The sequence below is a fragment of the Hyaena hyaena genome, unplaced genomic scaffold, assembly GCF_003009895.1.
Source record: "Hyaena hyaena isolate Hyena2069 unplaced genomic scaffold, ASM300989v1 scaffold_684, whole genome shotgun sequence".
Classification (NCBI taxonomy): domain Eukaryota; kingdom Metazoa; phylum Chordata; class Mammalia; order Carnivora; family Hyaenidae; genus Hyaena; species Hyaena hyaena.
In genome coordinates, this window is record NW_024081316.1 from 112,250 (window position 1) to 184,338 (window position 72,089).

General features: G+C 38.3%; 1 protein-coding gene across 1 annotated transcript; it reads left to right on the plus strand.

The window, feature by feature from the left end:
• The first annotated feature begins 993 nt into the window (after nucleotides 1-993).
• On the plus strand, nucleotides 994-53,620 carry NXPH2 (neurexophilin 2). Its single transcript, XM_039217390.1, has 3 exons — nucleotides 994-1,019; nucleotides 7,167-7,377; nucleotides 51,245-53,620. Exons 1-3 carry the CDS (start codon nucleotides 994-996, stop codon nucleotides 51,986-51,988), a joined length of 981 nt encoding a protein of 326 aa, XP_039073321.1. The 3' UTR covers nucleotides 51,989-53,620.
• Nucleotides 53,621-72,089: the final 18,469 nt, after the last annotated feature.

Sequence of the window (72,089 nt, forward strand, 5' to 3'; positions counted from 1 at the left end):
ACTCATCATCTTTGGTATATATTTGTTTATTGATGTCCATCTGGGTCCACAAGTATATAAATTTTATGAAAGAGACCAGCATATGTGATGAAGTTTCTGAGAGAAATGAACTTACCCATAGTGTACCTAGAGCAGCTAGGCTGGCAATCCCTGCAGCCTGTGCTTTCTCTGCTACATCAGGCAGCTGACTTTGAAGCAAAAATAGCCATGCTCCATCTATTGCTATTGCAGGTTTGCACATTCAGTAAAGACAGGATGCTCAGAGCGCACTACACTTTTGTATCTACCTGCTACATCTGAATCCTGCAAAATCATGGTGTTATCCACTTACTGACAAGGCTCCTCAGCCTAAGGAAGTTTAAGCCTTTGTCAGTCTTAGGGTTGCAGGAGAGAAAAGGAGGTAAGAGAACAAGACTGAGCATAGCACAGGATTCATTAGTTCCCAGAACATGTGTCCCGTCTCTAGCTCTTTGGCATACTCTTTTTACTAGCTTTTTTACGCACATGCTGTATCTCTCCCATTGCAACTTTTAAAAAAAATTAAAAAGAAGAACAGGTCTAAATTCTTCTTTTGAAATAAAATGATCCTTTTGCCGGCAGTGTTGCCGAGAAGCCCTGCCTTCAAATTCCTCCAGCACGTCTTCTGTACTGTTGCCAGGAGGGTGTTTTAAGATACCAATTTCATTATTCCATTTTGGAAAAGAAAAAAAAAAAGGCTATAACAAAGCCTGCTAAGTGATTCCTTGACTTAGCATACCTACTAGCAGGATTTCTTACTGAAATCCTGTGTCCCTCAAAGCCCCCTGCTCAGGCTCTCCCCTCTGGCAACTTTTAACTTCACAGCACAGAAGTATTTAGAAGACCCTGCATACATCATTCAATGTCACATTTTAATACTTTTATCTACTCTAGAAATACTACCTTCTCTGCCCAATTTCTGTCTGTTGTACATTTCTGATGGTCGTTAACACTGGCAACTCTTAAGAGCCCACTATGCGTCAGGCGGTGTTCATCATGAGGTATGTATTGTTTCATGCTCACAACAGCCCTACTCACAAGCATTGTCAGCCCATATTTTACAGAAAAAGGAAGTGAAGCTCAAAGAGCCCAAGTCCCATGACTGAACAATAGGACAGCAGAGGTCTGAGCCACACATTCTTCCCACAGCCCCAGTGTGTGTCATCTTTCTACACTGCTGGGTGCCCTGTGTCTGCTCCTGTGATTCTATCTGGTCCTAAGACTGCAAGCCTCTTCCTGGCAGAACTTTCTCTTTCTTTTTGTAGCTACAGTGCCTCAGCCACCAGGGTCATCAGTTTTACGGGTGAAAAATATCTGTGAAAAGGACCATGACTGGGAATTATATCTGAACACCAACAGCCTTTGGGCCGTCAGCCCTCATCTTGACTATGTGCCCTGTCCCTCACATCCCGTCCAAAGCTAACAAATGCCCACACCTCACAGAAGTTTGTTCAGTTTATGATGACCACAGATGTATGAACACAGCCATCCATAAACACTCATGGTCGTTCTGGTCTGCCTATGAGGAAGTTTACAGGCACACTTTATCCTGTTACAGATGATTTTGTCCTAGGTATAAGGTTCTCTAATACTTACTGCTGGTGCTCTTCATACAGTCAACAGCAGACCTGTTTTGTGCTGTCCTTTCTATGGTGGAGATGACCTTTGTTGATTTAAATGTACTGCTTTTTTTTATATAAAATTGTTTTATTACAGTGATAATATATTTTCATGTGATGCCCCTCCTCCTAGAATTCAGTAGATTTATATTTTGTACTGGACTGGATGATTTGAAAGTTCATGTGAAAAAAAAATAAATGCAAGAATTCTCAAGAATGTGAGAGAATAATGATGCTTTCAGGTAGTACCAGATATTGGAATTTACTTTAAAGCTAATGTAATAAAAAAAATGCTATTTACCCAAGAAAAACCAAATAGAGCAGTGGAATAGAATCAGATCAAGAAATGTATATAAGTAAATGTGGGATGTTACTGTATGATAATAAGAGCACTTCCATTCCAGGGGAAATAGAGAGTTTATTTAATAAATAATATGGCATTATTTGGTTATCAAAATAAAAAATAGCTTGAATTTTAATAATATACTTAAAAGTTAAAGATTTTAACTGAAGTAAGGAAGAATAACACTATACATTTATAAACTTAGATCTTTCAACTTGTTACAACACACACTGCTTTGTAATATAAAATAATGAGAATTTATCTTAAAAGTAATATTTACATGTTGTTTATTATATATTACATGTTCCAAATACAAAAGTATTAAAACATGACACTGAATGATGTATGCCGGGTCTTCTAAATACTTCTGTGCTGTGAAATTAAAAGTTGCCAGAGGGGCCAGCCTGAGCAAAGGACTGTGAGAGACAGGATTTCAGTAAGAAATCCTGCTAGTAGGTATGCTAAGTCAAGAGATTATTACAGTAAATATTGAAAGACTCCTTCCTCTTTACAATACCCTCAGTTTATAGTTTCTCTTCCCTGATATTTTTAGGTGCATTTACATATACACATGCAGAAGGACATTTGTCTTTTACCTTAATGGGATGACATATTGTTTTGCAACTTTTTTTAATTAAATGTATCACTGTGGACTGCCTTCCACAAAGATATATCTTGACAAATCTCAGTCTTTCCAAAGGCTACACATGACATTCCGTTATATGACTCTAACTTCAACTTATTTAAATAATCCTTTATCCCTATCATTAATATATTCTTAGAAGTCAAATCATACAGAAGGGACAGAAATGAAAAGTCAAGTTCTCTATGACTCTGTTTCCAACATTCTTCTCCAGGAATAAACACAGAATGGTTCTGTGTTGTAGTTCTGGGATTAGTTAAGACACTAATCTCTAGCCACTAAAAGGATGATGGCCCCAAACTGAAGGTCTAGTGATTTCTCTTAATCTCTTTTGAGGTTTTTTTTCCTGTCTTTTTTTGAGTTATGTCAGCTGCTACTCCTGTGATGCTTTTTCAGTTATTATTCTTATAATTTTTTGGTATGATCTGCTAGGGAGCCTTATTGAGTAACGCCTTTGGAAAGCTTGTAAGAGTGATCAACTTTGTGACAATTTGCATGACTGAGAATGTTACATAAAGAATAGTTTACATATGGAAACTCTAAATTCATAGTCATTATCCCATGAGTGTTTGAACAGTCTTTGTTCCTTCAAGTTTTTGTGTCCCGTGTTATTTGATAGAAAAATCTGCTGTCAGTCTAATTCTCCTTTCTTTATGGATGACATCATTTTTTCCCTCTCTCTCTGGAAATTTTTAAAATTTTCTTTCTAGGGGCGCCTGGGTGGCTTAGTCGGTTAAGCGTCCGACTTTCACTTAGGTCATGATCTCGCGGTTCGTGGGTTCGAGCCCCGCGTCGGGCTCTGTGCTGACTGCCAGCTCAGAGCCTGGAGCCTGTTTCAGTCTGTGACTTCCTCTCTCTCTGACCCTCCCCTGCTCACGCTGTCTCTCTCTCTCTCTCTTCTATAAATAAAAATAAAAAAAAAAAACATTAAAAAAAATAAAAAAAAATAAAATTTTCTTTCTAGAGATTTCAACAAAACATGTTTAAGCATGGATCTTTTTTCCGTGTACCTCACCTCAGTGAGGCTTTCAATATGAAGGGTCTTATGTTTCTTCAGTCTGTAATATTTTTATTTCATTATTTATTTTATTAGCCATCCTCTTTTCTATCTTCTCTTGGAACTCCTTTCAATCAACTATTGAGCTCTCCGACCTATTCCCCATATTTTTAAACTTTCTCTTTTATTCCTTGCTTTGTTTGTTTGTTGTTTTAGGTTGCTGAAAATTTCTTTGCTTGAGCTTCCAAATCAATAAGATAGTCTCTAACTCTCTTAAAATGTGGTGGTCCATTGATTTTTAAATTTCAGCCATCACATTTTAATTTCCAAAAATTCTTTCTTGTTCCATAGGTACAGTAGCCTGTCTAATTTTTCTTAAGATAATATTTATAATTTGGGGGGACATTTGGGATCTATTTTGTTTCCTCACATTTCTGCTGATCTTCTGTTGTCTGCTTATATTTCTGAATCATATAGGTTGACCTGAGGTGCCATGTTGTCAGTATTGTAAAAGTTCTCCAGGAGACTCTCACTTGGTGTAAAGACATAGGGGTATCTCTGCCAGGGAACAGGGCAGGTGTGTGATTATGTTCATGCTTCTTCACTTTGTCTTCTTTCACCTAATAATATGTCCTGCTGGTTTTTCTTCATCAGTTTATGGAAAGCTCCCTCTTTTTTTAGAACTTTATAGCATTCCATTGTGTGGACATCTCATAGCTATTTAATTATTTCCCAATTGGTTTGAAACACTTGCATTTCAAATATTAGAATAAGGAATTCTTTCCTCTAATGCTGCAATAAATAATCCTATCCGTCTGTCGTTTTGTACCTGTGCAGTTATACCTGCAAAATAAATTCTCTTAAATGTATTTTTAATTTTAATGAATATTGACAAATTGCCCTTCAGCTTTAAACATGAGGAAACATGGGGTGCCTGGGTGGCTCAGTTGGTTGGGCATCCAAGTCTTGATTTTGGCTCAGGTCATGATCTCACGGTTTGTGAAATTGAGCCCTGCATCCAGCTTTGGCAGTGTGGAGCCTGCTTGGGATTCTCTCTCTCTCTGTCTCTCTGTCTCGCTCTCGCTCTCTCTCACTCTCTCTCGCTCTCTCTCTCTCTCCCTCCCTCTCCCTCCCTCTTTCTGCCCCTCTCCTGATCTCCCTCTCTCTTTCTCTCAAAATAAATTAATTAATTAAAATAAAATGAAGAAACTGTCCCAGAAAGGAGGGGTGAGTTAATAATAGGTGCATAGCAAATTTATTGCCAGTATGGGGTACAGAACCATGTCCGTGTGACATTTGATCCAGTATTTCTTCCAATGTATAACATTTCTTTCACAGTGTTCTAGACGCAGGGTCTAAAGCTATGTCAGGTAATTTGGTGGAACTGATTGATCATCAGGGGCCATTCAAGATGAATCAGTGCCTGAAAAAGGGCTAACTACCCACCTCCCATTCCCCAGAGCCTCATAGAAATAATAAAAAAGATATATGCATATGAAGACAATGCAGCAATGACATGGAGATAGCACAAAGCAAAATAAAAATTAGCAGTGGACAAGAAAGTTTAAGGAAATGTCAGAGAGAGAAAGCAGGATAGGAAAAACTATAGCCAGAAACACCAGAGACAAAATTAGTTCTTCTCAAGATAGCTTCCAAGGAAATTCCAAGTATAAAGTCATTTAGGACAAAGGCAAGAGCAGATCATCAGACAAAACACCAAGATTTTTAAGAACTAAATTTAAAACAGCCAGTTCAGCTGCCTTTCTAGCTCTCACTTCACCCCAATATACAGAGACTACTACAGAGCTGGCATAGGAAGTTTTGCTATTAGTACTGAAGTCCTATCCTCCCATCCACATACTAACCACACTTGACCCTGCTTAGCTTCCAAGATCAGATGAGACCAGGTACATTCAGGACGGTACGGCCATATACTGAAGACCTAGTTTCTAATGAACAGGTGGCTGATGAGATTGAGGCAGGGTCTTAATACATACTGGACCTGAGAGAGAACATAAATGGAGATTTAGGTAACCCTACATGTTTATCTACTTCAGAGAGCATAAGGAATATAAAGGAAGCAGCTCTGGCCATCAGTAAAAACAGGAAAGCCCTCTAACCACAAGAATAGGGTCCTTCTTCCTCAGCTGTTGTGGGATTCCCAGCCTCTTGTCTGCTCCAAGCCAGCATGTCCTACTGCGAAGCCTGCCTATCAGAATGCCTGAATACTGTCACAGATGAATTCTACCCTCCAATTCGGAAAGCATTTGCTAAGCCAGCCGGCCCCAGGGGTGTCACTTTGTTGTAATTCATCCAGCTTTGTGCAATATTGTATACCTCATAAAAACTCCCGCGAGTAATTCTTTTTTTTAAGTTTATTTATTTTGAGAGAGAAAGAGAGAGAGAGAGAGAAGGTATCAGCAGGGGAGGGGCAGAGAGAGAAGGGAAGAGAGAGAGAATCCTAAGCAGACTCCACACTGTCAGCATGAATCCCAATCCAGGGCTCGACCTCATGACCTGAGCCAAAATGAAGAGTCAGATGCTTAACCAACTGAGCCATCCAGGTGCCCCGAAAGTCCCTAACTAATTCTAAGTGGCATCCAGGATTGAGAAACCCTTGTCTAAACAACTGAATGGAATAGTTGTATGTGTGTAGTATAGAGTCTCTGCTCATTTAAAATTGAGTTTAGCATGAAAAATCAAATCTCAATCTATTTAATAGATAATTGTGTTTGTGCCAAGAGAGCTATTAGCTTATATTCAATTATAATAAATATACAGACATGGTAGTGAAAAACAAAGTCACTGTAGTGGACCTACAATGAAATATTCTTTTCAGCATGTTTGGATGAGTGTGCCTAGAGTTGATGGAATGTCCTTATCTCCATCACTGACGAATGACCTGTATTTTGCTTCAAATTTCACCTCTTCTTCATTGGTGTTTGGGAATTGCACTCTGATGGGTCTACTCATGGAATTGTTTTACTCACATGCTTTGGATTATTATCTGTAAATTAGTCTTTCATCCAGTCTGGAAAATTCTCAAACATCTTCTTTTCAAATATTTCTTCTCTTCCATTCTTTCTGTTCTTACTTCCTGAGATTCTAGTAAGACATATGCTAAGAACTTTTCATTCACTTCATATTTTTAAACTTTTCTTTTGTATTTCCATCTCTTTTCCTACGCCGATATTTTCTTCAGATATCTTTCTGTTCATTAATTCTCTCTTTAGTTCTATCTAAATGGCATGTTGCCTTTTCCTTCCCAAAAATATTTTCCATTTTCAAAGCTTCTGTTTGATTGCTTTACATGTCTACCAGCTCTTTCCTGATAATTCCTTCTTTCTTGCTTCTTTTTTTTTAAATTCCTATATTTCTTTAAATTGTTCACTCATTCTATGTTCTATATCTGATAATTCCAATCTCTGCGATCCTCAAGTGTCAGTTCTGTTCCTTGTCATTTGTTCTGACTCTTAACTCCTGGAGCCCGGCGCTCTTTGATTTTAAGTTTTTTGTTTGTGCCTCCTCTGTGGGGATCCTGTGGAGATGCTTGCCCAAGAAAAGTACCTGCATCTGCTTCTGCTGTGGACGAAGGGTCTGCACTAACCTGGGACCATTTGGTCCCCCTGAGAGTCACAGTTCAAACCAGGATTCTCAGGATCAGCTTGTCTATGGCACTGGCCCCATGGCTCAAGGTCATATTTATGACACAAGACCCCAGGGAGACCCTGCCCTTACCTGCCACTCCCATTCCCGAGTAACTCATGATTTGGGGTTATGACCACCCTAACTAGACTCTTTTCTGCATAAGGAGAGTCCCTCCCAACCATATGGTCCACCATATTGCTAGAAGCAGTTATCCTTATGAAATATTTTCAGCAGTGTTCTGGGCAGCCAAGCCTGATTATATCAAAAGTAAATGATATAAGCACAGCTTTGGAGAATGTTTAGTGAATTAGGATAAACTGTAATCAGCTGGTTATCATATTAGTATAGTGAAAATAACTTTCTGTCTGAAGTCTTTTGTATCAGCTCAACATTTCTTTTCTAACATCTAATTAATTCCTAAACTAATTTGTTTGACCACAATGTTTTATGGATTTTCATTAAAAAGTGTGAGGAAAATGTGCTAATAAGTCTATTAACTAATTTTGCACGTAACTTTATGGAACATATGTAATGCTTCCTCTGATTTTCTGTTTCTCTGTTTAAAATAATCATAGAGGTCATGCTGATGGACATCAACAATAAAAAAAGTATCCTTATCTATCTATGTATCTATCTATATTGTATATGTGTATGCCTTTAGATGATGGTATCATATATGGCATGAAGTTATTTTAGTACATGGTCTAATTTCTTTCAGCTCCACTATTTTTGCACATGGTAGAAATAAAGTAATTCAAATGACTTAATACCATTATCTCAGAGGTGGACATAGTTCTTCAGCACCTCACCTCTTATTTTTTATCAGGCCATTAGCAGGAAATCATTTCCAATTTGTAGGGAAGTGAACACAGCCTGTTTCCTGCCTCTGTGATTAGAAGACTCCAGCATTCTCCTTGCACATCATCTTCAAAAAGACTCCAAGTTTTCCCTGAGATGCTAGGAATAGGGAAGTCTTATATTAATGTGAGAAGTGTTGCTCCATTTCTAGGAATTCAAAGAAATTAAGGACACGAACTTCAACTAAATGAGGGTATTCAGCATGGAGTAGGGTACATGACAGGCATTTAATATTTATTATTTGTTGAATGAATGAATCTTTCATAGGGAGCCAGTACAGGCACCTGGGTGACTCAGTTGTTTGAGCGTCTGACTCCTGTTTTTGACTCAGGTCATAATTCCAAGATTGTGAAATTGAGCCCCACTTCAAGGTCTATGCTAAGTGTGGAGCCTGCTTGGGATTCTCTCCCTCTGCTCCTCTCTCACACTCACACTCTCTCTATACATAGTAAAAAATATATATATAAAATAAGATAAAATAGGGATCCAATAATAGAAAACCATCCTACTAGTGGTGATTTCATGGTGAGATTTTATTTGCTCTTTTATTTAATATGCCTCCATCCCACCACATACATACACAACAACAAGAGAGAGATACAGGGATAGAAAATAATTGAATTTATTCCAGTGAATTTTGAGACGAGAAATAACCAAATGAGTGACCTATTGCATTACGACATACATTTAAGCTTCTATACTTTTATAACCACAAGAAAAGAGAAAGAAGCTCTTCTCGCTGATTTTTCTGGTCTATTTTGTTATACCAACTGCAGGTTTTTTGTTTTGTCTTGTTTTTACATAATTTGAAAGTGCTGCACTGACTAGGAATGTGCCAGTAGGAACTAAAATTTATCTTGTGAGGAGATAAAAATCAGTATCTGGGGGATTGTTTGGTAATTCACACTGAAAACAGAAAGGCTTGATAAGAAACACATTGGATTCCCCTGGCAGGTACATTGTGAGTCTGTGCGAAACAAAAGGCTGGGAAGGATCCCCTGTGCCCACTGTCCTGTCCCAGGCCTGTTGTCTGGGCCCACAGCCTCATCGTAGAACACACGTCGTGATAGCGTTTCTCTTGGGATCCTGGGCAAATGGAGATTTTGCCTGCACTAATTTTGCAATTTTTGAAAAAGGCTTCTATAATTGACTTTAAGTGCAGTTAAAGCCAGTCTTTAGAAAGTGTTTTATATTCCTTGTGTTCTCATTTCCTATTCATTCCATTTCCCTCCCTGAAATCAGGAAGTGAATACTGAGCATACCTGATAACCCAGCACTATGAAGCAAAGCTATGACCAAAGTTTGCTCAGTTTGTATTTCATCTCCTCCCATTTGGAGGCTTCTAAAGATGGCAGAGGGAAAAAAAATTAATCTATTACTCTCAGTGGAAAATGGTTCCTCTTCAGACTGGGTCGGCATGCTCTCCTGTGACTTCTAAGGCTTGCTACTTGAAGGTCAGACCCCAATCAGGAGGCAGCAGTCTAGGTCAGCTGCAGAAGGAGCAGAGTGAGGGCAAATCCTGAATGGCCTCCCAACCCAGTCTTCTCCCAGCAGGAAACCCCTTCGGAATTAGCAGGGATTGTTACTTCACAGTGCACTATATAATAAGGCTTGTAAGCATTGGGCTATTTATTTATTTTTTTTTAATTTATTTAATTTTTTATTCAGAGCATTTTTGTTAGCAACCAACATTTAAAACTATCTCAAAACAATTAGTAATGGTAGGCATAGCTGAGAAAAGGAAGAATTAGAGTGTTTACTGTGATGGTCTCTGGTTGTTCCTTTATGCAATAGTACTGGCTGAATGAATACGTGCTGTGTGGTAGGCCATGTAGAGTGTAGACAGACACACAAGACATTGGCTTAGTCTTCAAAGAGTTTTCCATTCACACATGGAACTAAAGGCTGAGCCCAAGTACTTATAGTGCAAAGGATTTTCTGCTCAGGGTCACAGAGTGATCAGTGCATGACAGAATAGTAAAATAATACCTAAGAACATGGACAAAAGGGGAAATAAGCTTTGCCTTCTCAGAGTGAAGCTAGGAAGATACACTCAGACACATTCAAAAGGTTGAAGTCTATCTGAGGATAAACCAAAGACAGAATGCTGCTGCAGATTTGGGGAAAAGTAAAACTGCCTGAATATCTCAAGGACAGAGAGTGGAGGGTTGGAGTAATACAGGTGGGGCCATATTGTGGTGAATTGTATTTAGCCGCTTGAGAATAAAACTGAATCATGAGAAAGTAGTCAGCCCAGAGAGGAGAGAACTCTGAAGTCCAGTGTTCATGGGCCTAAGGAGATGAGCAATTCAGACCCTGGGAAAAAAGAATAAATCCCATTTCGGCTCATTGAGCCAGCACCTTGTATTGATTCTATACTCGCTTAATATTCTGATTATAAATTGGCTTTATACAAGGGCGCCTGTGACTGAGTTGGTTGAGTATTTGACTCTTGGTTTCAGCTTAGGTCAATATCTCATGGATCATGGGATCAGGCCCCACATGGGGCTCCACACTTCAGTGCAGAGCCTGCTTGGGATTTTCTCTCTCTCTCTCTGTCCCTCCCCCATGCACACTGGCAACAAACAAACAAACAAATAAACAAACTTCCAATTTAAGTCTATCCATCAGGAAGAGATCTTTCTACTCATGTGACATACATCTATCCATATAAGTTATAGCTGTCGTTGTTAAGTAACTAATATAATAGCATTCTGCAGTGCGCATGCGCACACACACACACACACACACACACCAGTTCCATGAGCTCAGGTAATGTGTATCCATTCCTAAGAAACAATTTTGTCCAGCATGCACTGTTCAAAGGCAAGTGCTCCACCTACCAGACTGAGGATTAGACCCTGGCATTGGTGAACGCCCCAAGGTGAACTAATTGAGACCATTTGGCAGGCAACCATCTGCCCTCTTGTAATGACACCCCCAGCTCACTGGATGCTTTTCAGACTGAGCCAAAAATAAAGCAAATGCTACAAACTCCATGAGACCAGAGTAGGATATACATTTCTCTTCTAGCTGGAATTATCATGGAATCCCTATGCTTGAATGAATGAGGAAGTTCATTAAGCAAAGGGCTTTGGTGAATGGGAACCCAAAGGCCAAGTCATGAGCTAGATGCAGGGAGGTCCACAGGTCCTGTGCAGATGGAAGCTACTAGGAAGTAGGGGGAGCGGGTGTGGTAAAGATGGGTTGGGCCACTCTGGGAGGCTTGAACTGCTAGAGCCAGGTATTTGAATCCTACTGAGTAAGAACTAAGGAACAATTGAAGAGTTTGAGTAAAAGAATTTGTGCTGTAAGAGATACACTATGGTTGCTGTTGACAAGATGGATCCGAGTGCACTAATGCAATGGCATTCTACAGTGCCCATGCAAGCATGTACACGTGCACGCGCACACACACACGCACACACACACACACCAGTTCCGTGAGCTCAGGTAATGTGTATCTGGCTGAGGTGCAGTTTAGAGGCAAAGGGACAAGTTTGGACAAATTTGGAAGCGGCTGTCATGAGGTAACTCTGGCCTCAAGTAGGATGGAGGCAGATGGATGACTGAAAGTCTAACTGCTAGAAAAAGCATAGAGGAAATTCCTATTGAAGTGCTTGTTAATTATTTAGGCTCCTTTCTCTGGCTAAGATTTTCAAATAGAATTATGCCAGTCATAAGATAGCCATTGTGCATTTTCAGGGTCAAAAGGAGCATCTCACCTTATTTTAGTAAGTGAGAACCCGGTCCTTGGAAGATGTGTGAACTGAGGAGCATGGAGAATATCAACAGGAAGTGCTGAGTGGCCAGCAGAGTTCAGGCAAAGTCTAAGGTGGGGGGTGGAGGGTAGTTGCCAAGTTGGATAAATGTCAAGCCTGGGTGGTTTGGCTACACTCAAGTCTGAGGTGGATTAGACACTTCAGACAGAGAGTGAGTCAATATGGGACAGTGATCTGGCTGAGACAGAGAAAAGGAGGTCCCAGTGAGGGGAACTCCAGGAAGGAGCTGTAGCTCTAGGGCTAGTAAACTATAATAGTTTGTAGTAAAATTTATCTTACAGAGTCTGAGGTGGAGGAAGGATGCCAGGTACCTTCAAAGTTACCCTCCAGTAAACGAACTCTTGTACATGGCTAGTGAGAATGTGAAATGGTGCATTCACTGTGGAAAACAGTTTGGTGGTTCCTCAGACAACTAGACATAAAATTACCAGGTGATTCAGCATCCCATTTCTAGGTATTGAAAAATAAGAAAATTGGGAGCACCTGCATGGCTCAGTTGGTGGCGCATCCAACTCTTGATTTTGGCTCAGGTCGTGATCTCACAGCCGTGAAATTGAGTGCTGCATCGGACTCTATGCTGAGCATGGAGTCGGCTTAAGATTCTCTCTCTCCCACTTTGCCCCTCTCTCCCTCTCTCTCTCTCTCTCTCTCAAGTAAATAAACAAATAAATAAATAAGATGAAAAGAATTGAGAACAAGAGCTCAAACAGGTACTTGTACACCAGTGTTCACTGAAAAATTTATTCACTGTAGCTAAAAGTGGAAACAACTCAAATGTCCACCAACAGATGACTGGATCAACAACACATGGTACATACGTACCACTGAATGTTATTCGGTCATAAAAGGAATAAAGTTCTGATATATGCTACCACGTGGATGAATCTTGAAAGCATTATGCTAAGTACATTAAGCAGGCACAAGAGGACAAATATTGTATGAGTCACTTATAAAACAATATCCAGAAGAGGCAAATTCATTGAGCCAGAAAGTGGGTTACCAGGGACTTGGGATGAATAGAGAGTTACTGCTTAATGATTACAGCATTTTTGTTTCTGGTGATGAAGAAGCTTTGGAAATAACAATGTAAATGTACTTAATGCAACTAAATTATACACATAGAAATATTTAAATGGCGGATTTTATCTTATACATACTTTACCACAATCTTAAAATATTTTTTAAAGAGAAATTGCAAAGGCTGCTTGTAGGGCTAAGAGTGAGGAAGAAAATGCATGTTGAGCCTCCCAGTTCCTGAGGGGCCTTCCTCAGGAATGCCAGGCCCCACAGCTTCCCCTATTGCCTTGAGAGGACGGAGGTGACCTCTGTACCCCCGTAATCCACAATAAGAACTACCAGCTCACATCCCAGCTTCCCCCGTGGCTCCCAGAGTCAGTCCTGTGGGGTCTAAATAGCAGTTAGCGCCACTGCCAGGCCCTACTGCTGGATACACGTGGGGACCAGCGGAATATTGAAAGTGCTGCTTTCTGCAGCTTTTGTTTGGTAGAATGCCAGAGAACACAGCTTTTGCTGTCATAATTGGTCTAAATTTAAATACTCACTTGTTTTTGTTTCACATTGGTTTGTGCGTGCGTGGACACAGCCTAGGTTTGTGGGCAGAGAGTGTATTTTGTCAACATGGAAAGAGTGAATCAGGAGGTTTGCTATCTAAACCAGCCCTTGTTTTCAGGCGTGGTTTCCCTGCACTTGATACATGTCCTCCAGTCTTAAGTCAAGGAGAGGTTGGAATCCAACCACTTAATTGGAGGTTTTCCACTTGACAATAGTTAACTTTTCTACAACTTGTCTTCTTAATTTAGAACAACATTCAAAGAGTAATGAGCACAATAGCTCACATTAATTTGGGCCTATTTCTAGACTGCTGTGTAGAATATTCAGAACTAAAAGACATCTATTGTCTTTTAAGAGTTTTCAATAAGATTGTGAAGGAAAACAAAGTTGTCTCAAGTTTTATTAGTTAATTTCAGTTAAATTGCTAAATGGGGCGATTTAATATTTTTTTAGTGAGTGCAGCATTAATTTGCATATTAAATCACATTGCATCTGCCTCCATTGATGAAATTATCTTTAGGCAATCAATACAGTTTTCTGCAATAGTCAAATCATGATGTAAGTAGTGCTGGCTCAATTGTAAAACATCTTAATTAGTCTATGCTCATTCTTCTCCCAAGTTTAGATTCATGGCTTTGGTGATAATTGTGAAGTGGTTTGTGTGTATGACAGCTGGGCAAGGTAGCAGCTACTTTTGTTTTTTCCAAGTAGGCCTTGCTTGAAAGAAAAACAAGATAGGGTTGGTGGGTGGCTCCGTCGGTTAAGCATCCAAACTCTTGATTTCAGCTCAGGTCATGATCTCCTAGTTTAGTGGTCTGAGCCCGCGTCAGGCTCTGGCTCTGTGCTGACAGTGCAGAGCCTGCTTGGGATTCTCCCTTGCTCTCTGCCCCTCCCCCACTCATGCGATCTCTGTCTCTCTCAAAATAAATAAAACGACTTTAAAAAAATAATAAGACAAAAACAGAGGGAGGAAAACCATAAAAGACTCCTAAATAGAGAACAAAATGACGGTTCCTGGCCAAGTATTGGGTGGGGAGATGAGCTAAATGGGTGATGGGCATTAAGGAGAACACTTGTTGGGATGAGCACTGGGTGTTATATGTAAGTGATGAATCACTAAACTACTCCTGAAACCATTATTAAACTATATGTTAACTAACTTGGATTTCTATAAAATTTTAAAAGACAACAACAACAAACAGGACTTCCTTGTCGTCCTGTGCCAGAAAAAGAGTTAAATTCTCTGATTTAAACCCATTTATTAAATGCCCTGTGTTTAGACTAAATGCACTTGTGGACGAGACACGCACAGTGCCATGCATGAGACTCTGCCAGAAGACAGCCCTGGCACCTTGGGATAGCCAGAGTTGTGACTGCAATGACAAATTATTCCAATGAGGAAGAAATGGAAACAGTGTCTGTAGTAATCAGCTTGACTGCCCGGGGAGACTTCTGACAAGGTCAGATTGTAAAAGGGCAGATGCAAGTCTTACTTATTAAATTACCTGATGACATGAGGCTCAGAGAGAGAGAGAGGGGATGTGTTGGCTGACAGGATTCAAAAGGATCTCAGCAGGCTAGAATGATGGGCCACATCCACAAAGAAGAAAGTTAAAAGGGGGTCATTGTGAAGTCTGGTATTTGGACACAAAAAGAACCACCACCAGAGGATGAAGGATATATGGTTAGCAAGTATGGGAAAGTTTTAGCTAAAATAAACTGAAGTTGTGAGTCATCAATATGGTGAACGCTTTTCAAATGTGCATGAGTTTTCCAGAATGCTTATGCAATCCTAGACTATATTAATAGACTATGGTATTTAGTAAGAGAACAGCGATAGCATAAATCATTTGCAGGCAATATACACATATGTCAAGCAAATGCTCTTTGGGATCAGACAACCATTTTTCAGATCCCATCTCCGGCTCATGGTGTAGTAGAAGCTCTTTAGGAGCGATTCATAAAAATGTCAAAAGTACACTAAACTTTTTTTTTTAAATATTTTTATTTATTTCTAGGAGAGAGAGAGAGAAAGAGAGAGAGAGAGCGTGAGCAGGGGAGGGTCAGAGAGAGAGGGAGACACAGACTCTGAAATAGGCTCTAGGCTCTGAGCTGGCAGTCAGCACAGAGCCTGACGCGGGGCTCAAACCCACGAACCGCGAGATCATGACCTAAGCAAAAGTTGGATGCTTAACCGACTAAGCCACCCAGGCGCCCCATAAACTTTTTAACTTAAACTATGAATGTTCATTCTTTCATGGATTTTTTGGTGTACGGTCAAGCCTTTTCCTTTGAGGGTGGATCTTACCTTCAGCCAGTAAACACTAGGATGGCCAGGCCTGTGGTTGGTGACTGACCCTCATTCTCATGGCTAGGTAGGTGTTCTCATTGGTTATAACACCATTTGCAGTATTACTCCTTTAAATATGGGGCCCCTGACTGGAGTTTTCATTTTCTCATTTAAATAAACCCCATCCTTTAACAAATTATCTAAGATTTTTAGCTGCTCCTTTTTTTTTTAATGGAGGATGTACCTAAAGACATCTTCTAATCAATTCAAATTGTTCTACAGTTTCTACATTTTTTTTCCTTTTATAGTTCTCTTTCTCTCACTTCTCTCAACAGCAATATTTTAAGAGACTCATCTGCAAAAAGTTTCTCCAAGCATTCAACTTATTTTTTATATAAATAGCTTTCTTTTCTCACTCATCTTTCATCAGCTTACGTAATATTTTATTAAATTACATAATTAAAATGACCAATTAATGAGCATAAACAGGGTGGGAGCAAACAGATATGTCACAAACAACTTAAGAGGAGTAAGTGGGTATCAGAGAAGAGCCCACTCAAAGATGACCAGTCAGTGTCCTGTACAACAGGGTCATAATCAGAGTGAAGGCACCAGGAGGGTTATTGGAGGGAATCAAAAGGTGGCTTATGGTTGATCAAGTAGAGGCATTTAGTCTACAAAAGGTCTAGTTTGCAGATGTCCTCAGCTGTTGAAGTGTTTATTACATGGAAGACTCACAGAACTTTTTCTCTAGGACTCGAGAGAGAGGGAAAGAGAGAAAGAAAGAAGGAGAGAGAGAACACATTACTGAATAATGGTATAGGCAGATAAATTTCAGCTCATACCAGCATGAATTTTAATGGAAAATTTAAATATAACTTAGGCTGTCTTGGAGATACCTGTCACTGGACATGTTCAGTGTCCAGGCAGGATGACAGTATAGACCAAATTCAGGATAATGTGGAGAATTCAGTTACACAATGGTAACTTCTCAAATCATAATGGCAATGCCGGGAAATCAGTAACTCGGGACAATCTCCTATAAGGGATTAGCTGAAAGGCATTCCATGGGCTTTTACATTGCCAATATCAGGGCAATCCTAAGTGTCATTGGTCCATCTTAAATTTAAAAAAGGAACTTAATTCAAAAGGATGATTATTGTGTCAAGATACCTGAAATACAATTAAGAATATACATACATATACATATACATACACATACATAGATACACACATATATATGAGACTATGTGTATATATAATCTCGATCAGTACGAAACTCCATATCTCAAATGAAAGCAAAAAGAAACAAGTAAGCACAGATCTTATTAATGTTATTAACAATAACATTTCCTGGAATACGATTATATTACATCTCCACTACACAAACATATGCTATTATGTTAAATGAATTTGTTATATGAATTTAAAATAACTTACAAATCTGAAAAGAAATATATAAGGTTGATACTGCTTAATAATGCTTACTTTGAAAAATACAATGACTCCTACTCTGTTGAAGAAATCTGCTTGATAGAGTTGCAGCTGTCATAGAGATGTAAAAGCATAGACATCCCTTTATTTTGTTATTAGGAGAGAAGATACAATAGCCTCATTATGGCAGTCTTTTAACTCTAGACAGCTGTCATATCTTGAGGGATATAATTTGAACCCTAGTACATCTTTGTTCCATTCCATTAAAGGGCTTTTACCCTACTTCATGGCCACTGGGAACCTATAAATTTCCAATGAGAATCCCTATAAATACAGCCATATAGACTGTAAAAATATCTTCCCATTACACGTGGCTGCACCTGTCTGTATTAACTCAGGCTTCTTCATGAAGAGATACATCCCATTTAGACCACCTAATAGGAAAGGCTGATCTTCAGCTGGTGCTGGTACTTGCAGTACTTGCTTACAGCCTGTGTCTGTTCTGATCAGAGGCCACTGACCAGCTTCTCTTCTGAAGGAACTGTGCTAAACCAGTTCTGAGATCTATTTAGTATCATCACGTGAGGATCCCCTGAGGAACATAATGCCCAGGAGCTGCTCAGACTCCACATCTCCCTCATTCTGATTTGATTGGTCTGAAGTGGCACAAGCTTTCTAGGTCAGTGTTTCTAAGACCATCTTTGTAAATAACCAGTGGTTGTTTTGTTCTTGCTTGTTTTAAGTTCTGATACCTTTGTAAAATGAAAAACCATATAACTGAATGTTGTTGCAATGTCAAATTGCTATAAAAGTTTTTAAACAAAAAAGTATTTTATCTTAGGAACGCCTGTATGGCTCAGTCAGGTAAGTGTCTGACCCTTGATTTTGGCTCAGGTCGTGATCTCATTGTTCATGGGATTGAGCCCCACATCAAGCTCTATGCTGACAACTCAGCCTGGTTGGGATTCTCTTTCTCCCGCCATCCTCTGCCCTTCATGAGCAGAGGCTCATGCTCTCTCTGTCTCAATAAATAAACTTTAAAACAAACAAACAAACAAACAAACTTTAAAAAAACCTAAGTATTTATTTTGGACTGGTAACAGTTTGTGAATCATACTTTAAGAAGCACTGATTCTAACCCAAGGCGAGAATAAGGAACCACAAGTTTAGAAAGCCTGTGTTGTCTGTCAGTCATTGCTTTCCTTGTAACTTCTTACATTGTCTACTTGTATTTCACACTCCTGTAGCCTGAAGACATTTTTAGTCAGGGCCATTTTATTATAAGGAATTGGCTTACGTGGTTATGGATGCTGGCGCATTCCACGGTCTGCAGGGTGAGTTGGCAAGCTGGAGACCTAGGAGAGCCAATGGTGTAGTTCTAGCCCAAAGGCCAGCACCCTAGAGACCCAGGAAGAGCCAACATTCCAGTCCAAGTTTGGAGGCAGGAAAAAAGCCAATGTTCCAGTTTAAAGGGTATCAAGAGGAAAGAATTCTCTATACTTAGGGGAGGGTCAGCCTTTTGGGTTTATTCAGACCTTCGACTGATTGAATGAGGCCCACTCACACCAGGGAGAGAAGTCTGCTTTACTCAGGTCTACTGCTTTAAATGCTAATCTTATCCAAAAATGCTATCACAGAAATGCCCAGAATGTTTGACCATATATCTAACCTCCCTGTGGCTTAGTCAAGTTAAACAAAGTTAATCATCAGATCATGACAACAGGAAAATGCCTAACTTTTATTAAATATTTTGTATCACAGGCATTGGCTAAGGCTCTAAGGGACACAAGGCGACTTAGATCCAGTTTCACCCTCAGTAAGTTCATTGGATATGAGCAAGGGGAATGTTGCTAACTAGCATGCATCCAAACCATTACAACAGTTTAGTAAGCATTGCAATGAAGTCATATCCAGTGTGTTGTAGGAGAAGCCTGTAGCTCCCAAGTGTTCCATAAGTTTGGAATAAAGCCTAACCATTTATATTTTTTCAAAAGTCCCCATAACCTACCTTGTTAAATGACAAATAGGAATAGACACATAAATCCCCAGTAAGTAGACGATTCTAAATTAGAAGACTGTTTGCCACCCTTTTTACAATAGCTGTGTCATCATGCTAAGCACCCATTACAATGTATATGAAGAATCACTGTTGGGGCACCTGGGTGGCTCAGTTGGTTAAGCATTCGACTCTTGATTTCAGCTCAGGTTGTGATCTCATGGTTTGTGGGATTGAGCCTCGCATTGGGTTCTGCTGTCAGTGCAGAACCTACTTGGGATTCTCTCTCCCTCTCACTCTGCCTCTCCCCTGCTTGCTCTCTCTCTCTCAAAAATAAATAAATAAACATTTTAAAAAAAGAATCACTGTCGTTTGTGTTTTGTTATATTGGCCATTTCATCACATCATGTCCCAAACACTGTAACTGAAGTAGAATCTTTGAGACTACCTTAAAACAGAAGTAACAGTAAAAGCTTTTTTTACTTAGCAGCACTCTCAACAATAGCCAAAACATGGAAAGAGCCTAAGTGTCCATCAACGGATGAATGGATCAAGAAGATGTGGTTTATCTATACAATGGCAATGAGAAAGAATGAAATCTGGCCATGTGTAGCAACATGGATGGACCTTGAGGGTGTTATGCTGAGCAAAATAAGTCAGGCAGAGAAGGACAGCTACCATATGTTTGCACGTATAGGAGGATTAGGAGAAATTTAACAGAGGACCGTGGGGGAGAAGAAGGGGGGAGATAAGGGGGCAGAGGGAGGGAGGCAAACCATGAGAGACTCTTGAAAGTTGAGAACAAACTGAGGACTGATGGGTATGAGGGAGAGGGGAAGGGGGGGTGATGGGCATGGACGAGGGCACTTGTGGGGATGAGCACTGGGTGTTATATGGAAATCAACTTAACAATAAACTATTTAAAAAAAAAAAAAAGCTTTTCTTACTTAAAACTTGGTGTGGTTAGAACCTGTGCTAGGTTTTAGTAATATAGCACTCACACACCTACTGGGCTGCTAGATAATGACCCCCAGGATCCGTCTTTCAGCTGTACTCAAGTGGCTGGGAATAGTTTGCTGTGGCACCTCTGCCTTTAAAAGGCACTGGGGACTTATTATTTTAATCCTTGTACATCCTGATTTATCCCTTCAAACATCTGTCAGCTGCGCTTTGTCTTGAAATTGGTACCAATGCTGCTGCTGATTTTTCAACAGCAGCTGGGAGACGTTCATTAGTTAGAATCTCAGAGGGTGTGTATGACTGTAATATTTTCTCTTACTAATGATCTCTGAAGCATTAAATATTATGCATCCCATATCTACAGGAAATCTTGAATTTTTATTTCCCTACTTCAAGATTTGAAGCATTAGGTTTTACTCAATTAGCTAAATTATTAACAACCTAGTCCTGGGGTCCTGGAGATATAAAAGAAAAATGGACTTTTAGTTCCTAGGTTAAATACTTGTTATTTAACACCGGGGAGACGACATAGTCCATTCTTTCCAACAGATATAAATAAGAGCTGAAGCACAATTTTTCTTAAATGATTTCCAAATTAATTTGTCAGTAGATCATCCCTTGATTTAGCTCTCATTTTCTTTACATTCTATACGCACAACAGAAGAGATGTTCTTTTGCCCTCCTAGGCTTTTCTATTTTACCTTCAGTTGGCCATTGTTAAAGCTCTTATTAGTCTGTGCAAAGATCCTTCATGTTTCTTGTTCTTGGCACCTGGCAACTTCTTATATGTGGACTAAGGCAGCAGGATTTTATACTGTATTTGAAGCTTTGACTATTCAGTCAAATAAGTAGTCTTTCCCTCTGGCTCCATTGTTCCTGAACTTCCATCATGAATTTTTGCTCCCCAGGTTAATTTATTCAGGTTATTTAGGGGTGGGTGCTGGTGGAGTAGGAAGGAAACTCACAAAAACTTTTGAATCATCTCTAATTCTCCTGGGAATGGATGCTGTGGGTAGGAAACACAAGATGATATGACACCAAGGCCAAATTTATAATTTTACTCAAGTCAGGACGTGAGTCTGGAATATATTAAAAGATAAAGAGATTGCCTCTAAAAAAATCATAAAGTAATCTCTGTGTTGCAGAGAATTCTCTCAGTGTTATTGGAGGACACTGCTTTAAGATGTATACTATAAACCATGAGGTCTTTAAGGAAGGATTCGTGTCTTACTCATCTTTTTCTCTCTGAAATATTGAAAACCATCATTATGTAATGGAAAACACATAGAGTATGATGTTGGACAACCAGGGTCTCAAATCCAGATTCTCCTCTCTCCAAGCCTCAGTTTCCTCATCTGTACAGTGCAGGTAATCCTCATCTAACCCAGAGACCCTAATCGAGCACACAGTAACATTCAGTACATGCCCCTTCTTATTGGCCTGACTCCTATAACGAGTTGTGAGTAGGTGGTGCATAGAAGATACTGTGGCACTTCCCCAGGACGTGCTTTTTCTTCCCCTTGCTGACATCCTCTATCCTATCCATCTTTTCATTTCTATCCTCTCTTTTTTTAACCTGTTCTGTTTTCTTTAGTTTGCCTTCCTCCTCCCTCTCATGTATTTATACCTTAAATCTGAGAACTGCACTCAGTTCTGCCGACCAGTGGGCATTCCCTAGGCTGGCTGATGCCATTCCAGGGCACAGATATCACTGACCTTTTTCCTAAGACAACGAATAACCTATACCACCCCACTTCCACCCACTTGGGCCAGCAGATTGCAAATCTTCCAGGAGTTAGATCAGCTGATGCAGTTAAAATCTTCTCAATATGACCACAGGACTATTACCTGCTATGCTTCCTATTTGATTGCTTTTCCCCCCAGAAGGTAGGATCATGAATAGTTTTACAATTGAGTCCGTTTACCATATTTACAATTCTTCCTGCCTGCTTTTGTTGCTTTTCTTAAAACACAGTTCTCTACATCTCTTTCAAACTGCCTACTTTTTTGAGTGCCAAGGTAACTCTTGCTCAAGGCTCCAGGGGATGAGAACAGATGTGAAATTTTCCTGCAGTTAGGAGATAGCACCACTGCGGTTCAATTGCCGATATGAACCAACAGATAATTACAGTTTAAAATTAGTATTTTAATGAACCAGTCTTAGCAAATGTAAAGTGAAATCTCCTAGGCTTTCAAGAAATGAGCAGGAGGGAGGACATTAACTAAGAAGTCCGACAGACGGATGGCCAGCAGGTGCTGGTCTGATAGAGTGTTGAACGTTCCAGTTTTTATGTGCTACACAAGGCAGGGAAAAGCCCATATTTAAAGGTGAACAGAAATACTTAAAGAGCAATGGCAAATTCTAATCAATCATAGATCTGAGGCTTCAATCCAAGAACTACAAATTAAATATGAGTGCAAAATATAAGGAAATAAATTCCTTCTTCATTTAAACCTAATGCCAATGTTCTCTTTCAGAAATTAATGGTATCATTAAATATTTATGTGGCCTGATACCCAGCAGTAATTGTTAGCAATATTATAAACTGTTTCAGCAAAACAGAAGTATTAGAAACCAGATGTGAGGAGGTGAAAGGATTGTTGAATTGTTAAGGTTTAAATGTTTACAGTGCTAAATGTTTATAGTGCAGAATATGTATTTTACTCAGGGCTTGGATGTTATACTACCTATTCAATTAAAAGAAAAGGCATAGATCATGTTACAAATGGTTTGAACGCTGGATGAAGATGGACTATTAATTGCATCTCTATAGGGGCTTTAAAAGGAGCAGGGTTCTGTTTATTTTCCAGGATCACTAGCTTAGAGAACTTGGATTAGTTTCTTAAACTCTCTGTGCCCTGATCTCTCATCTGCAAAATGAGGCTATTACCATTTGCCTACATGGCTTACTGGGAAATAAGTAAAATGGAATTCAGCAATGTCCCCAAACTGCACCAGCCAGCAGAGGACATATCCAGCACATGCATGGAACAATGTGGCATTATTGAATAGAGCGTGCAGTGACAAGACCTACCACACAAGCCTCAATTTCTATTTTAATACGTTTTGGTCTCCTGTAGAATTTTGGATTAAAGGTTGCTATTAACAAGAAAATAAGCATGAGCATATTTCCATAGCTAGTGCTTTGCGCCTCAGCAGGAGATTGGCTGGGATCTGGTAGGATACTTGCTCTCCCAAGCCCCAACTCCATCTAATCCCTGCAGAAATATGCCCCTCGTGCTGGCATCCGTCATCTGTCATCTGCCCTCCCCGGAGCTCGGCACAGCAAGATCTGCCCTTACCCTCATCGCACCTTAGGCTAGCTCCCTTAACCTACCCAGATCCTGAACCCTGTTCATATGTTCCCACTGCCTTGTTTTCAGACCAGCTCTCATCCCACGGACTGCTGCTGTACCAGGAAGTAGCTCCTGGATTAGATAAGCCACAAAGCAAAGAGGGGGATATTTTGCCCTCTCTTCCCCTACTCCATTAATAATGATTCTTCCCAGGGCGCCTGGGTGGCTTAGTCGGTTAAGCGTCCGACTTTCGCTTGGGTCATGGTCTCGCGGTTCGTGGGTTCGAGCCCCGCGTCGGGCTCTGTGCTGACTGCCAGCTCAGAGCCTGGAGCCTGTTTCAGAGTCTGTGACTCCCTCTCTCTCTGACCCTCCCCCTGCTCACGCTGTCTCTCTCTCTCTCTCTCCTAGAAATAAATAAAACATTTAAAAAAAAATAATGATTCTTCCCTTTTTTTTTTAATTTTTTGACCAAGTTACTTATTCTTGCAGTTCTTTTTTTAAATTTTTTTAAATGTTTATTTATTTTTGAGAGAGAGCGCGTGCGTGCCCATAGGGGAGGGGCAGAGCAAGAGGGACACAGAATCTGAAGCAGGCTCCAGGCTCCGAGCTGTCAGCACAGAGCCTGATTCAGGGCTTGAACTCATGAACTGTGGGATCATGACCTGAGCTGAAGTTGTATGCTTAACCGTCTAAGCCACCAGGGTACCCCAAAAATGATTCTTCTTAATGAGCTATTCACAAGGTAGCAACTGGTAACCCAGGTTGTATTATTTCTTGACTTCCTTTATTTTCAGCAGTTCCCCAGCAAGCGAGCTGACTGAATAAGGAAAAGCACCTTCTTCCCAGGGTTCCTTTCTCCCAGAGCTATGGGGCAGCACTGGCATTTCAGTAGACACTCACTCCTTCTGCCCATAAAAGATTAAATTTGCACTTCATTGAGTTTGTGTTCATTCCAATTTTCTCTACATATATTGTTGAAACTTTTATGGACTGTTGATAAATTTGGGAGATTGCTTTATATTATGTGTTTATGCGCATACACATTCATATACATCTTTAGTATTTTTCAAATTTCTGTTCATTGTAACTCACACTCATTTAACCATCATGTCCTAGGTATTATGCTAAGCATCATATGTACAAATCTAAATTTGTTGAGTGCCATATTGTTGACTGTCCAGCCACTGAAGTAGTTTGATTCCCAAAACTTACTACCTTTTTCAATTTCACCAGACACTAGAAGTCTAAATGTTTCTACCTTAGATAGCAAATTGCCTGAATGTGTTAACCTTGGTCTGGGCATATTTTAACTGCAGAATCTTATTTTGGAGTCATTACCATATTTATACTAGCTTACTGTTGACTATTTCAAAATATGCAAATACATTAAAAATAGGGAGAAAATTATCAGTGACTTTTCTGCCTACTTGTAATCTATAAGTTTAGGATATTTATTATAGGGGTGCCTAGGTGGCTCAGTTGGTTAAGTGTCCGACTTTGGCTCAGGTCATGATCTCACGGTTCGTGGGTTCAAGCCCCCCGTCGGGCTCTGTGCTGACAGCTAGCTCAGAGCCTGGAACCTATTTCAGATTCTGTATCTCCCTCTCTCTCTGACCCTCCCCTACTCATGCTGTCTCTCTCACAGAAATAAATTAAAAAAACATTTTTAAAAGAAGGATATTTATTATAACTTGTATCCATTTATTTATTTATTTTTTAATGTTCATTTTTGGCGAGAGAGAAACAGAGTGCAAGCAGGGGAGGTGCAGAGAGAGAGGGAGACACAGAACCTGAATCAGGCTCTAGGCTCTGAGCTGTCAGCACAGAGCCTTACACGGGGCTGGAACCCATAAGCCATGGGATCATGACCTGAGCAGAATCTGAAGCTTAACTGACTGAGGCACCCAGGTGCCCCATTTCCATTTATTTTTAATATATAATGTAGTTGAAATAATATCTTATATACAATTTTGTAGCTATTTTAACCTCACATTATACAAGTAAGCATTCCCCCATGTTATTAAAACCTGCATCATTTTTAAATGTCAGTTAATAAACTTTTAAATAAGTGTATTGGGGCACCTGGGTGCCACAGTCAGTCGAGCATCCAACTTCAGCTCGGGTCCTGATCTTGCAGTTCATGAGTTCAGCCCCACATCGGGCTCACTGCTGTCAGCACGGAGTCCGCTTCGGATTCTCTGTTCCCCTCTTGGCCCCTCTCCCATTTGTGCTCTTTCAAAAATGAATAAATGAATAAATAAATAAGTGTATCAAAATCACTTAACAATTTTCTTAAATTTTTGGAGATTTTGGTTGTGTGCAGTTTATCATAGCATAAATAACACCATAGTGAACATCACTGTGCAGACCTCACAGGTATTTTGAAAAAATTTCCTATAGCTGCTACTTCAGAAGTGTAGTTATGACATCAAAAGGAATGGGAATTTTAAGGCTTCTTATTCATATAACAAACAAATGCTCTACTAATTTATATTGCCATAACAAAGTATGGAAAATATACTTTCCAGCAGTAGATAATCTCAATCCAAAAACATATTTCTTTTCATACATTTTATATTATTTGCTGATTTGTTAATCACAAAAGCATTTTTTTTTAATTTGTACTCGTTTGGTTAGAAATAAGGTTGAATGTTTTATTGAATGGATAATATACTCTAAAGAAAATTACTTTATCAGTTTTTAATTTAATTTTGTTTTTTTAATACCTGCATTTTTAATTTTTTCAAATTAGAAATGTAAAACAAATTTAATGTAGAAAATGAATCATAGTGATAACTACAAAGAAAAAACTAAGAAACTCCAAGAATTCATTATCCTGAGACAACTCATTAGTGTTTTGGTGTATGTCCTGCCAATATTTTTGTTCCACTCACTCGTGCCACTTTTTTTTTTTATCCAGGTATAACTAAGAGACAGTGTTATATTAGTTTGAGGTGGACAATATAGTGAATTGAACATTGCATACATTACTCAATGCTCACCATAAGTGTAGTTACCACCTGTCACTATACAAAGTTACTACAATATTATTGATTATATTCTTTATGCTGTACATTTTATCCTCGTGACTTATTTTATAACTAGAAGTTATTGCCTCTTAATCCCTTTCCCCTGTTTCATCCATCCCTCCACCCCCTCCAGTTTGTTTTCTGTATTTATGAATCTATTTCTCTTTACTTGTTCATTTGTTTTATTTTCTTAGATTCCATATCTAAGTGAAATCGTACGGTATTTGTCTTTCTCTGACTTATTTCACTCAGCGTGATACCCTCTAGGTCCATCCATGTTCTCATGAATGGCAAGATTCCATCTTTTCTTAGTTGCATCTTTTTATTTGCATCTGTGCAACTACCACCACAATCAAGGCTGAGGAATATTCCATTGTACAAATACACCACATCTTCCTTATCCATTCACCTATCAGTGGGCACTGAGATTGCTTTCATACCTTGGCTGTTGTAAATAATGCTGCAATGAACATGTCTTTTCAAATTAGTGTTTTTGTTTTCTTTGGGTGAATTTCCAGCAATGGAATTACTGGATCATATGGTATTTCCATTTTTAATTTTTTGAGGAACTTCCATACTGTTTTCCACAGTGGTTACACCAATTTACATTTCCACCAATAATGCATGAAGGTTCCCTTTTGTCTATATCCATGCTAGCATTTGCTATTTCTTGACTTTTAGATACAAGCATTTCTGACATGTATGAGGTGATCTGTCATTGTAGTTTTGATTTGCATTTCCTTTATGATTAGTGATGTTGAGTGTCTTTTCATGTCTTGGCCACTGTATGTCTTCTTTGGTCCTACCAATAATTTTTAACATGTATGTAAACTATTTCTTACCGAAAACATGTCACTTTTTCCCACTTTAACAGTATTTCATTTCTCATGTTATTAAATGTACTTTACTTACATTAATTTAATTGATCCTCATATAAATTATATTTTATTACTTCCATTAGATAGATGTATATAGTATATATTATTGCCATTATGAATAATGCTATAATTAATGTGCTTGTACAGAAATTGTGTGCATGATTTCTTTTACATTTTTAATCAACTTTGAAAAGGTATGATTTGCACATAATAGATTTAACTATTTTAAGAAGACAGTTCCAAGAGTTTTGACAGATATGTGCATATGTGCAACTACTACCACAATCAAGGTATAGAACTTTTTCATCACTTCGGAAACTTCTCTCCAGTCCCTTTGAAGTCAGCATTACCACTAGCCCCTTGGTCAAAGACCAACTCTGGTCTGCGTATGGATTAGTTTTTCCTGTTCTAGAATTTCTTATCAATGGAATCATGCATTATATATAGATTGTTCTATTTTCTGAGTCACTAATTTGTTTTTTATGCTAAGTAGTATTTCACTGTATGAAATTATCCACTTATATTCCTCTTTGGAGAATTACTTTTTTATCTAATGGTTTTATTGTTTTTATTTTCAATTTGATTATTCATTATTTTCCATTTGATTATGCATTATTTAATTATTCACATTTGATGATACATGATCCAGACATTTGGATTGTTTTCATTTAAGGGCTATTATGAATAAAGCTGCTGTAAATATTTGTGTAAAAGTCTTTGCCTGGATCTGTACAGGCGGGACCACATTTCATTCTACCTCACCATATTGTGCTTTACAGACAATTGCATTTGTTTTACAAAATGGAGGCTTGAGGCAACCCTGTGTTGAGCAGGAGTGTCGGCACCATTTTTCCAACAGCATTTGCTCACTTCATGTCTCTGTGTCACCTTTTGGTAATACTTTCAGTATTTCAAACTTTTTCATTGTTATTATATTTGAATTTCTGTAATCTCATGATAAAACCTCAATAGGTAAGGGGTTGCTTCCTTTGGGTGAGCAAAGAAAGTGGTTTCTTGAGATGGAAACTACTCCTTCTGAAGATGCTGTGAAGATTGCTGAAATGACCAAAAAAAATGTAACTAGAATATGACATAAACTTAGTTGCTAAAGCAGCCGGCAGGGTTTGAAAGGATTGATTACAATTATGAAAGAAGTTCTACTGTGGGTAAAATGCTAACAAACAGCTTGCATGCTACAGAGAAATTGTTCATAAAAAGAAAAATCAATTGGTATGGCAGAGTTCACTGTTGTCTTACTTTAAGACATGGCCACAACCACCCCAGCCTTCAGCAACCACCTTCCTGACCAGTCAGCCAGCCATCAACATCGAGGCAGGATCCTCACCACCAAAAAGATTACAACTCGCTGAAAGCTAAGCGGTCATTGATTTGCTTTATTGTGATATTTGCTTTATTGTGGTGGTCTGAAACCAAATGCGCAGTATGTGTAAGTATTGCTGTATATTCATTTCTCTTGGATAAATACCTAGGAGTAAAAGTGCTGGGTATCAGCATAAAGATATAAAGGTATATCTTTAACTTTATATTGCTTTCCAAAGTTGCATTTTACATTTTACTTTCGCAACAGCAATGTGCCAGAGTTTTAGTTAATCCAAATCTGATACCAGTGTTATGATCTGATAGTGTAAGTCTTTTTAATTTTGACCATTCTAGTGTGTATGTAGTGCTATCTCTTGCAGATTTCATTTTAATTTCCCTAATGGCTAATGAAGTGGAGTATTTTGTAATAAGCGTATTGGCCATTTGTATCTCTCTAGTGAAATATATCGTCTTTTGCTCTCAACCATTTACCATTTTTAAAAATTGGATTGTTTTTCTTGTTACTGAGTTGAGTGGGTTCTTTGCAATATTCTGGATACAAACTCTTTGTAAGATAATTATATATTGTGGTTATGTTTTCCCAGTCTGTGGCTTGTCTTTCACTTTCTTAACAGCATCTTTTAAAGAGCAGACCAAGTGAATTTTAGTGACATATAATTTTAAAAATGGTTTTCTTTCTTTTATGTTTTTTGTATCTTATCTAAGAAAACTTTGCTGTATGCCAAGTTGTTGAAGATATTTTCCTTTTTCTTTTTCCTTTTTTTAGAAGTCTTAATAGTTTTAACTTTTACATTTAGGTCTAAGATCCATTAGTTCCAATAATCGTTGGATTTATCTAATTTATTGAGTTTGGTGTAAGGGAACCATTTTATTCATGTGGATATCCAGGTAGTTCAGCACGATTTATTGAAAAGATGGTTCTTTTCCCATCTAATTACTTTGGCACTTTTATTGAAAATCAGTTGCTCATATATATGTGGATTTATTTCAGAGCTCTTTATTCTGTTCCATTGCTTTGGGCATCATTTTGCTAAACAGGAGGAATTGGGCTTTGGTATTACAATTTTTAAGGGTATTAGTTAGCGTGCCTAAGTGTCTCTCTAGAAAGATTGAATCTTATTTATTTTTCCAGACACATTCCCAACCTTCAACATTGATTGTGTCACTTTAAAAACTTCTTGCCAACTTAACTTTTGGAAATATTATGTTATTATTGGGATATTTATTTATCCCAATATTCATTGGCTATTTGTATATATTATCTTGTGAAATTTATGTTTTTATCCTTTATGTTTCCATTGTGGTTTTTACTTCTTAAGGATTTCTAAAATCTCTTTATATGATAATATATGAATCTCTTTTCTACCATGTTTATTCAAAATAGCTTACCAGTTGTGTTTGTATTTAAGTTCATTAGTCAAGTTTTTATATCAAGAAGTGTTTAATCTTTATTTCTAAATGGACTTTAAAATTTTTTCATGGGGTGCCCAAGTGACTCTGTCTGTTAAACATCCAACTTTGGCTCATGATCTCATTGTCCCTGAGTTCAAGCCCCAGGGACTTTAGGTCTAAGATCCATTAGCTCTGTAAGCACAGAGCCTGAAGCCTGCTTCAGATTCTGTGTTTCCCTCTGTCTCTGCCCCTTCCCCACTCACATTCTGTCTCTTCTCTCAAAAATAAATAAACATTTAAAAATAAATAACTTTAAAAAATCACTTTTTTGTGTTCTTCAAAAAATCCTGTTTCAGTTTTTAGATCAAATTACATAAGATGTATATACGTTTTATGTAATTTGGCCAGAAGTGATATCTTCACACAATCCATTCTTCCCAGTCAAGCACGTTATGTCTCCATTTAGTACATACTTCCTTCGTTTCTCTTGGTAGAGTCCTATAAATGTACTCACAGAAGTTCTAGATATTTCTTGTTAAAGCCGTTTCTACGTATGTTAAACTTTATGTTTCCAACATGAACAGCATGTTTTCAACTTATATTCTAACACTTCTAGTATTAAAATATAGAAAACTATTTTTGCTTATTGATCTTTTTTCTGGTCATTTTGCTGAACTAGTATCAATTTTGAATCCTTTTTTTTATTTCCTTGGATTCCTTGTTTATGCAACTTATTTTTTTCAGCAGGTAGTGATAATATAGTTTTTTCATTGCCAGGAGTTTTTCCATTTATCATCTTTGTGCCTTACTGACTTGGTCAGAACTTACGCAACAATTTTATTATTTTTTACTTTTTTCTATTATTTATTTATTTATTTTGGGGGGGAGTGGGGAGGGGCAGAGAGAGAGGGAGAGAGAGAATCTTAAGCAGGCTGTGCCGTGTCAGCACAGATCCCAATGTGGGGCTCTATCTCATGAACCACGAGGTCATGACCTGAACTAAAACCAAGAGTTGGATGCTTAACCAACTGAGCCATTCAGGTACCCCAGAACTTCTACAGCAATTTTAAATAATAATGGTGATAGTAAGCCCATGATCTCAAAGCCTCACAGTATCATTTATGGACCATAGAAAAGTATATTAAAAATGAAGATAATTTGAGACTGGAAAGAATGTAAAGGTTATCTAAGTTAATGCTTAGTTAATTTATGACTTTCTGTTACCACCTCAGATATTCTGCTTTAACATCTGGAGTGATGAGGACAGAGAAGTTCACTGTGCTAGTTTTCTAGGGCTGCTGTGACAAAGTACTATAAACTGGATCATTAAAACAACAGAAATTTCTTGAGCAGTGTGCAGGCTACAGGTTTGAAATCAAGGTGTTGGCGAGGGCAAGCTCCCTCAGAAGCTTTCATTGGAGGAAGCTTCCTGGCCTGTTTCAGGTTCTGGTAGCTTCAGGTGTTCCTTGGCTGGTGGCAGCATAACTCCAATTCTGCCTCCATCTTAAGAGATTGTTTGTTTTTGTCTCTGTCTTCACAGGGTGTTTTACCTGTGTGTTATTTCTTCTCTTCTTATAAAGACCGCAGTCACATTGAATTAGGGCCCACCCTAACTAATGACTTCATCTTAACTTGATTAAATCTGCTAAGACCCTATTTCCAATAAGATTCCATTCACAAGTTAGGACTAAAGTCTTATCTTTTTTGAGGGGACACTATCCAACCCATAACACTATCATAGGAGCAGATTCTTCTATAGATGATCAGGCCTCATGGTTAGAAATCGCTTCCTTTTACCAAATCATGGTCTGCCTACCTCTTGTCTCCATACTTGGCCCTAGGGCAAACTACTATAAATCTTACCTGGCTTCTATGAGACAGCCCTTCACATGGACCAAAACCTCATAACTCACTGTTTACAGATAGTCACACCTTTGATGCAAAAATAAACAAATAAGCAAATAAATAAATAAATAAATAGCCACAATTAATTTACAAAATGTATAGAAACTACCTATCACCAGTTCACAGAAAATACTTCAGAGGTGCACAGAATAAAAGTAGGTGATCAGACTTGAGAGTTTTGAGTATCTTGCTCCTGACCCTCATCAGTGTTCTGAGAGTAATCTCAAATTCTGGTGGTCTGCATGGCCTTGGAGCTTCTGAACTGGTCTGTAGCATACCTGAGCCAGTACACCCACAGGCACAGACCTTACTTTACATTTTTAACCTGACCAAGAGCCAGTAATAGAGAAACTCCCACACTTTTGTAACCATGAGTTCTGTCCTCCAAGTGCATAGCTGAGGAGGAAGTGGGTGATTTCTATTTTTTTTTTTAGCTACCTTCTCCCTGACCACAGTGGCCTGAACAGAAAGCTATTGCCCCAGCGCCAGAGCTGTGTTGAGAGAGAAAGCATGAGAAACAGAAGTACATTCATGGGGCAAACCATGAAAGCAAATTAAGCAAATCCAGTGAAGAGGGGATAAGGTGGAAAAGACACAAGTTTGTTAAGTGTTATTAATCATTAATTCTTTGCTTGAAACTTCTTTTTAAAAGAATATGCATGAAATGGAAATACAGCTTACATGCACTGTATAAGAAGGGAGGGAAGTTTAATTTACTTGAAAAAGGCTTTCTTAAGGTTCTGACAGCTGACTTAAGAAACCAGGCCTCTTCTAATTGTTTTCTTCTCTGCTCCCCTCTGTTATTGATGTGATTCCTTCATTAATATTGCAAATCTCCAAGTATTCTGACACCCACTTTTTAGAATTAGGTCTTATCAAGAGGAGAAGTGACATATATTAAAGATCAAATAAGCTTTGTATAAAAATGATGTCTGTTGTGAGTATATTAAAAGAATAAGAACCAACACTCCTGAATTTCACCTGCTTTTTGTTGGCCTGGCTTAATAGTACATACTTGACCATTTTCTTCTATTAAGGTATCCACTCAGAATTAACATTTAAGAATCCTCTTCAGGGCAAAATATGCCTGAATAAGACCCAAGACAGATAGAAATTCTTAAGCAAAACAAACAGAGGTGGTTATTGGATATTAGAGCTTCTGTTACACCTATCTTGAATATCATTGAAATATATAAATTGGCCAAAGCTCTGCATTGGCTGGTGAAGAGCTGGCATTGGTTGTTGATGGTACAAACATGTCTTAAGGAAGTCATCCCAGCAGTCTGCACTCAGGGGGTCATGTTCAGTGTTGCCCAGGGATTGGTTATGGACTTTTCAGAAGCTGCTTCAGCAAGGACTATGAAATAAATCCTGGAGGCAGAGTTTAGGAATGCCCTGGGGCTTTGTGTAGGATCCACAAATCAGAATGACTCAGGGCTGAGTCATCCAGGCTAATTCTGCAGGTCACTCCAGATGCAGTTTACCTCATCTACAGGACAAAGTTCCAATTATCTCTTTAGCACTTGCACATTGTGGCTCCTATGCTATCACCTCACAGACTTATACGTGCCCTCCATGTTTCAGCTATTGACTGCATAAAAAAACTATGTTCCAAATTTGAACTCTTAAGGCAATTGCCATTTTATTATATCTCATGATGTTGTGGATTCAAAATTTGGACAGGGTTTAGTTGGTGGCTTCTCTTGCTTTGAGTAGCATTTACTGGGATCACTCAGAGATACTCCATGGCACTTGAACTGGTCCGAAAGGCTCAGGATGACTTGAACTGGTCTGAAAGGTTCATGCATAGGGCCTGGGAAGGGATGGCTGGACATTTGGACTCAAGTGGGCTCATTTCCCTGTCCATGTAATTTCAGAGCATCTACATACAGTCTCTCCAGCAGAGTAATTTGACTTGTTACCTGCCTGCTCACATTTTAAGAGTGCATATGTTAGAGAGTTATAACTCAGTTCCAATAGTGAGGAAAAGCTTCCTTGATGTAGAAAATACACAGGCCATCATTAGCCAAAAGGAGTTCAGGGAAGAGGGAGTATCCAGGCAGAGAGCAATATTTGTTCCTAGAATGAAGATAAACTCAGGAAAACTATCAATAGCCATCACCCATTCTGATAAAAGACTGTCGATTAATGCATGTCAATCATTAAGTTCAATCTGTGCATGACAGAAGCTGGAATTGTCATCTTCAGATGCTGAGTAATCACATCTCCAAACTACTTCTGTCTCTTCATTTATATTTAATAGTCTATAGTGATACTAGAAAGGGCTCTCAACAGGGAATGTGAAGACCTTAGTTCTAGATTTTTTTCCTAAAGGCCTCAGTGTATTAACCTGTGTAACTTTGCAGTAGGCATATATTCTTCTCTTGAAAACTCAACAAATATTTATTAAACACTTCTTATAAGTAAGATGCAGTGCCCAAGGGATCTGCCTACTCCTTCAAAATGACCTTGTGTCTTTTCTCCTGCCACTAAACGCCTTCATAGAATTCTTGGAATCCACCCAGATTCATCTGGTCATGAGGCCTTTCATGAGCTGCCCCCCCCCCGCCCCCATCCACAACACTACTTCTGTACTGTTCCTGTAATTCTGTCCCTGTGAGCTTAAGTACCACCCACTCTAACGTGACCTGCCCTATTCTCTGGTGGTTTTCCTTTCCACACTTCTACAGTTTGTTTTCACATCATAAATGCATTTGTTTACAAAGTTTCTGTCAGTCTTCCCCACTAGACACTACGCTCCATAAAGTGGAAGGTTTGTCTTACTAATTGCCGCACCTCATTGCCCAGCCCAGGGCCTGCAATGCAGAAGTGCTCCCCAAAATATGTGTGGAACGGACGTTATGGGAGACCCTAAGTCAACTTGCAATCTAGTGAGAGAAAGCAAAATGAGGCAGAACGTTAATGTGCCTTAAGATAAAAACCACGAGCAAAGTTCCCTGTTGGTTTTCAAGAGGAATAGACAGAAGGTCACAGAAAGCTTCTGCCCTGGAGAAAGTGGAGCGCCCATTGGATGGGCAGAAAGAACCATAGCCAGAGGTTCTTGCCTACCATTTGAGGGGTCTGAATTTTATTTTTAATGCAGTGGAATACACTGACGAGCTTGAATAGCAGAAGTCATGGCCGGATTGTATAAAGGTCACTGTGTGGAGTCAGTGAAAGATTGCACACAGGAGATACTGAATGTGTTCAGGAGAGAGACCACCTTGATGGAGGAGACAACGAAGGTGAAGAGAGGGAGACAGATTTAAAATAGATTTGGGAACAGAATACAGAAATTAGTGATGAATTAGATGTGGGAGGGTGGAAACGGGAGGGCTAGAGCATAACTCAAGGCTCTGGGTTCAATTACTGGTGGAGGGAGATGCACTAGGTGGGAGAGATAAGATGGCAAAGGGAGGAGAATGTTTGCAAGAAGGAATCAAAAAGGAGCTAAATGCAGATGACTGTGTCCTCACATAAGGCGATGGGCGCTGTTGAGGATACGTTTCCATTTCAAATTTCTCAGTCTCTGGATATTTGTTTTCTGACCACTTTCTTCCTCTGCCACCACTTCAGGCTACCCATCTATTTCACTTCAAGTTTGTAATGCGGGAATATTCCCCCAAGTGGTCTTTATATCATAGTTGCTCAATAAGCCCCAATGTGAAGTGAGTTTAATTAACAGGCTGATTAGTTCTCAATACTTATTTGTACATTAGGACCTAGTGGATCACTGGTTGCTCCTCCCTTGTCCAAAAACATATTGGGAAGGTGTCACTGGTTATTAGGTATTCTGGCTTACTTAATACATCTTTAATATGTCTACAAAAGCTGAGAGCTGTACGGGTGAGAAATGGAGCATTTACCTATGTGGTTCAGATCCAGAGCACTTTTAGTCTGAAATAAACAGATCTCTCCACAACACTATAACTTATCTAAGTAACTTCTTCCCTGATCCTTTACTTTGACATGGACACTCCTAGAAGAGTGTGTTTTCTCTCTCTCTCTCTCTCTCTTCCTCCCTCTCTCTTTCTCTGTCTCCTTAGCAATTCAGTGGGTGCTGCTCTAATTCTCCCCTGGACACTGAAGGACACTCTTCACAGTAGTCTTTTCCCTTTCCCTGATTAAATAGGGTAAGCCGCAACATCCCTTTTTCAGACCCCTCCCTGAATCTGACCATACTCCTCAACCAAGCCCAGCAACCCTTGTCTTCTGGATCCCAGTGGCTGGGATTATGCTTGAGCCTCCCAAGCAGGTGGCGAGGATGCCATCAGAACTTGTTTGCAGCACCCCATTTTGTTCCTTCCTCAAGTATGGCTCTTCTCTCCAGGTTCCCTACAAAAACCACAGTAAAACTTTTTGAATTTGATTCCCAATAACTTAAAAATATTATATGGTCATTTGGGTACAGGCCAGGAATGATTTTATAATGCATAAAACCTCCATAAATTTAACCAAGTCATTTAGTTAATATTAAAATTATATCTGCACATTAGGAGAAGGATTACACTTTTTCAGCAATATATGTTTACTCAACTTATGTACTTTATTTTAGACATTGTGCTGAGCTTTGAGAATATAACAAAAAATATGTAAATGTCCAGATCTCTAAATAATTTGGCATAGTGAAGAGATACTGACCAATTCTGGTACTATTGTAGGAGTATAATGGTGGGCCCACCAATAGGTGGAGAGTGAAAAAATCCACTAGATTATCAAAGACACTCTAGGGTGAAGATGTTTCCATGAACTGTTTTGAGACTGATATGACTGCAACAATCATCTACAACCTCTGATTTGAAGTTTTGTGTTAGTCTTAAGATCCTTATTACTCTCATTTGTGAAGCTTATAATAATAAGCTTGAACTCACCTATAATTGTGCTTTAATAAATGGCATTGGTGTCTCTTGTATATATTAAAATTCTGCAAAAGCTTACTTTAGGGCAAAAAAAGATTCTATTATTTTGTAATTGTGAAAATACCATCCTAGGTAAAGGAGCTATTTAAAGGTCACAATTAGAACACAGATTTTAGAAAACATACTGGGCCAGATGCCTGATTGGTGTGGCTTGACAGGAAATGTTTGCAAGAAAGAGCCAGGTTCACCGCCTGTAAGCCTAAACCAGCATCTAATCCCAGGACAGTCCTGTTCGACCTTTCCCAGGACTTCTGAACCACGTGATGGGAGAAGGGTAGGGAGAGAGAAGGGCAGGGGGGCGGGGGCTGGGAGAGAGAGGCTACTCAAGAGTTTACCAGAGAGACAGAAAAGATTTTGATTTGACCTTATTTGCAAATGATTGCAGACAGGGAGAAAGAAGCCATGACCAGTCAGCCGGTATCAGATGACTGAAAGACAGCTCCCTAGGTGTCTACCTCACTGTGTCAGTTGACAGCAAGGTACAAAAGCCCATGGGGTTGTCCAAACACAACGTCAGTCCAGTAGAAATTATATGAGGTGGCGCTGTAATCATTTGACTTGTAACAAAGAGCTCCCCTGCTCCCACCCCCCATTAAAAAACTTGTATCCTCATTTTTAACTGCTACTTACACCATCATGGAGGAATCATATCATGTTTTGCAAAACGGGAAGCTAGTGTTGTGTCCTTTCCCTGACTCAATTAAAGTGAACCTGTCTGTTAGAAAGCTAGATCCGTAGATCTTGAACTGCAGATTAATTCCAGGCTAACAGTGGAGATCTGTGAGTGAATCTCAGCTTCTATGTGGAAGTCCCCAGAAGTGGGGGAAGTGGGATAAAATCCCCAGAACAACTACCCCTTGAGAGTAGTAGAATTTGGTCCCTTTCATAACACACTGTAAATTAAGTCTTCCAGTAGTTACTGCCAACTTTTTCAAATGTTATTTTGAAATTTTTTTCCATTTAGTTTTTTTTATTCCTCTATCAGATAATCATTACTTCTTATTCAGTTGCATTCTGCCAACATACTAACTCCATTTTCCCCATCTCCACTGTTTTTTCTACTTGACTACTTTATTGACTACATTTTATTTAGGATTTAGGACGTTTTCCAAAGTGGCCTAAGAGTAAAGCCTAGGGAAATAAAAACTTGTGAAAGGTCCAGGGTGTTACACACTGCCATTCAGATTTATATAGTTGGTTTTTGTGAATCAGGCATAGTGATAAGTGCTGGGGACATAAAGGGGAGCAAGACCTAGTAGCTGTCTTCAAGGAGTTTGCAAGAGGAAGAGTAAAGTATAAAATAATAATAAATAATATGAAGTCAAACTGAGCTTTCACAGCTTACTCTTGGAAGAACATGGAGAGAGTTGACCCCAAATCTGATCCAGTGATGAAGTCACAATCAGGTGTCCCCTATATTAGGTTCTGTGGAGAATATAAGACAGTAAGAGGCATAAGTGAGTCATGAAAATAAGATGGTCACACATGAATATAGTTATTAAAATTAAAAGGCAGTGAACTGGAGTTCTCCAGAGATACAGAATCGGTAGGATAAATAGATGATAAATAAATAGATGGATTGATGGAGAGATAAATGGAAACTCAAAAAGCTATATTTCCAGGGTTGGTTCTTGTAATTGTTTTTTAAGAGATTGGATAAGTTCCACCCACAACATCAAGAATAATTTCCTTTACTTAGAGTCAAACATATCTGCTCTGGAGAAAACACCAAAGGTGCGGCTAGACAACTTTTGCTAAAGACATTAGGTCTATGACCCTAATTCAATCAACTATCTCAACAGAAACCAGGAATAGAGATACAGTTATCCAGAAAATATGTGTGGAGGGCACTCTTGTTACTGGCTTGGAACCCCAGTGAATGACACAGGTGACTGACAGGTCTTAAGAAACGCATACCACCAGAAATGTTGCCAGCCTGCACTGATGAAAGGTACAGGGAAAGGACAAGATGGAAAAAGAATGACTGAGAGCAGAGCCATGGATGCAAAGACCGGAGCTGACAAGACCTCCTTGGGCTTCAAAAGAGTGGAGCTACCACACCATCTTTTGTCTCTCTGCACCCCTCCTCCCATGTTTCCTCAGTGAAACTCTGCCTACACTGACATAGAAATACAATATATGGCATTTCCACTCTTCCTTGACTATTCTTCCCTCTTTTGTAACTTTCCTTTTTGAATGCCAACCTTTAGTGGTCAGGACACATTCATGCTGTTTCTTCCAGGCATTATATTTGAGAAGTCTTGGTGTGTTCCTATCACGTGAAGCTCTTCATTCTCATTGAAAACTTGGGTGAGGCTTATAAGGACACACGGTGAAAACAGACAATACCACTCACCATTCTGAGGCTTTTCTGTCTTTTTTTTAATGTTTATTTATTTTTGAGAGAGAGAGAGGGAGACAGAAAATCCTAAGCAGGGTCCACACTGTCAGTACAGAACCCGACGCAGGACTTGAACTCAAGAACCGTGAGATCATGATCTGAGCCAAAACCAAGACTCAGTAACTCAACTGATTGAGTCACCCAGTTGTCCCTGAGCTATTTATTTCTTAACTGCAAAAGGACTTTTTTCCTATTCTATCCTATTATTTTTATAATATGTAAAATATGTATTTTATAATATATAATATATTTTTATGGCATAATATATATTATATTACATTATTTTTTCTATTCTATTCTATTATTCTATTTCTATTATATTATCAAAATAATACCTTGTGTGACTTTGCAAACCTTACACTAAATGAGACTGCCGTCTGCCCCTGTTTCATTCTGGAAGTATGGTCACATCATAACACTTCGTAGCCCCCTACCACCACAAGGCGTCTTCAGTATTTGGTTCTAGCATGTTCATAGTTTAAGAGCCCCCTTTATTCATCTTACTAATACAAAATGAAATCTAAGTTACCTTTCACACCATTTCCCCTAAACATTTGCAGAAACTATGGAATGTGCGTGCACACATACGTTGATACACATGATATTTCTGTGTATCAGGGTGTGTGCGTGTGTGTGCATGCAGTTTTTTGCAGAGGTTGTGTCATTGATTTTCCAGATTACTGTCATCAAGATAAAATAGGAATTGCCATATTTAACCTTAGCTATAAAAGCACTGCCAAGCATTGCAATCTAGTTTTTTGGCTCTTACTGCTAAGATTTCTGTCTTCACATTTATGTTTCCTGTTAGTTCCTGTATCAATTTAGAAAAATGTAAAGGGTAGCTATTAAAAGATATCTGGAAGGTAAAATGAATTTGCTACTCTCAGCAGAAAGGAAGGATGTCCACTGTTAAGCTTTCTTCTCCGAAGCAATCATTTGTTTTTCAACTTGCAAAATGAATTTTGAAATAATGCCACATTATGCCACAAGATATTAATAGGCACAATTAATATATTGATATATGTTTGATTCTACCATCCTTCATTCCCTTTATGTCGTTTTTCTTTTAATCTGTGGTGACAATTCAGTAATGGAGCCCCAGAAATACGCCTTTAAGGCAAGCCGTACTACTCATCATCAATATAGCATTGTATGTTTCCCACCAGATACGTAATACCTGTTTTGTCAGCAATGATAATACTCTGTAAAATTTCTACTCAGAGAAATGCTTTCCAAGATTCGTTTACAAGCAAAACAGTTAATGGGATGCTGAGTTTGATCATGACAGGGATTTTTTTTTCTTTTTTCTTTTTTTTTTTTTCCCCTGCTGAGCAGGTTATCATTTTAGTTTTAACTACAGGATACAGGACAGAATTGTTAAAGCAGTCCAGTTATATATAAGCTATATGTAGGCATTAAAAATGAGGCTTTAGACCACCTTCTTCATTGGCTCTATAATTCTTTAGCTATTATGGGATCTGCAACCCACCTCTAAATTGTATAACAGTGGTCACTTTTGGGGTTCTTGGCTTAAACTAATAGCCCCAGTAAAATAATTAATGGCTAGCTACATGGACTCCATCATGAACAACATTATAAACAGATCTATTAAACAAACCAGTTATGCCTCCAAACTGGCACTTAGCAGTAATTGTCACTATGAAAAAACATTAATAAACACTTGCAGATATCCAAGGGGAGCAAGCCAGCTCCCTTTAAAAAATATTTGTACAGATCTGTATCAATTTATCTCTTGTAGCATATGCCATTCCTGTTATTAAGGAAAAGACAGTCCTCCCAGTTTGGTACCAATCCACAAATTTGGAGCATTGAGTTCTTTCTGCCTGATTCTGGAAAGTCAGATATTTTTTTTTTTCTTTGATGAACAGAGGACTACATATTTTTAGTGCAGTGTAAAACCAGGATGTGGCCTTCCTTGCTAATGGTAGCTGACCTATTCAATCTAAGCATTGTGCTTTATGTATATTTTGTCAAATGTTTCATGGAAAAATAGTACAGGCTGTAAATATTTTATATTCAATATAATGACAGAAAACTGAAAATATCCTTTTGAGGTACAGACATCTCTTTGATGCTATGATTATGGAAAAACAATTAGATTGCTTTGTTTTACCTTTTATTTAGAACATTCATTATTTCTCATGAAAATCATACATACCAGCCAAATTTGCTGTGTATTAGCATGATTTTACACACCTAGAAACTTAAAAACAAACCTACATTATTTCAGAATATTGTTATCTATCCAGAGCATACTTAGCTCATTATCAATCAACATTTATATATATTATATAAATTCTATACAATTATAGAAGAGGGTTATAACACAACTATGGCAAAGGTCTGACTGTCCCAGAACCCAAGAATATATACAGTCGACCCTTGAACAACACAAGGGGTTAGTGGTGCTGACCCCCATGCAGTCAAAAATCCATGTATAACTTTTGACTCCCCTAAAACTCAACTACTGATAACCTATTGACTGGAAGACTTACCCATAACATACAGTTGACTGATTTTTAACATATTTCGTGTGTTACATGTATTATATACTGTATTTTTACAATAAACACACATATTTTGTGTGTTACATGTATTATATACTGTATTCTTACAATAAAGTAAGCTAATGAAAAGAAAATATTATTAAGAAAGTCATAAGGAAGAAAAATTCATTTACAGTAATGTCTGGTATTTACCAAAAACTAGGGACCCACAGAGTTCAGACCCATGTTGTTCCAGGGTCAACTGTATTATAAACCTTCAGCGGCTCTTAGGAGGTTTCAGGGTGAAAGACAAGGCCTGCAAGGTTTGCCACCTGCCAGCATTCGCCCTCCTAATCAGGAATTCAGCACTGACTGAACGTTGGAGCCTACTTATGGTTAATAGAATTGGGCATCTACTTTCAGTTATGAGATGAATAAGTTCGTTGGGTCTAATGTACAGCATGGTGACTATAATTGATAATACTGTATTGTATAATTGAAATTTGCTCAGAACCCTTTCTTAAGGATTCTTGTCCCCCTCCCCCCCCCCATAAGGTAACTGGGAGGTGATGGATGTGTTAATTAACTGGACACTGGGGATCCTTTCACTCTGTAAACGTGTATCAAATCATCACGTGGTACCCCTTAAATATATTACAATTTTGTTTGTCAATTATACCTCAATAAAGCTGGGAGGAAAAAGAAAAGGAAAAAATTAACCTTTCACTGGAAGAAATAGAACTATTGGCTTATAATGTTATCACACTCTCATTAGTAATTATAAACAAATCAATATACAATTTGGAACAGGACAAAAGGAATATAAATACAAAGATCGATTTGTTTTCTTGACACTGATTCATTCATTATCAGCCATCAACTAGTAAATCTTGGATTTCATTTCTCTCATCAGAATAAAAGCATTAATTACTCAATTCTATTCACTCCCTGAACTGTTGCTTCCCTTCTAAAGGACTAGCTCTCTCTCCTTCCTGTTATACTGATGTGTGTAGATAGAGAGAGAGATATAAATTTCCAGGACCTCGTGACAATTATATACAAGTGAGATATTTATGTATGATTAATGCTTCTTTTCCCTACTCTTCTGCAAATCCCATGAAGGCAGGAACTCTGTCCCTTGAGCAATGTGCTCCCAATATCTAGTGCATAAATGATGTACCTGGAAGGCATTCAATAAATACGTGTTGAATCAGTGATTAAATATGAACATGTGCATCTGGCCATGGTACCGGGTCACCTCAATCCTCTGGACTACAGAATTCTCCTCATTTTGAGTGTCCTGCCCTCAGACTCACCTCACTCTGATTCACTTTCTACCTCACAACCTCCTTTTTCTCTCTCAAGTGTAACTCTAACCCTTCCCCCACCACACACACCATTTTACCCTGGAGAAAATGGTTGTGGCTTACCCAGGATGATGGGTCTATAAATGACAATGCCAGATTATCATCCCAGGATTCCTGACCCGGACTCCTTCCAGCATATCAAAGCACTGTTATTTCCATATCTAGCGGTTCCCTGACGTGGTTTTTAACCTATTCTGATAGAGTTCCTTGTGCCTGCTTCTTTCATTCATTCCTTCGCTCTTAGAATTGTTTTTCTGCTTGGGCAAATTCAGCTGCTGAAGGATGTGCCAACAGATTCTCTTCTACAATGCACAGACTTGCTTGGGACTCTCCATTTCTTTTCCCAGTCCAATCATTGGCAAGTGCAGTATAGGAGTAGCGTTGCCATTCATCTGATTGTGGATATAGGCAAAAGTCAGTGAAGCAATAAATTTACTCTTGCAGAGGTAAAATAATTTTTGTAGGGGGCACCTGGGTGGCTCAGTCGATTAAGTGTCTGACTTCAGCTCAGGTCGTGATCTTATGGTTCATCAGTTCAAGCCCAACATTGGGCTCTGTGTTGACAGCTCGGAGCCTGGAGCCTGCTTTGGATTCTCTCTCTCTCTCTCTCTCTCCTTCTCTCTGCCCATTCTCTGCACTCTTGATCGTCTCTCTCTCACTCTCTCAAAACTAAATAAACATTAGAAAATAGTAACAATAAACTAATTTTTGTGGAAATATTTCCAAGCTGTTTTAGGCTCCCTACTTTCTTAAATGAGGTGTGTTAATGTCATCCAGTCTGGTCTTGCTAAGTTAGGAGAACTGTATATAGAAACAGTGAGCTTCAAGGGCTAAGCTTTCATTCCTTAAGAAATCCAAGCCTCTCCTACTCCCCTGGTGCCGTGTAAGTGAAGAGTGAATGGGTGCTAAATAAACATGTCAGTTATAATTGTTAAATACTGGACTAGGACAGCCAGGCTGGTGGAGTTATCTCCCCACTGGCATTTCTTCAAATAAAAACAGCATCTGTTAGAAGCACTATAGAATAGAACTACCTGGACCAATAATGGGATGGGATATATTGAATGGAATTTGAACCCCAGAAGCTCAAAGCTTTAAATGCCCTTCACTTCCTTTCTGTTATTTGCTGTGTGTAAAGAAACCTCCCTTCTTCTCTACCCTAGCACTATAGCGTACAACTACAGGGAAGAAGCAAAGCTATGGCAGATGGACATATAGAAAAGGGTCATCCCATTATGGCAAAGTTGTCGCTGTCCCATATCCCACGGGAGACCAAGTAGTATTCATGGTGGTGTAGCACCTAGAATACTATGAATATAGAACACTCTTTTGTGTTCTATATTCTATCAAGTACAGTGGATGGGCTCCAAAACTAAGAAAAGTGACATTTGAATCTGATACAGTCAGTGTCTAATTCTATGTAAGATATTGATAGAACAAGCTCTTCTTTTTGAGCTACCAGGTGTTGAAATGGATGCAATTTTTAGGAAATTAATATTAAATTAAAATAAAATAGCCAATAATGAGGACAGACACATTTATAGCTCCTAATATTGCTGAAATACTTTATAAGTAGTATATGATTTCCTAAACAACTCTAAAGTTATTTTAGATAATTCAGGGATGTGCTAGTTATAAATTGAAATGCTTGAGAATGCCTGACTTAAAAAATAATAATAATCCTAAACCAAGTGGCACCGAATTAAAATAAGGGCGCCTGGGTGGCTCAGTCAGTTAAGCATCCGACTTCAGCTCAATTCATGATCTCACAGTTCATGAGTTCCAGTCCTGCGTTGGGCTCTGAGCTGACAGCTCAGAGCCTAGAGCCTGCTTCAAATTCTGTGTCTCCCTCTCTCTCTGCCCCCCTCTGCTAACACTCTGTCTCTCTCTCTCTCTCTCACCTTTCAAAAAATAAATAAACACTAAAAAATTTTAAATAAACTAAGTTTATGATAACAAAAATGAACAATCCTTATGAAAATTCTGAAAGGAAAACTTATTTTTTTAATGTTTATTTATTTTGTGAGAGAAAGAGTACACGCCTAAGTGGGGCAGAGGCAGAGAGAGAGGGCGAGAGAGAATCTCATACAGACTCCATGCTGCCAGCACCAGAGCCTGACACAGGGCTCAATCTCACAAACAGTGAGATCATGACCTGAGCCAAAATCAAGAGTGGGAAGCTTAACCAACTGAGCCACCCAAGTGCCCCATGAAAGGGAAACTTTGAAAAGAGAATCTTCTCTCCCTAAGCCAGAATATTAAGAGTAACATCCATAGTCATGAAATGTGTTGCTAACATAGACCGTGAGATGAAGTGATAAAAATAGTACCTTACCTCTGTGTTCTTCCTCCCTAAACCTGTAACTCCAGTGTAAATATGAGAAAAAAAATCAGACAAACTCAAATTGAAGGACATTCTACAAAATGCCTAACCAGTACTCTTCAAAACATACAAAATGTCATCATAAACAAGGAAAGACATAGAAACTGTCACAGCCAAGACAAGCCTAAGGATTCATGATGACCAAATGTAATGTGGAATTCTAGATAGGATCCTCAAGTAGATAAAGGACATTAAGGAAAAATCAAGGAAATTTGAGCAAAATATGGACTTTAGTTCATAATAATGTGTCATTATTGGTTCATTGGTTGTGACCAGTGTGCTATAATGTAAGAGGTTAACAGTATAGGAAATGAGGTTCAGGGTGTATGGTAACTCTGTATTACACACGTTTTCTCTGTAAACTAAAATTATTCTAAAATAAAATATTTATTGAAAGATACATGACAAATGTAGTTTTTAAAAGGATCTTCTGATACAGTATTTGCAGATAAAGATGGCTTTTAGTTTATAAATTATTTCCATAATTTGTGACAGTTCTCACATCTGCTACTATAAAATTCATTGCAGCTTCTTTGCCTCTTGGGAAAAAAATGCATTTAATTATCAGTGAAATTCAACTCCAGCTTGTTATGATGAATGATTTGAACCTGTCAGCTTCTTTCCCCCTGACATTGAAATGAAATACAGTCTTCTTCCTCTATTCCCTTCCTTCCACCTGCTTCATTTAATTGATGAAGGTTTGAGCTTTTATTAATCTTTTTGAGCTCTTCTGTAAGATGCAGAAAAAGCTAATATGATATCATTGTATCTCACTAATGTGTGTGCTTTGTGAAATTGATACACCCTGCCAAGACATAAATTACTTAAAGTTTGATAAATGTGTGGAAATCAGGGAATGTTCAAACAGATAAAGCACAGCAATTTCTCTTTTTTCTCCCTTTTAAAACTCCACTTGGTGCTTGCAGTTAAATGTTTTTTGCATTATTATTGAAATATGATGGGACAAAAGACAGCAGTGATACCGATGGAGTCCCAGCAATTACAAAAGTAACCAGAGGGATATAGCCATGTGTTTTGTAGATAACATCTAACAACGTTGTCTTGGGCAGAGCAATTTACCAACAGGTTCAGAACCACCTGCAGTCTCTCCCAGAATGTTGTAGCATGGAAATTGTCTGTTCAGGAATGAGGGCGCCCGCCAGACACTTTGTACTTTCAGGTCCCTTTGCTGACTCATTCAGCAGGTTAGAATCAAAGATCCACAAACACATTTTGTTGGCAAAGAGAGCTCACCTGTGCCTGTGATCTGGCTATGACTCAGATGCCAGCAAGACTGGAAATAGGAGGAAACGATTGATTGATGTTCTGAGGTTGAGAAGGGTGTTTTCTACTCAGTCATTAATTTATCATATGGCACTGAACAAGTTGCTTGATTAACCATTAATCAGTTTCCTGGAGGCCTGAGAGTTCATACAACCCTCTGAAGACAGTTCTTGAATAGGAAACATGGTATTATCCATTGGGCCATGCAAGAGCCATCAGTCATTGAATGCCTCTTGCCAGAGATTGGGCTCTGTAATTTCCATCCAGTCTTTCATTTTGTCCTTACAATCGATCAACAAGGGAGATATAGGCTCACATCAGACACTTAAGTGAGGGGTGTGAGGTCATCAGGCACCAAATCTCTGTGCTTTTTCTACCATGCTGATTCTATACTGGGAGTGTGTGGATGAGTGTGGGGTAAGGTTATAGAACTATATATAGTATAGTTATAGTCATCCCTCATTAGGTCTCTGAGGTTAAGCATGAGCTTTGGGGACTTAGATCATACAACACTCTTTGTAGACCTGCTTTAGGGGAAGGTGCCCTCCCGGCAGTGATGTATTCATTTTAAGAATATATTCCACTGGCCATGTGTAGCAACATGGATGGACCTTGAGGGTGTTATGCTGAGCGAAATAAGTCAGGCAGAGAAGGACAAATACCATATGTTTGCACGTATAGGAGGATTAGGAGGAACTTGACGGAGGACCAAGGGGGAGAAGAAGGGCGGAAATGGTGGGGGAAAGGGAGAGAGGCAAACCATGAGAGACTCTTGAATGCTNACTGATGGATGTGGGGGGGAGGGGGGGATAGGCATGAAGGAGGGCACTTTGGGGATGAGCACTGAGTGTTATGTAGAAACTAATTTGACAATAAACTATTTGTAAAAAAAAAAAAAAAAAAAAAGAATATATTCCAGGGGTAAGGTCAAACAAGCTATGCCAAAGGGAGAGTGAATTGGAAGAGGAGGTACAATTGTCTGCTCATTAGGACAATTAGCAATATACTTATCCTTTTAATTACACTCTTCTGCCAATATATCATTATCTAATAACGTTTTGAGATTTGGGTTTATATTTGGAAATCAGTATTTGTGATAACTGTCATGTAGTTTAAAGTAGTAAACAGATAAGCTTATACACAGCTTTTCTCAACTTCTTTAATATTGCTGTCAAGCAAGCTAGAAATGTGATGGTCTAGGGAAAAGCAAAATAATTAAAATATATTTACATCTACTTTTTATCTAAGGAACTGTCCATGAGTATTTTCATGGGAACAGAGGCCAATTATAGATCTGTGCTGTAGTTAAATTGTATTATTTTTTATATAAGCCAACCTTAAAATCAAGAGCTCCTTGAAGAAGTTTGAACCTGAAGAGTACTGTTTAGAATACATTTTTTAGAAATTAAATTACATTTTAAGTTCATAAGGGAACTCTTTTCTGAAGAGTTGAAGAGCCTTTCTAAAAGCAAGTAATCACATCTAAGTTATCTGCTTGATAAGCTTAGATCTGTATTTTTTTTAAACACACTTATTGTTTAGGGTTAGTCAACATATGTTCAGGTCAAGTTGTTACAACACAAATTACTACAAAGAAAATCTTCATATTTTTTTAAAACTCAGCAAATGATCATTTATTATTGTTATTATTGTTCTTGTTATTATCATTTAGCAATCTCAGAACTATCACAGCAGAAGTCCTAGAAATAAGAGGATTTCTTAACATCTTATAATGGCTTCTACAATGAAAAAAAGTCCAGTACCAGTTAACTTGCAAATTTACTTGTCATTGAATGATGGGTTCAGTGTTTATAGGTTTCCAATAATGGAAAAGTAAGGAGGAAACCAGGTCAAGCACTAAATGAGAAAAAATGACCCAGGCAGAAAAAATTCAGGAAAATGTATAATGTAAAACAAACATTTTTAGGAAGAAAAAAAAAGATCATGTTGCTGTTGGTAACAAAAGATGTTCTCATACTTCTAAGTAAAAAAATGTTTTTGAATAGAAAATGGGTCTTAGTTCTACTAACACCGTATTGATCGGCAACATGGTGCATAAAAGTAAGAACTGAGATTGCTTAAAAACAATTTGGAAAGGGAAAATGTCAGAAGGGATTTACCCTATGAAAAGAGAGGAAGGAAGACAGGAGTGAGGAAAGAAGTTTGGAAGTTGTACCACGTAGGGGAGTAGAGGTCAGGAAGTAAACTTCTTGTGTACAAGATTCTAACAAGTGGTAGGTGTGTCTGTCAGCATTGACCAAGCAAGGCACATCTTATGAAATACTGAAAATGGATGAGAAACAAATAATAGAATCTGGGCAACAAGAATCGTAATCACAGGGAAGAAATTTGACCTTGATCAGCAAGGGGTTTCTTATCTGCCCACGTGTCCTTGGATGTCTTGCTGGGGAGAGGCTGGCCACATCAGTTGGACTAGGCTGCATCCGTCAGTTCTCAGAAAACTCAGGTCATAACTAAAGCCAGTACTGAACTCCATGGGCTATTACCCATGGATTTGAATGAGATTTGTGCACATCATAATTAAGAGTATTCAAAATCAGAAAGCTAGTTACAGTATCAGAAACACCCAGAATATTTTGAACCAGAAATCCAGAGTAAGGATTCTTCTTTTCCTGGTGAATACACTAACTTTTCAATAACAACAAAGGAAAGAAGTATCAACTCAGGATTCATAAGCTCCGAAGAAGGTGGCATGCATTTAGGTTCTCAAAATAGTAAGAATGTGCATTACATCAATTTGTCCTTCTATCAAACCTCAGTAATTTAAGGGAAAAGAATTTTTAAACATACTAGACATGATGAAGGAAAACTAATCAGAAACAAATATATATATTATGAACCTCACCTCCCCGCCCCAAGTACAAAAAAGGGAAAAAAAACGCACACATATATTGAAGTCCTTGGTTTCCAACTCTAAAGTGACCTTGGGAACAAGGTATAGGTGCAAACATTTTTACACAAAGCTTTATTAGAACTTCCAACTTTTATGAATATATAAGAGATAACCTCATGTTATAAATTGTACCATACAGTGAAGTGAAATATTTATAATCCAAGCTATGTCTTTTTCTTTTCTCAAAATTGGATTGAAAGTAATAATTTTTTGTAATGATCTGAGACTAGTTTTACCAGGTGCTTTGCCAAGTTTGAAAGGTTTGGGAAATACAGTTCATAAATACAGCTTCACTTCTTTCTCATCCTTTTCATCATGCTGACAGTTTTCTGGAGAATCATTACCAGAGTGGTTTGTGTCATTAGAGATAAGAGGTTATCTGTGTTTCCACCAGAAGCCTCTATTTTCCGGACTTCATAACTTATCCATAAATATTCACTCCAGGCAACAGTTTCATATATTATGATTCTGTCCCTCAAAATCAATATTGACTTAACTAAATGATTTTTAGAAATTATGAGAATTCTTACACCACAAAGAGAATAAAAAGAAAAATCAGACACAGCTTAAGTTCTATGTTTCAGTGGGTGGGATCTGAACCACGTTCTGTGGAATCCATAAAACATTTGTAGCCTTTTAAACAATTCTTTCAGGGTATATAATTCAGTTGTAATAACATTTGTTGAATAATGCGTAGCCTGTTATTAATTAAAAATATACATTGCAATTTGTTTCTGTTTCTCTAAAGACCAGAAAATTTGAAATTATAATCTTTCAACTAAAATTTTTGTAGAACTTTCTATTACTATTCACACTCCTTTTTTTGTTACAGAGTTTGAGATGGAATTACCAAGTTATGAAATAATATGCATAAGACTTTGAATATAATAATGCCCTTAATATTTACAAATATAAGAACTTATTAATATTTTATAATATTACCATTTTTATTATCAACATTACCAATATTATCAATATTTTATAATATAACAATCCATTAATAATGGACCTTTTCTAGCTTCTTAGTAGAAACCATCAGCATTCTGGAGTTGTCTTCTACCTGAAAGAGAAGACCTCACAAATTGAATGCTTTTTTGTTTTTGTTTTCTTTTTTTTTTTTTTTAACAAACTGAATGTTTTTATTGAATGAGATACCAAAACATATTCCTTCCTCCTATCTGGAAAGATAGTATTGTAAAGATTAGGAAGCTGAGACTAAAACCACATCAACCCATTAAAATGAAATACTCTCTTCCTAATTACATTTTAATTTTGGTACTCACAATGTTACGGTGTTTGGATGAAATGCTTGTCTCGTTCATTACACTGTTGAGCCCAGCTGTGTGTGTGAAATGCTATTTATCAAAAATCGAAATAATACTGCAAGCATTTCACCTGTGCTTTAGCTTTAGTGTGTATGCTCAAAGCATAACCTAAAGTTTATTTCTCTTTCTTCTTTTCAAACAGCTATTTTGTGACAGTAAGAAGGTGGTCCATGCCACAGAGGGGCTGGATTGGGAAGACAAAGATGCGCCTGGGACATTGGTTGGAAACGTGGTGCACTCAAGGATCATCAATCCTCTGCGCCTGTTTGTTAAACAGTCTCCAGTCCCAAAGCCTGGACACTTGGCGTATGCGGACAGCATGGAGAACTTTTGGGATTGGCTGGCCAATATCACGGAGGTTCAGGAGCCATTGGCAAGAACTAAACGGAGGCCAATAGTAAAAACGGGAAAATTTAAGAAGATGTTTGGATGGGGTGATTTCCATTCCAACATTAAAACTGTCAAACTCAACCTCCTCATCACAGGGAAAATTGTCGACCACGGAAATGGAACCTTCAGTGTTTATTTCCGACACAATTCCACAGGCCTGGGCAATGTTTCAGTGAGTTTGGTACCCCCCTCCAAAGTGGTGGAATTTGAAGTTTCCCCGCAGTCGACCTTGGAGACCAAGGAGTCCAAATCTTTCAACTGTCGCATTGAATATGAAAAAACAGACCGGGCGAAGAAGACTGCCCTGTGCAACTTTGACCCATCGAAGATCTGCTACCAGGAGCAGACTCAGAGCCATGTGTCTTGGTTGTGCTCCAAACCCTTCAAGGTCATTTGCATTTACATTGCCTTTTACAGTGTTGATTATAAACTTGTGCAGAAAGTCTGTCCCGACTACAATTACCATAGTGAGACTCCATACTTATCTTCTGGCTGAATTTTTTCCACAGTGATGTAAATGAGGGATGAATATATATTTAATTAGAATGACCAAGAACCAAGCCCAGCTCCTCATGATAAAGGATCCCTTTTGTTTCTGGCAGTGAACTTTAGTTCCCTATTAGATTTTCAAATTTAAAAAAAAGAAAGAAAAATAAACCTCTTTAAATGTGTAATGTGTTTGTTTTGTTACCTTAATCTAAAAAGTCAAACTATGTCTGAAGCCATCGCTCCCTTGCAGGATGGCTAAGTCCTAGAAATACTGTTGTTTCTCTAAAAGAAGCATCAATGGTAGCAACACGTAATGAGAAAGAACCGAATTATGCATGTGATAAACATTGCTCTTGAAATGGGCCTGCCTTTGAAATATGTTTTGGAAGGTTACCTTAAAAATAGCAGATTCCATAAAGTAACTGAAAAGATTGTATTTGATAGAGAATTCACATTTCTGACATCAATTTCTCGTTTTTATTGCTGTCTTTCTCCCCATATCTATGCTGTTATTGATAGGAGATTTGAAGGGGTAAAATTTGTTTCAGACCCCATGTATGAAGTTACAGTGCCACAGTGGAACAGAACACATTATTATCTGAGCTTGAGTGGGATGTGACATAAACATTTAGCCCTGAGCTAGTCACCATCCTGAGGATACTCGTCTGAGTAGTAATATTGATGGGTTGGGAAAGCTAATCTGGTTATATTTTAAGTCAGTCCCACAATAATGAAGGTCACGATGTTTTTAGATTCTTTTACCAAATTCAAGGCTGTGAGATTGCCAAAAATACCATTACATCTCTATTCACTCTATAACCTATAGCTTTATTCTATTCATTTGATAGTGTGATTTTATATACACATATAGAACAGCTCTGAAAGTGGTTGTTGCCTAGAGGTTAGAATAGGGAAAACAATTGGAAGTGGACTGACAAAATTTCAGGATGATGGATTCATTATTTCTAGCCTCCCAGATTCAGTTTTGTTTGCGTATAGTTAATTATTTGAATGAGGGATTGAATTCTACGTGGAAATAAAGAGTATATTTAAACATTACTGATTAAGTGCTAACAATGAGGACACCTGATTCACCAGGCTTTTGAATTCACTTCAACATCAATGTATCCTCACAGTTGGTGTCCTTGCCGTCTTCTCTGAGGGGGTGGACAGCCATCCAGCCTTGTAGAACTGGATGCTCTTTGCATTAGCCCAGAAAGGGGTGTCTGGTTGGCCAGTAATGTTTCTAGAACTTGTAAGATTCATGAAATCTTTTTATAATAGGTGTTAACTTTATCCCCCCACCCTTTATTTGTAAAATATCAGTTGAAGTAATACATTAAACTGAAGGAAGACCAGTCTAACCAACAACAGTGCTTTTACCGCATTGTTTAACAAGCCAACGGCTCTGTCCTGTACTTTGCTTCTCCATTCCTTTCCTTTTACTGGTGATCTCTGTACAGTGTTTGATTTTGTCTTTTGTAAAAATTGTACTAGGCTTAGTGTGTGGTAGTACAGGCCTGACATTTTTGCTCTGAGTTCATCAGGTGCTTTTGCAATTTTGTGGTCAGTGTGAAATATTTTGAGGCATCTTTTTATTTTCATCTAGAAACAAGATTAAAATACTATTTATTGTAAAATATGTGGGAACCATATATGTATATATACTTAGAATTTTCTGTGTACAGAGAAAGTATGTGTACACATTTCTATGTAAATAAAAATAATTTGCTAAATCTGTCACATGACTTCAGGGTTGTTTTTTTTTTAAGACTCCTCTTGTTTCTTTTCTCATGAGGGGTGTGTGTGTGTGTGTGTGTGTGTGTAAACAAGTGAGCGTTAAGATTTCCCTTATGTACATATTAAATAAAGCACTTCGGCTATGAAGATTTTAATGTAAAATAAAAGGGTAATTCACATAAAATATTTGACACATAGTCTGGTACCTGATAAGAGCTCTGTAAGTGTAAGCTTCCATTATGATTGGAATAGTAATTATTATTACAGCATGAAATATAATTAAAAACTGATATTCAAATGTTGAGTGATATGAACATATCCATGCAAAGGGAAAAATGTAAATTGGTTTACACAATTCTTGGATTTTAGCAGGGTTTGTGGAAAAGAAAGACAATTTCCTTAGGCATATTTTAATTGGAGTAGAACATATGCCACATACATTTTTAAGTCATAATTTTATTTCAAAGACTACATAATTGTCAGTAATGGTACTTGGCATCATATAAATCAGATCCCATTTAAACATGCAAATGCATACATTTCTACAAAACCATTTTTTGTCTTTGAATATTGCAGTTGAGGAAAAGGACATTCATGTTAGCTAACTTTACACTCAATTATAAATTCATCAAAAGTTAGAGTAGACCCTTTAAAAATAAAAAAAATAAACTAATAATTGTACACTTGAAACTACTATAATGTTTTATGTTTGTTAATTATGCTTCAATAAATTTTTTTAAGTTAAACACACACACACACACACACACACACTCAGCAGAAATTTAATCAGGGATATGTCAGGCATCTTTCCAGGGTCTCTCCATGCTTACTGCTTACTAGAAAGCAAACTAGTTTGAAGACCTTTTCACCCTTCAACAGAAACAAATCTTTTTACTCATCACACTGAATCAGGAAAGAGACCATATTTCCATGACTAAGAACAATGTGATCATACCAGCCACAGTCTCTATAAAATCTGTGGAAGGGAAATGAGAGAAAGAGCCTATGGACAGCATGCAGCAAAGCAGCAAGCAGTACAAAAGAAAATTGTTTGTACACAAGAAAAGTGCTTGGCACTTGGAATTTCAATACATTCTCATGATTAGAATAACAGCAACAATAAGTGTGGTTCTCTGATATGGCCACTCAAAAAAGCACCTGATACATATTACATTATATTCTTTAATCTTCGTTCTACAACACCTTTCTTGTTTTTGTGACTCAGATGCCACATGCCACATTTAGGTGTGATTGCTACATATTAAACATTCCACATCTGCCTAATTCTGTCTTCATTCAAAACATGGTTCTGCCAGGTTGGGACTGCCATTACAGCTTCAAGAGCCTGTTGTTCAGTGTGGTGGACAGATCAGCAGTGTTACTTCTAAGCCTGTGAGAAACACAAAATCTCAGGTCCTACCCCCAGACACCCTGAACTGGAAGTTTTCCTTTTTAACAAGATCCCCGTATGACTTTGTATACACATTAACAACCGAGAAGTATTTCCCTCGAGAGTCTGATCTGATTTAGTGGATGTGCTATAAGGATTATACATTTTGTATAGGGAATCTGCACCTTTCTTTTAGCCTTTAATTTTTTTAAAAAACCTTTAATTATAGTTGACACACTATGTTACATGGATTTCAGATGTACAACATAGTGATTCAGCTTCTCTATACATTATGCTTTGCTCACCACCAGTGTAGCTCCCATCTGTCACCACACAGTGCTATTACAATGTCATTGACTATAGGACTCTACATTTTAAATAAGCATCCTAAGTTATGCTCTTTCAAATAAGCTTCTGAAAATAATTTCCCCCAAAAAGTAAAGGGATCAGACCCCTTGAACAACAAAAATTACAGTAATAGACTAATAACCAAATAAAGAAAAGTAAACAACCCGATATTAAGATATAAAAGAGTAATATTTCAAAGAGTGCAACTTACCTATTGTCTAATTCAACTCCTTCATTTGACAAAAAAGTAGACCAAGACCCCATGAGTAAAGAACACTCCCAGTATTAAGTGACAAACCTGCCTGAAATACAGGTCTCCTGACTCCTAATCTCAGGTCTTATGTTACATAAGAAAGATAAATTGAAACAGATATTCAGGACAAAACAAAAATAATTGTAGTGAGTGTGTAACGAGACATGATCTAGAAGCTAAACTAAACATGAACATGGCTGGAAGTGCTCTCCTTCCAAAATCTTCAGAGTTATAATTTCCTTATGAACATAAAATTTTTAAAAACTAAAACTATAGAAAAATAAAGTCAAGATACAGCAGTCATACCCAAAGATAAGAGTCTTGGGATATATTAGAGGTACGACTGGGTAAGAATTAACATCAGTAAAACACTACATTTGGCAGAATTTTCCAGTGATTTCAACACATGAAAATATATTCCCATAAAATTAGTAAATTGTGTGAGATACTTTAATTGCCTAAAGGTCTGATTTTACCTTATATAGAGTCTTAAATTAAGTAGTTTATAAAATAGAGGATGGAGTCATGCATTTTTATTTGCAGTAAAACTACAGTTAACCTTAGCTTAATTAATCGTAACTTTAAATAAATGGAAACATAGTATGTCCAATTGTAAGAGACAAATTATAGGGAAACATTTATAGGAAAATATTAAAGATCTTTTTCTTCACAAAATATCTTATAGAAGATATTTCACGGTCATTTCATATTTGCCTTCATCTCCTGCCCCAAACTGTGAGGTCTGGAATCCTGGGCATATAAGTTAGTCTGTTTCATTTTTAATCTTCCCTTTTTTTCATCCAGTTCAGCTCCTCCATAAGTAGTATGTAATCTATCCTCAAAAAGAATGAATTAACTTCTTTGTGTCCTCCCGCCCCCAGACACTGGCTCAAAGTATCTGGTATAGAGTAGCTACTTGATCAATATCTGTCACTTGATTTTTTAAAAAATTTCCTTTGCAATACAGAGATTATCCAAAACCACTCTACCCACATAAGAGTTATCATGCACCATTTCAAACATGAACACATTACTCCAGCTGAACACAATACCCATTGAAAGCCAGCTCCCAGAACCACAGAAAAGTAAAGGCGGAAACAAGTTTAGAAATTCTCTGGAATAAGTTTTGTTTATTAGATAAAGAAATGGAGACTTAACAACATGGTTATTACTGTTCTTCCTGCTTGGTTAAAGCCATTCATTCTCTTTTTTTATCCCTTCCCAATCACGGATGTTCCCCACATTTGCAACAGAGACTCTCAGCTGCCCACCAGAATGGACCTTCCTCCTTCTCCCATTGCAAGAGGAGGTCAAGTATGTGGCTGGCCAACTAGACCATTCCCCTACCTCTCATGCAGCAAGCTACAGTTAATGGAGTGTGGGAGGAAGGGATGTCTTCATTCCAGGAGTAGACTCAAATAAAAGTGCTCTCAGGCTTCTCTGTACTCCTCCCTTTGGCTGTCTCAGGGAGATGCCCTGAGGGTCCTGAGATGCTAGACAGTGAAGAGGTAAAGCAACTGCTAGTCTGAGTGTCTTGCCTACCATGGAGTAGAGCCACGCAGCTAACTGAAAGCCCATCCTGGACTGCTACATAAGAAAAAAGCCAACATATCACTCTCAAGGTAACCAAACTATTAGTATGGATTTGTTACTGCACCTCAGCCCTACATAACGAACACAAACATTGCATAAAACTTCTCTGTGAACTTGAGCCCACTTTGATCTGCATCTGTTTAAATTGTGTCTTCGAGTCTAAGCATTGCACTAATAGTTTTGTACACACACTTTTAGCTTGCCTTATTATGTACACTTCTTCATAGGTCCTAGAAAGTAAAGTAAGTTCACCAAAGCCAGACATTACATTTTGTACTTAATTGAATGTCTCACAATGCCCAGATAAAGCCATTGCCTTTTAAGTGGTATGTACATGATAAGTTGCACTCAAAGGTAACATAGGAAAGTTATACTAAAAAAAATGGTTTCCCAAATAACTCATATAAAATACTGATGGGAAATTCTTAAAAGATAATGAAACAACAATTTCAGAATCATGCTAACTCTGCTTCATCTACTGAGACAGGGAGGAAATGTATATGTTTTCAATTTTTTTTTTGTTAGTAATCCACTTACATGGATTCATAATTCCAAATTTACCAATACAGTAAACAACACAAGACCTATTTCCCAGCCATTTTCTATAGCCAGCCTTTTCCATCTCTAGAGAAAAATCATAGTATAAACATCTAGTATATTGTGAAAGAGATATATTAATATGTTTTGGAGTGTTTTAGATGATTAAAAATGTTTTCTTCAGTTTTCCAAGATGCTTCCTTTGGTGTGTATTTTGAAGCATTATGGTACATTTATCTGTTATTGTTTCCTTTTTTAATTGAATAAGTCACTTTCAAACTCAGATTTTTAAAATTAAAAATACTGCCCATAATGCCATCACTGATAAATTAAATCTATTTATTCTTATATTTTCCTCCTCATCTTTATCCATATATATCTGTGTCTGTACATATATATATATATATATGCATAGCTTTTATGTAGTTGTAATAATGCACAGCATAGTAATTACTAAATAGGTCATTATATCTTATGTATAAAACTCTTGACTGGAATAAAAAGACACTAAGAACATTTCCTGAACTAACTATGTGGGAAATAGCATATGGCTCAATATGAACTAAAAAATGGGATACCTAGGACTAAATGAAAAATAGGATGTCCTCTGCCTTCTGTCTTTTTTGTCATCTACCCTATGACAAATAAAGCGTAGAATGACTGTAGTCCCTGAAACATAAAAGTTTTGCAGAACTTGCTGTGTCAAAGCATATATTACAAACTTTAATTAAGAGGATCCCACTCATAGTAGACTCTACGAAGCCAACTCATTCTCAGAGCCTCTGTGGCATCTAATGTGGTAAATGGAGCCTATCATTATTGCAGTCCCACCCTCCTCACTTTCTGAAAGGACCATGTAAATTATAGCATTATATAAATGAAAGAGTCTTTACAGAGAAAGAGCTAATGTTTATCGATGCCTACTATGGATCCAAAACCATCCTAAATACTTTACAAATAAGCAGAGTTTATAGTTAGTGTAACCTGGATTTAGGACTTGAATTTGTCACTAGCAAATTCACACATAGCTCTGTGAACTTGAGCCAGTTACTCAACCTCTTTGAGCTTGGATTTTTTTCATCTGCAAAATGGAGGTATATGCCTGGCTCATAGTGGTGTTGAGGTGAAAGTAAATACCACATGGATTGTGAGCAGTAAGGGATGACAAGAACCTTAAAGCACAATATCTTTTCATTGTTTTTTTTTTTTTTTGCTACCGATACTTCTTATACATTATAGATATTCCAAAACCAGTGTAAACAATTAGACTTCATTGTTTTCATTCAAAATCCATCTCTACACTTACCTGGTATGTCAATGAGAATATCCTTATACCAGGCTCAAAGCTGTATATGCAGGTAGACTGGTAGTTGGACTTCTCGGGTGTCTTCAGAGAGATGTCTACTTAAGGTGTATTCTTTCTTTCTGTATTTGAGAAAAATTGAAAGTTTAGACATAGTGTCTTACATAAAGAAAATCAAAGATTTAAAAAATAAGACATAATCGTCTTCATAACATTCATAATACAAAGCCCAGATTTCTTTTAAGTAGAGAATAGATATTGAACTAAACAAAGATAAACTCATTTACTTAATTAATAAATGCTATTTAACAAAATAATCATCAGAAGGGGAAAACATAACTAAAATGATGTCCAGATGTACTGGGCACCTAGGGCACCTAGTGGGTGGTCTTGCCAGCCCCTTCTTTTCCTAACAATCTTATTTAACATATCATGGTCGATATGGTAATATTGGTGGATCCCAGCATCTATTTTGTACAATACAACCTTTCCCATTGGATTGTTTCAACAGCACTAGGCATGAGCATCTCTTGCACACTAGGCCAGTCAGAAGCTTTCTCTAGGAATTTAGACTTAGGACCAAGAGACAGTTCATTATGGAATATTCACCTAAAGACTGTTGGCCATAATTCACATAAAGACTGTGTGTTTTCCAACACACAGGTAAAGAAGCAAATGAAACGATCCTACAGAAGGAGAAAGAAGGAAACAAACAGAAAGGAACAGAGAAGAGAAAGCAAGTCCCAAGTGTACTTAAGTCTCTCATTCTGGTTTATTTTCAGGGCAGGCTGCAATCCCTGCCTTTAGGCTCAGTAAGACTACTCAATATATCATTGTAATAAATGTCCTTTTTTTCCCCTAGAGATAAGTGTATTAGTCAGAGTGCCCACAGAAAACAGGTTGCCCAGTCTGAAAATCCTGTGGGAGAAGCGTATGTCCCCACTCATTTGACTTGAGGCTTGGTTATGTTACATGCTTTGGCCACTTAGATGTGAGTACACTTGACCTTTGCCCTGTCCATACAGAACCTTTACATGTAATTGTGGGTGTTGGATTGGGCTTTCCCTTGAGTTTCTCCCCTCTGTCATGAAAACATCATATTCTTTCGGCCAGGAATCTAGAAAGAGAAGACACCTAGGATCTGAGCCACAGCTGACCCAGAGTCCTCATGTCACCTGAGCAAAATCACCTGAACAAAAAGCAAAAGTCTATCATATTAAGCTACTGAAATTCTGCACCTGTTTGTTCCCAGCTGAAAAATGCCGTGATGAACCCATAGATGCACAACAGCTAGAAGCCATTACCATCATCAGGGTAAAGAAAGAGTATGCTGACAGCCAGTGGGGATCTGGAGTAGTGAAGAAAGGGCTGCCTAGCCTGGTGGGAGCTGTGGTCAAAAGAATGCAGCCACCATTCAAAGAAGAGCAGAGGGAGGAAATGAACATCTAGATCTCTCTCTCATCTTACGCTCATTCATACCTAACAGCGCCTCCCGTTGTTAAACCAAGCCAGAAATCAATCAACAAGATGGTTGAAAATGAATCTCCAGGGCTCAGCATCCCCAAGCATAGAGCAGCACAGTGGCACATAGTAGCCGCTAGCCAAAAGGACAGTGAATGGATGGAGAGAAGGAGTAACAAGTGTAAAATAAACCAAGAAATAACTCAAATAAATTTATATTACATACAACTAAGAGTCCCCCTAATGTGAAAGATAAATTTGGCTTACACAAAGAATTAGCGAGAGAAACATCATGATTTGAGATAAATCTCTCAATAAAAAAGAACATAAGCATGCTACTTGTAGACTATACACTACCTTATTGTGGGAAAACAACTTGATGGCAACAGGAATCACATTGTATTAAGCAGATTCCATGATGGTATGTTCCACCTACTTTATATGCTATGTAAGTACTTGTTCGGGGTGATGATGGTGGTGATAGATTTGCTTTCCTTCCAGCATCAATTTAGGTGGTGTATTTCTATTTTCTCAATTATACAATGTAGAAGAAAACTTCGTATTGTAGTACCCAAAGATTTTAGGTAAAGAAAGACAGAGAGCGTTATTTTGCAAAAGACAATCCTGAGATGCGGATTCTACAAGTGATTTATTCTGCTACGTCATGGGAAAATAAATGCCCTTTCCAACTGACCGAGACTCTTTTCATTTGTCAACTATTGATCCCCTCCCACAACCTCTCTTCTTAGCTCCATGATTCTTCTAGAGGTTAAACCAATGAAGCCCAGTCCCATTTATTTCTTCCTACTTTATGCTGTGGTATCACCATCGATAACATCAGAGCAGCCAGCCACTCATCTTCAGTGAGCAGCACAGTGGCAGATACTAGCTAGAGAGAAGCTTTTAGAGGTTGTCCAGGCATTTCCTTTCAGGATCCAATGATATAAATTAAACCTTAAAAATAACTATGGAATGCATATTTTAAAAAATCAATGTCTTTGAATTTTATGTGTATCTACAACTTCATTGCCCCTTTGTTTGCCATTCTAAGGAAAGTAGGAAGAGAAATCATAATAGGCATCAGTGTATTGCATGCAAAATAGGAGGCTGGTGGGTCACAAGAGGGAGAATGAGGGGAATCAGCCAAATCAAAAGTCAAAGAAAAATGTCCATGACTCACAAATGTCATGCTTCTGACACCTTTACTTTTGGTTTCTCAAATCCTACTAAAGAACTTTTTGTTCTCTAAAGATTTGTACTTATTGTTTCTAATTCAGGAATCACTACTTCCTATTTCTGAACTATTGTTCAGAGATGCTTACCTCCTCCCCCTTCCATCCTCCCATGAAGTTGGCATGGGCCTGAATACCCCAGGTGTCAGATTCCTCCACAAACACTTAGAATATTCAAATATGAGCCTATATAGTAGAAGCAAGAGGCCGAAAGAAAACATGTCTGTCTAAATAATTGCTTTTGGTTCCTTTAGATAGATGAGTGATTTTGTCATTTGAGAGATATCATTTAAATTGTACTTTGTTGTTAGACTGGAAGCTACATGATTAAAAGATATGTTTCTTCTCAATTTCTTTTCTGGTCTATGAAATGTTAATAGCAATTATCTGCTTTTAGTGGTGCTTGACCAATATTGTTAATAAAGCAGTAGACCGGTCTATCTCTCTATTTACTGATGCTCCAACGTGTCTGAGAAATGACTTAAGATGGCACATAGGAATGGATATTTTTAAAAACACAAACTAGTATAAATCAAGGATAGCAAATGAGTTTTATGCTACATGAAACTTTATTGTTTGCCAAAAGAGGCCCAGATAGGGCTAATGGCTAATAAAATGGATAATAAAGAACGAGTGGCACAGTCAGTTGGCAATGTATACCATAAGTGTGAGAGGGGAGAATAATGGATATGCCATCTTGTTTTTTAATACATGATCATGTACTAAGGTCTTCCCAAATATGACAAGGCAGAAGCCATAAAACAAAAATTGATAAATTTGATAACTGAATTTTTAATATTGAAACAGACCACACAAAAAAGAGAAAAATAAATTAAAAACTATAAAATTTGAAAATGTTTTTTTAAATTTAAGTGTAGTTGATACACAATGGCGCATTCATTTCAGGTGTACAACTTAGTGATTTGATAAGTTTATACATTATACTATGATCATACCATCACATCTCTATTACAACATCATTGACTAACAACACTTATTAAATAAGTGTTCATACCTTTTAAGTCTAAAGACCTCTTCTAGATAGATAACCAAATTATGGTCTTCACAATTAAATATGGGCAGAGAACATTATCAACTGCACTGAATACAAAACCTAACTTAGAATGGCTTAAGGGAATAGAGGATCTATTTTTCTCATGTCACATAAACCTGGGGGTGAGCTATCTGGGGCTGTTATGGAAGCATCATGATGTAATCTTGCCAATAGAGACAAGGAAACTATAGAAAGGAAGGAAGAAATGAAGGGAGGCGTGGATAGGAGAGGGAGAAAAAAAAATCGGTTCAAGGGGGACGGCAGGAGGAAGATTAGGAAGAAAATGGCTAATAAATATATGAAACAGCTTTCTTTTTCATAATTAAACAAACTAACACAAATTAAGGTATTTTTTCACTTAACAAATGAGAAAATTTTTTTAAAAATTAATATTCAATTAAAAAGGTATACAGGAAAGAAAACTGCATAATTTGCCTTTCTCAAAGACAATTTGGAAATATCTTCAGAAGCTTTATGATGTTGACCCCTTTATTCTTTGACCCTGCTATTGGACTGCTTAGGAGCAAGTCATGGATAAGAGCAAAGATCGAGCAACAAGCATATTCACTGGAGCACTATTATTAATATGAAATACCAAACTGAAATTTTCAAAAAAGAAGACTGGTTAAGAAAAATGAGGTACATCTATGCAATAGAATTTTGTGCAATCATATAAAATGATGATGTGAAAGAATATCCTGTTGGGACAAGTTCATCAAGGGCAGGTGAACAGCAGTTAACAGAAGTTATTTTTACTTCTTTTCCAGCACATAAAATCCTGAGCTTTGGGATCCTCAAAATTTTATTCCACAAGTATGGCTGCAATAGTTTGAACCTGAAAATCATTCAAAGGCAGAAAAAACCAGAGAGCTAACCTCCCCAAAGAGCCTCAAAAAAAAAAAAAAAAAAAAAAAAGGCACCAAATTACCCACCATTCAGCAACAGTATTGTCTGATGTTGCCTACAAAACAATTTTCAAAATATATGCCAGCAGAAATAGTTATTTTGCAATAGAGAATTATATTTTTTTTCCCTCTCTGCCTACGTGTAGCCCTCACCCAGTGGTCATGGTGCTTGCTTTCCATGCTACACATACACAGAGTCTTTGACATGACCACATTTATGGTGCTCAAAGCCCTCTCTTTTATTCACCCACTTTTTTGTCTTTTCTGCTTGTCCTTCACATATTCTCCATGTTACATGCTTTTAGGCCCTTTAACCCATTCCCATGCCTCTCCTCTGTGCTTCTCCTTTTTTCTTTTTTAACCGTTCTTTTTTTGTAACATTTATTCCTTTCTTGCGAGACAGAGACATTGTGAGTGGGGAAAGAACAGAGAGAGAGGAAGACAGAATCCAAAGCAGGCTCCAGGCGCTGAGCTGGGCTCAGCACAGAGCCCAACACAGGGCTCGAGCTCATTAACCGTGAGATGATGGCCTGAGCCAAAGATGCTTAACCAGCTGAACTCCTGTGCTTCTCCTTTAAATGTTACACTATAAAAAGTTAAGCTATAGCAGTCAAGGTGGGATGGACCAGTAATGAGTCCAGCAAGAGAACTACCTCCCTAGTCTTAAATGTTCTTCTTCATTAATGTCACTTAATAATGTCACAATATTCTTAGTAATCATGCATATTGACTCATGTCAAGTTTACTATCAACATAAACCCCCAAGTCTTTTCTATATCCCCCGTGCTTAACATGCATAGTTCCATTTGCTTTGGCTCCCAAATTCCAAGTATTTTGGCTTCAAGGTTCCAGTTTAACCCTATTATATTTCAGTATATCATAATAAAGCATTTTTATTCATAGATGACATTTACCAAAAATAACAACTTTAGTTAAGAAATAAACTATAGTCTTTCTTTCTGGTAAAAATCAAGAAGTTTTTTCTTCAGGTCCTTTATAACTCAATATAATAAAATCCCATCAGCTGAAAATAAAAGAACGGTCATCTTTCTGTTCACCGTAGTAAGAGGTGGGGAGAAAACAGGCAAAATACAATTAACTCAGTCACAAATAATATGAGTGTGTAATAAGTAACGGAGAAAACATTTCAAAACACATCTGGTGCTGCCCAACTGAAAATGTGTAACTCTTTCATCCCCAAACTTTCCCAATTGACTCAGGCATAGGTCCTGTCTGAGTATCAGCATAGAAGATCCCATGCTGAATATTAGCACCTTAGGCCAAGGACAGGTCCGTTAAACTGCAATCATCAAATATTATTTTTACTTGATTTTCTTATGCGATAGTAATAAATATAGTCTATGGCAGAATAGCTGCGTCTAGAGATTACATACTTGTTAATAGATGTCTTGAGATGCAAGCTTAGTTACATGCTATCTGACTAGGGTACAATGTGGATGCAATAATAAATAATGTATAAATATTTTTTATAAGCGAAGTATTGTCCTTCTGACTAGACTGTCAGCCTGCTCAGACCATGGATCTTCTTCATTATTCTTGTTCATTGTTCTTCCCTACCACTTAGCAAAGTTCCTGACCTCTGGTATGCTCATTAATGTGTGTTATAGTCAATTAAGAATCAGAGAAACTACCTTTTGGGTCCATCCATTCAGATCTATACTTGTAGAATTATTAGAAGCCCTCCTTTCAAAAATGTTCTTTAAAAGTTTAGGGGATTTATCTATCAGTCAGTATTCCAGCAGGAAACAGAGGACACCCTGAAAAGGTATTTTGAAGAAAATTTAATAAAAGGACTATTTCCAGACATACTGCAATGGTAGAGGAATGACCAAGGTATATTAAGGCACCCAGGAAAGGCATCAGTGGGAAATCCCTATTATTCCTAAACCTGCTGGGGAAGGAAAAGAAAGTGTTACAAAAACCCAGTGAGTTGAAACTATTATAGAAGAAGAGATGTTAAACAAGAGCTGGAGCCTGAAAGGGGATGAAGACACACCAGTCTTAGCCTGGAGTGGGAAGAAACAGAAACAAATACTCCAACATTTCTCTTCACTATATGTACTTTATATGTTATAAATAGCTATTAAAATAATAATGAGATAAATATTTTTGTGCATATTTTTCTCTCTGATCATTTCCCTAGTATAAATTCATAATGGTAGAATTGATGAATCACAGACCAAAACTGTTGAACCATGAATGGTCCTTCAGGAAGACTGTACCAAATTGTGCTGTACAATATACCATTATTGTGACTTTGCTATTTCTTGATATTCTTACTAATTAACACACACTCCCCAGGTGTCAAGTTCTCTATCACCTCAATGAGTTTATTTCTATTGTATACTCAGTCTGGCTGACTCTACTCTTCACCTAATGCTCATGACCTGGTCTTGAAAGTATTTCCTCACCCATCTCTGCCAGCTCCTATTTATTTGGTCTACATTTCTATCATACTCCTGGCACCTCACCACATATAGTGCATTGCAATCATCTGCTCATTTGTTTGTCTCTTAAACTATACGGTGAGTTATTTGAAAAAAAAGAACTATTCATTAAAAGTAGTACTATTAATATTCAACTCTGTAACTGCTATTTAGTACTATCTGAAATGCAGGACATACATAGAGTTATGTTTTAAATGAAAAAGATATGGAAGCTGACCACCATCATATTATGATCCAAAAATGATCCATCAATCTCCACATGGGATTTGTTGTTCCATTCAGCTTGGCTCTAGTGTGAGTTACCTATGGCTGGCCGACTCTGGAGAAGAGCATTTCTCTTGAGAATTCCATGGGGCTTAGCCAGTTATAAGAAGCTGCCCAGCCCATTCTTTAAGGGATGTTGTTAACCTATCCTTTGAGTATTAAGAGTATAAGAGATCATAAGATCAGGGAGAATGGGGATCTGGCTGGGGATCAGCCGAGCTATAGACCAGATGTCACTCCAATCTCTTTCTTCCAGGACCTATTCACATCCATCAGTATACTTGGTGCATATTTTGTTATTCAGAGAAGACAGGAGAATTTGAATGTTATGAGAGTAGGAAGTGGATGGGAAGTGTGAGAGGGAAGTTAGAAAAGCAGGAGCAGAAGGACTTCACTCCCCATTCAGCCAATAAGCCACACTTAAGTCTACAACAAAAGGTAAAGGCAAGACCATACAAAACTGTTTTTGTTCATGTGTCTGTTATTTAATGAAAGTATGGAAAAGTCATCAGGGCATTGGTGAGAGCCCGAAGCTGATGGAACCCTGCACTGCTGAGCTCAAGCTAAGTGGCCTTGGGGCAGAGTGGTAGACAGAGGCAGAGAAGTGAGGGTGCGTTCTGTGCTCCATGGCTGCAGGGTGCTCACTGAGCAACACTGGCTCCTGACAGCCATGTTCTTATTCACCCTGTGGCAGTTGTAACACTGAGGTCTTGGCAAGTGGCTCTTTAGGTGATGAATGTGGACAATAGAGGAGAAAGCAGAGGGTGAGTAGGGAAAATGCTTTCTGCCAACTATAGCAGATTAGATATCTGAGAACCTCCTTCAATGACTCCTTTCCTGGAATACACAGGGGACTTCCTTTTCCCCCTTCTTTGGGTCCAAGCTTTTAGCGAGTGTCTCAGTGGGGCCTGAGGTATGATAGGAGGGACCAATGTGTCCAGGGTGAAATTTTTAGCTGGTGTAATCAAGAGATGGAGCATATAAATAAATACATTGAGAATAATGCAAACTGGGCATTTTATTACCAGATAAGAGAGTTATAATTAAGGAAAGGGAAATGCTAGTACACGTTATAGTGCTAGACTGAACTGGTTTGTGATAGATGATAGATACACAGATAGACACACAAGCAGATAAAGAGATGAAGGTGAATATGTATGGTTGCACACTCAGATTTCCTCATGCTGTCCTATGAGAAGCTCTAGCAGCAAGAACACTCTGAAGGTTAGATCTTGATTCCCTAATATCATTCTCCCTTGAAAGGAGCCAGGGCTTCTTGAAATAATGCCTCTCAGAGTGCCTGGGTGACTCAGCTGGTTGAACGTCTGACTTTTGATTTCAACTTAGGTCATGATCACAAGGTCATGAGATTGAGTCCTGCATAGGGCTCTGTGCTGGGTGTGGAGCCTACCTGAGAATCTCTCTCTGAAAGAAAGAAAGAAAGGAAAGAAAGGAAAGAAAAAGAAAGAAAGAAAGAAAGAAAGAAAGAAAGAAAGAAAGAAAGAAAGAAAGAAAGAAAGAAGGAAGGAAGGAAGGAAGGAAGGAAGGAAGGAAGGAAGGAAAGAGAGAGAGAGAGAGGGAGGGAGGGAGGAAGGAAAGGGAAAGAGAGAGAGAGAAAGAGAGAGAGAGAGGCAGAGAAGGAAAGAAAAGGAAAAAGAAAAAGAGAAATAATTCTCTCTAGGACTAGGGCAAGAAAATGACATAATAAGACTAAAACTTTTTGTGCCAGGAAGTAATAAAACACTCCAGAATGATGGAGAATTCAAAAGGCCACATAAATCAGTTTAAAGGGGCCTCCTTGGTATAGCCCAGGACAATATAAATATGAAAATAAAAGAATAATTATAACATATTGCAACTCCTTGAATAAAATAGGAAGCCATGAGTACATGCTGATATAAATGAATAAACAAAGGTAAGAGAAGGGAAAGTTTCATCTTACAATACATGGCCAATTAGTAAATCTAGAATGTATGGTGGAGTCAGAAAATCACCATTTGACATTACATGATTCAACATTTGTTTGTTTGTTTGTTTGTTTAATTACTTAAATTCAAGTTAGTTAACATACAGTGTAGTATTTGTTTCAGGAGTTGAATCCTTTGATTCATCACTTATATATAACACTCAGTGCTCATCCCAACAAGTGCCCTCCCTAATGCCCATCACCCCTTTAGCCCGTTCCCCCACCCAGTACTCCTCCAGCAACCCTCAGTTTGTTCTCTGCATTTAAGAGTCTCTTATGGTTTGTATCTCTCTTTTTATCTTTTCTTCTTTTCCTCTATGTTCATCTGTTTCTTTCTGTTCACTGTATGTACTTTATTTATCAGTCTGGATAGTTTCTTCTCAGTACCATCTATGTTTACACCATCTATAATTATTTTTCAGTCTCCATATTTGACTTCTTCCCAGTTTGGGTAAATGGGATCTGCCTCTTGAGACTATGCTTCTCATTTGGTCCCCCATCACTTCCAGCATGTGTCTGGCCTCCTTACCTTTCCTCAGCCCAAATCCCCAACCACAGCCCAAATCCAGGGCTCTCAAAAAAAAAAAGACAAAACCGATTAACTTCTGCTTTTGATATAAAAACAATGAATGCAGTTTTTCCTTTTTTTCCCCTTCCAACAGTGCTTTCCCCCCCTTTCATCTGAAATATGTCTCAGAATTGGTTACTGTTCAGTCCTCTCCCAGTCTCTTCAAAGTTGAAATAATATGAAAGTGACTTAATACCTTATCCTTTATATAGAATGTGTTCTGCAGCGATTAGAAGGATGAAAAGGGGGATAGAAAGGGGGGTAAACATATTCTCCAGTTTATTTCCTTTCTTTTCTATCTCACTGATTGCCCCTTTTTTATTTTTATTTATTTACTATATTTTCTGTAGAGAGAGCACACACAAGCCAGGGCAGAGAGAGAGAGAGAGAGAGAATCTTAAGCAGGGTCCATGCTCAGCATGGAGTCCCACGCAGGGCTCGATCCCATGACCCTGGGGTGATGACCTGAGCCAAAATCAAGAAGTCGGTTGCTCAAACAATTGAGCCATCCAGGTGCCTCTGATTCCCCTCTCTTACCCTTCACCACAGGAATTATTATTTTGATTATCAGATGGACAAAAAAGCAGTGGGCAAGTAGCCCTAATATCTGGATTGTAACCAAATTCTGCCAACACAAATGATGTGATCTTAGTTAAGCAAAGGAATCATTTGAGCTTAGTTTCCTCACTGAAAAATATGAGAGGTTTGACCTGGTAACTTCTTAGGGCTTTGTTATTTCTGAGTCCATGAGTCTATGATTTGAGCTTTAGATCTTGAAATGTTCCTGAGCATGGCCTCAAAATTCATCTCTTTTTTTACTGACATTAGTGACTTCCTGTAATCTTTTGGTTTCATATGCCAATATCCTGATAACCCCAGCCTGATAATCCTGATATCTCTAGCTCCAATCCCTCCATTCCTCCCACCGTGAGATTTCTATATGCAATTGCCCACTTGATATCTTCACTTGGCTGTTCAATAGGCATTACAAATATAATATCTGTAAAAGAAGTCTCCATTTCTGTCCCCTCCTCCTTTTCCAGTCTCCGCCATCTCAGTAAAAGGCAAAATCATCTACCTAGTTTCTCACACAAAAAATTTAGCAAACTTCACTGATTCTTTTTTCTTTCAGGCTCCACATTCAATTTACCAGTAACTCTTATTTGCTTTTCCTTCCAAACTACGTTCGTTCAGTGAGACTTCTGTTCAGCTCTTCACCACAGCCGTGACTTACTTAGCCCCAGCTATCATCACCTCTCCCATGAATTATTATCCTTGCCTATTTTGTCCCCTACATTATAGTCTCTCAGGAGCTTTCAAGTGCTTTTTGAAAACTGAAATCCAAGTATATCACTTCCTGGGGCGCCTGGGTGGCTTAGTCGGTTAAGCGTCCGACTTTCACTTAGGTCATGATCTTGCGGTTCGTGGGTTCGAGCCCCGCATCGGGCTCTGTGCTGACTGCCAGCTCAGAGCCTGGAGCCTACTTCAGAGCCTGTGTCTCCCTCTCTCTCTGACCCTCCCCTGCTCACGCTGTCTCTCTCTCTCTCTCCTAGAAATAAATAAAAATATTAAAAAAAAAAAAAAGAACAAGTATATCACTTCCTTGTTCAAAATCTTCCAGTAGTATGCCAATATACTCAGGAAAATAGTACAGATTTGTGACCTAAAGGCTTTACCTGCCCCTAGCACTTGCTCCCCTCTCAAATTTCATCTTCCCTCTGCAACAGTCACTCTGGCTCCTTTGTGTTCTTTATGTATGCTGTAAAGAGATGAGCTAGGTGCCTCCCAAACCTGAACCATCTTCCTCGCGAACACAGAGCTAGGCTGCATTTCCCAGCCTCCTGTATCGATAGGAGTGGCATGTGATGGGTTCTTGCTGGTGAAATAAGAAAGGACAGGTACCTGCCATTTTCCAGAACTGGCCGGTAAAAACCTCCCACATGATCTGTTTCCCTCATCTGCCAGTGGGATAGAGAGGACTCGGGATGCTAGAGAGTGGTAGAGCCACCAGGGGAAGGGTCCTGAATCCCTGAAACTATACAGGGAAGCACATCCACTAAACCCACACTAGCCTCTGCTATGAGCAAGAAATAAGCATTCTTTGTGTTACACCACTTGAGTTTCCATGGTGGGCATGGGCGATATTGGTATTGGTTTCCAATCTTTTTAGGAATTTCCCTGGTGTAATCTAAAATCAGCCCATGACTAGGGCAGAGAGAGGCCAGAGAAAGGCAGCCACTACAGATTGATAGGCAGCAGGTTTTTTGTTTTTTTAATTTTTTCTTAATGATTTTTTTATTTTTTTCTGAGAGAGGAAGAGAGACAGCATGAGCAGGGGAGGGTCAGAGAGAGAGAGGGAGATACAGAATCCAAAACAGACTCCAGGCTCTGAGCTGGCAGTTAGCACAGAGCCCGACACGGGGCTCAAACCCACGAAGCGTGAGGTCATGACCTGAGCCAAAGTCAGACGCTTAACCAACGGAACCACCCAGATACCCCGATAGGTGGCAGGTTTAATAAGCAAGGGAACTTATTTATGAGGCTTGTTTTGGGTGCCCACATGACAAGTAGATCTCTGCACCCACTTGTCAAATCTTAGCAACTTACATGGCAGCCTTAACTGGGACCAGCCATGTGTACCATCTAGATGGTCTCAGCAGCACACCGCTGTCTCAAGAGTGTGTCCTTGGTACAGCTTCCAGGACAAGAAAAGGAAGTGGAATGTACATTCCAATGACAGGGAAGGAAGTGAGAAGCACCTCTGACTGTTGGGGTCCAGCTCGTGGATCATCCAGTGGTCACATCTTCCTAATGACCTCCTCTGACATTTGTTAAACATTTAGCCTCCCAGGAGCACTGGGTGGCTCAGTGGGTTAAGCATCAAACTCTTGATTTTGGTACATGTCATGATCTCACAGTTCACAAGTTCAAGCCCCATGCTGGGCTCTGCACTGACAGTGTGGAGCCTGCTTGAATTCTCTCTTTCCTACTCTCTCTGCCCCTCCCTCACTCTCTCAAAATAAATA

Excerpts from the sequence above, each read along its gene's own strand:
- NXPH2 (XM_039217390.1), top strand. The coding sequence starts at position 994 with ATGCGTCAGGCGGTGTTCATCATGAG. Across the intron at positions 1,020-7,166 it reads CAGGCGGTGTTCATCATGAG|ATGCTTGCCCAAGAAAAGTA; the intron begins GTATGTATTGTT and ends GATCCTGTGGAG. Across the intron at positions 7,378-51,244 it reads CCTGCCACTCCCATTCCCGA|CTATTTTGTGACAGTAAGAA; the intron begins GTAACTCATGAT and ends CTTTTCAAACAG.